The sequence below is a fragment of the Ambystoma mexicanum genome, chromosome 7q (assembly GCF_040938575.1).
Source record: "Ambystoma mexicanum isolate Mex_15411 chromosome 7q, UKY_AmexF1_1, whole genome shotgun sequence".
Taxonomy (NCBI): domain Eukaryota; kingdom Metazoa; phylum Chordata; class Amphibia; order Caudata; family Ambystomatidae; genus Ambystoma; species Ambystoma mexicanum.
The window spans coordinates 759,481,737-759,553,825 of NC_090941.1; positions in this window are offsets into that span (position 1 = coordinate 759,481,737).

Sequence of the window (72,089 nt, forward strand, 5' to 3'; positions counted from 1 at the left end):
CTGGAATACTTCCAAAAACGCTTTCTCGAAGGCGGCAAAATCACCCAGTATTGGGCTGTTTACTGACACCAAAGGAGCTGCCCATGCAAGCGCATTTCCAGTTAGATTCCCTAGAATATACCCAATCTTCGCCTTCTCGTCGGTGAAATTGGAAGCCCGGAACAAAAAATGGATCCTGCAATGGTTACAAAATTCGGCCACTCTTCTAGAATCCCCGTCGAACTTCATGGGTGTCGTCTGTGCCATGGCAGAATCAGCCTGGGTTGTGGTGCTAGTCCTATGCACCACCATCTGACGTAGAGTCTCGTTTTCTAGACGAAGTGCTGTCATTTCAGCCCTTAAAGACCTGATTTTGTCCCTCAGATCAGAGGTTTCCTCCATCACTGGGTCTGAATCGGAGGTTAGGCGTCTCAATCTATCAAGATGTGCGTCCCTAGGGCGCTGCGTACCTGTGTTTCCTGTAGGCTTGCGTGCCGGGGTCGCCAGGACATTGCTTGTAGAACGAAAGATGAGAAGGTAACGCCAGGAACCGGCCCAGGTCCCGTCCTGATTGCAGGATTGAAAATGGGTCCGATTCCTGACGCCACGGGTGAACACTTCCCTGGATTTACGTGGCGCCAGAACAGTGTGAGCACTGAACAGGGAAGGCCGGTAGTGTAACGCTCACCTGATTCTCGCAGAGGCGCCGGTCTTGACTGGGCGACTACCGTATCTTCAAAGGTGATGTGCAGCACCCGGTTGGCTCTTTGGGCTGGACCTCTGTGCCCTGTATGCCTGACGTGCAGAGTAAGATGTCTTAGGTAAGTGAATGCCGAGCTCTCCATCTGCCTCGGGGCAGGGTGCTGTAACCAGTTTCTTCACCGGATAGGTAGCGCAGGCCTCTTGACTTCAGAGGACTGCTGTCCGTCGTTTACTGCACGAACGGTAAGTGCCGAGTAACTCAAATGTCTTTAAAGTCTTTAATAATGATGTCTCTTGTTTTGCAGGGTTCCGGCGATGGCGGATGACGGGCTGAAGTGCCTTGAAGATAGAGCCCGTGTGATGAATAGAAGCGCCTGGAAGCAGGTAAGTAAGCGCTTGTTGCCAGCTTCACAATGCGCTCTAACTGTCTTTTTATTTTGCAGGTACAAGTTCGGAGCGGCTGCAGGGTGCCGGGATACCCACTGGGTTAGATGTGGAAAGGAGTAATGGCACGTGAGTATTAAAGTTCCCCAATGTCTTTAAACGCACCTTGTTTTGTCTTTCAGATGCGGGATGCAGCGCCGACGGCCTCCGGAGCGTGCGAAGAGTTGGTAAGCTTTTGTCTTTCAAATGCCGGAATGCAGTGTGAAGACCTCCGGAGCGCACGAAGAGTAGGTAAGCCTTTGCCTTTCAGATGCCGGAATGCTAACCTGTTCTTTCTTGTCTTTATAGGTGTTGCTGAAGACTGGATTCAGGATGGTAAGCCTTTTTCCTTAGGCCCAGGATTAGATGCAGAAGACACGATGAGCGTTCTGCTGCAGAGGATGCAGAATAACGCAAAGCAAGATTCATCCACCGGGTGTGGTTTAAATAGCCTCCTGTAGTGCTTAGGTGTCTCCTTCCACAGCCACGCCTAAGTAAGAAAAGAGTTCCTGGTAAGAAAAGAGTTCCTGCCTTCCAGAAGAGTTCCAGTGTTCAGAATCTAGGGAGTGGCTCCAGCCCCACCCAACAGGAAAAGTAGTTCCAAACAGAAGAGGATCAGAGGCTCAACTGGCAGGCAAGTAAGCAGCATGGTCTGCTGCAGGTAAGTCCACCCAAGCATTATGAGCCCAGCGCTTCCAGCGCTGGGACTGGGCATATTTATGAGCCTGGTGCCACTGGCGCCAGGACTGGGTCCAAAAGGTCCCCATTGGGACTGGTTGGCACTCGGAACCTGGGTTATGGATCTGCTTCCAAGGGAGTTGGGAAAACCCTGACCTTTTGGAAGCAGAGATCATGACAGTACCCCCCCTCAAGGCCCCTCCCAAACCGGGCTTCTCCGGGGGTTTTGGCTTGTCAGGAAATGTTCGGTGAAATCTTTTGATTAGGCGAGGAGCGTGGACATATTCAGCAGGTTCCCAGGATCTCTCTTGGGGGCCGTAGCCTTTCCAGTCAATTAGGTAGAATAGTTTAGATTTGGAGATCTTGGAGTCCAGAATGCTTTTGACTTCAAACTCGAGTTCTCCATCAACTAGGATGAGTTTTGGAGATTTGGTTAGTCGGGTTTGAGGTTGCACGGGTTTTAATAGAGAGACGTGGAAGACCGGATGTATCTTCATGTGCGGGGGCAAGTCCAACTTGACCGCTACTGGGTTTACTATGGTAGTGATGGAATAGGGACCAAGGTATCTTGGGTTGAATGTGCGTGGCCCTTTTAGAGATAGATATCTGGTGGATAACCAGACTTGATCCCCTACTTGATAGTGAGGGGCTTCCTTCCGATGTTGATCTGCTCCTTTCTTGTATTGTTCTTTAGCCCTTTGAAGGTGAGAAACAGCTTCCTTAAAGGCTTGGGTGATTGTAGAATGCAGGTAGTCTACTGCTGGTGTTTCAGGATCTAGGAGGGGATCCAACTCCGAGGTTCGAGGGTGACTGCCGTACAAAAGAAAAAACGGGGTTTTCCCAGTTCCCGAATGGACAGAGTTATTGTAGGCATACTCGGCTATCCAAAGGATATCTTTCCAAGTTTTTTCAGTTTGTTGCAGCATGCAGCGTAAATACTGTTCCAGAGTTTGATTGGTCCTCTCGGTTTGTCCGTCGGTCTGAGGGTGGTGACTGGTCGATAGTCTCACATCAATTTGAGCCGACCGACAGCAACTTCGCCAAAAATGAGAAATAAATTGACTACCTCGATCCAAAATTAGAACCGAAGGAAAACCGTGCAGTCGGACGATGTTTTCGAGAAATTCTCGGGCCAAAGTTGCTGCTGTTGGCAAGCCTTTGAGCGGAATTAAATGCGCCATCTTGGAGAATAAGTCCACGATTACTAGAATCGTATTGTATCCGGAGCATGGAGGTAGATCGGTGATGAAGTCCATAGAAAGCGTATGCCAAGGGCGAGGTGGGATGTCAATAGGGCGTAAGAGGCCTGCTGGTCTTTCCTTTTGACTCTTGTTTTGGGCGCATACTCCACAGGACATTATAAAGTCTCTGATATCTTTTTTCCAAGACGGCCACCAGAAGTAGCGCTTGATCTTTTCTGAGGTCTTGGCTATACCGGGATGACCTTCCATTAAAGAGTCGTGATAACAAGAGATTACTTTTTTCTGTAAATCTGTGCTGGGTAGGTATAATCGTTCTTGGAAATACAATAAGTTGTCCTTTACTGCAAAGTCCTTTCCCTGCAGATGCCAATTATGTATGTCTGCTGGAGTTACAAGTTGCCTGGCTTTATCCTTAACTTCCTCTATGGATTCTGTGGCGATTACACCCAGAATTCTTTGTTCGGGAATGATTGGTACAGGTTTAGGGTTGATCAAGTGTTCTTCCACTCCCATCCGAGAAAGGGCATCGGCTTTACCGTTCTTTGTACCAGGTCGATAGGTAATTATGAAGTCAAACTCGGCAAAGAATAATGCCCAACGGAGTTGTCTAGAGGATTGGGCTTTTGCGGTTTTCAAATATTGCAGGTTTCGGTGATCCGTAATCACAGTAACGGTGTGTCGGGCCCCCAGCAGATAATGCCGCCAAGCCTTAAAGGCAGACTTGATAGCCAGAAGTTCCTTGTCAGTAATCGTGTAATTGACTTCAGGAGGCGAGAATTTGCGGGACCAAAATGCCACGGGATGCAACTGATTGGTTACCGGGTCCTTTTGTGATAGAACTGCCCCCATGGCAAGGCTTGAAGCATCAGTTTCCACGATGTAGGGGAGTTCGGGGCGAGGGTGTTTTAAGATTGGTGCAGAGATAAATTTAGTCTTCAAATCCTGGAAAGCTTGTTCCGCCTCGGTAGACCATTCAAAACGTTTGTTTTTCTTTAACAAGGCAGTGATGGGCTGGACTATTCGAGAGAACTCGGGGATAAACCTGCGGTAAAAGTTAGCGAAGCCTAACATGCTTTGCACACCTTTTACGGAAGATGGTGATGGCCATTTGAGAACTGCATCGACCTTCTTTGAATCCATACGCACTCCGCCAGGCGATAATATGAATCCCAAGAATTCAACTTCAGTCACGTTGAAAACACATTTTTCCAACTTAGCGAAAAGTTTGTGTTGACGCAATCTTTCGAGGACCATTTTCACATGTTTCCGATGTTCAGATTCCGATGAAGAATAAACGAGAATGTCGTCGATGTAAACAACAACACACACATCTATGAGCTCTCTGAGGACATCGTTCATAAAATATTGAAAGGCGGCCGGGGCATTGCAAAGTCCGAAGGGCATGACCTGATATTCAAATAGCCCATACTTGGTGCGGAAGGCCGTCTTCCATTCATCGCCCTCTTTTACTCGTACCAAGTGGTAAGCTCCTCTAAGATCCAGCTTTGTATATATGCATGCTTTTCTGACTTGGTCCAGGAGTTCAGGGATCAAAGGTAACGGATATCTATTCTTAACGATGATCTGGTTCAGGGAGCGATAATCAATACAAGTTCTAAGGTCTCCTTCCTTTTTTGGAACGAAGAACAAAGCTGAAGAGGCAGGGGACTTGGAAGGACGAATAAACCCATTTGCCAGGTATTGATCCAGGTATTGTCGAAGGTGAAGGTTCTCAGGCTCGGTGAGGGCATAAATTCTACTACAAGGAGGAGTAGATCCAGGTATCAGGTCTATCTGGCAGTCATAAGACCTATGAGGAGGTAGAGAGTTAGCCTGCTCCTTCCGGAAAACTTCTTGGTATTCTAGGTATTCGGGAGGTAACTGGGGAGTCTCTGAAGAAATTGCTGCCAGTGCAACACCAGGTGGAGGGTGACAAGTAGAGACACATTCTGGAAACTGGACCGTTCTTGCTCGCCAATCGATCAGAGGATTGTGTTTCTCTAACCAAGGTATTCCTAGAATAATCTGGAACTGAGGGGCCTTGATCACATCGAACACGATCTTCTCATGGTGTCCATCTTGACTTACTAGCGTCACCTCTTGAGTGGTATGCGTTACTGGCCCGGAGGCTATCTCCGTACCATCCACCGTAGTAATGATGTCCTTTACAGCCTTGGGACAAAGAGTTAGATTCATCCTCAAAACCATTTCATGATCCACATAATTGCCGATGGCACCGCTGTCGACGTAAGCTTCAATTGCATGTAATCGATCCGGATTATCAGGGCTAATGAGGACCATAGGTATCACGAAATGCGAGGTCACGGAACAGGTTTTCACGCTCGGCAAGAGGACCTCTATTCTTGTCGGGCGAGGTCGTTTCCCTGCTCAGAGTTTGTAACTGTGGTAACTGCAGCTCCTACTGCTTTCTTGGCAGGTTTCACCGGACAGTCTCGAAGAAAGTGCCCTGAGTTTCCGCAATATAGGCATAATTGCAACTGTTTTCTCCTTTCCCGCTCCCTTTGTGTTAGAGGACCTTTCGGACCCCCTATTTGCATGGGTTCCCCGGAGTCTACTCCTTTGGAAGGAGTTGGCGGTTTGTAAAATATTCGAGCATCAAACTTGGAACGATCGGCCTTCCTGTTCTGCAGTCTGTGATCTATTTGAACGACCAAGTCTATATAATCCGAACAGTCTTGTGGGGGATTCACTACTTGGGCTAAAACGTCTTTGAGCTCTCCACGTAGACCTCTATAAAACAGCGTAATCCTTTTGTCCTCAGGCCATTGAGTTTCCACTATTAGTCTATTGAAAGATGCAATATAAGCCAAAAGGTCTTGATTACCCTGTCGCAACGAAAGAAGCTCATTGTCCAAGGCCTGCCCCTGTGCATGTCTTGCGAACAGTTTTTCCATACTAAGCTGAAAGGCTTGAAAATCATGGCGCACCGGATCATCTTGATTAACTAGAGGGATCGACCAGTCTGCCGCATTGCCACTAAGGTACGAAAGTACAAAAGCTACTTTAGCTTGATCAGTTGGAAAGGCTGCTGGCCGGCATAAGAAGTGCAACCGGCACTGATTGATAAATACCGCAAACCTCTTTGGGTCACCAGAAAATCGTTCGGGCGGAGCCAGAGGTACATTCCCAGGTAGGTTGATCTGCACTGGATTCATAGAGGATGTTGAAGGAAGATTTGCCCCTGATGCGGGTAGCGGGGTCTGTCCGGCTTGTGACAGTAGCAATTGTCTAGCAAGATCATCTGTTCTCTCCTTGGAAATAATTAGTTCCCTTCTTAGAGCGTTCGTTTCCTGACGAGCTGCATGCACTTCTGCCCTTAGTTCCCCAAATAACCGGGCTAGGTGATCAGTATCCGAGGTTTCCATAGCGCCTGGGCGAGAGTTTTGCGGTAGGCTTTGCGTTCTGTAACGCTCACCTGATTCTCGCAGAGGCGCCGGTCTTGACTGGGCGACTACCGTATCTTCAAAGGTGATGTGCAGCACCCGGTTGGCTCTTTGGGCTGGACCTCTGTGCCCTGTATGCCTGACGTGCAGAGTAAGATGTCTTAGGTAAGTGAATGCCGAGCTCTCCATCTGCCTCGGGGCAGGGTGCTGTAACCAGTTTCTTCACCGGATAGGTAGCGCAGGCCTCTTGACTTCAGAGGACTGCTGTCCGTCGTTTACTGCACGAACGGTAAGTGCCGAGTAACTCAAATGTCTTTAAAGTCTTTAATAATGATGTCTCTTGTTTTGCAGGGTTCCGGCGATGGCGGATGACGGGCTGAAGTGCCTTGAAGATGGAGCCCGTGTGATGAATAGAAGCGCCTGGAAGCACGTAAGTAAGTGCTTGTTGCCAGCTTCACAATGCGCTCTAACTGTCTTTTTATTTTGCAGGTACAAGTTCGGAGCGGCTGCAGGGTGCCGGGATACCCACTGGGTTAGATGTGGAAAGGAGTAATGGCACGTGAGTATTAAAGTTCCCCAATGTCTTTAAACGCACCTTGTTTTGTCTTTCAGATGAAGACCTCCGGAGCGCACGAAGAGTAGGTAAGCCTTTGCCTTTCAGATGCCGGAATGCTAACCTGTTCTTTCTTGTCTTTATAGGTGTTGCTGAAGACTGGATTCAGGATGGTAAGCCTTTTTCCTTAGGCCCAGGATCAGATGCAGAAGACACGATGAGCGTTCTGCTGCAGAGGATGCAGAATAACGCAAAGCAAGATTCATCCACCGGGTGTGGTTTAAATAGCCTCCTGTAGTGCTTAGGTGTCTCCTTCCACAGCCACGCCTAAGTAAGAAAAGAGTTCCTGGTAAGAAAAGAGTTCCTGCCTTCCAGAAGAGTTCCAGTGTTCAGAATCTAGGGAGTGGCTCCAGCCCCACCCAACAGGAAAAGTAGTTCCAAACAGAAGAGGATCAGAGGCTCAACTGGCAGGCAAGTAAGCAGCATGGTCTGCTGCAGGTAAGTCCACCCAAGCATTATGAGCCCAGCGCTTCCAGCGCTGGGACTGGGCATATTTATGAGCCTGGTGCCACTGGCGCCAGGACTGGGTCCAAAAGGTCCCCATTGGGACTGGTTGGCACTCGGAACCTGGGTTATGGATCTGCTTCCAAGGGAGTTGGGAAAACCCTGACCTTTTGGAAGCAGAGATCATGACAGGTAGATGAAGACTGTAAGCTTGAGTGCGTTGCTGTGATTCTGCAGAATCCTTCTTGAAGATGTGGAGAGAAGCCAGCTGGGACTGTAGTATGGCAGAAAAGGCAGACGGCAAGTAGGACCGAACAAAGGCACCGGAGGCACTGGCACCCAGCACAAGGCAGAGGAGTATTCAGTTAAGGAAGGTGGTCAGGCAGGAGAGGGATAGGAGGTAAGGAGAATAATGAAGGGACCTGAGGAACCAGGCCAGGACCGGACAATACCCAACCCAAGAGAGCAGACCCCCATCCAAGGAACCTAACCACCAGGGTAAGGGGAGGCCGGGCAAACTGGAAGGAGACAAGGGAGGCAAGCGAGAAGACCAAGGAAGAACAAGGATTTCCAGAAGCGAGCGGGAGGTCAGGACCAAACCTCGTTGAGACGCGGCGAGTTCAGATCCGGAAGCCCCTTTATAGTGATTCGGCACGGAAGCGAGGCTTGACCCGTAATCCGAGTCGGCGCATGCGCGGAATCACTGTATTCGTGGGAACGAGGCTTGGACCACAAGCCCATTCCCTGCCGCTTCCGCGTATGCACGCATGCACCCCAACTCGCCCGAAGCGGGCCCGTACCCCAAATGAGCGATGAGCTCGGAGAATGCGTCCATGACTAAGGCGAAACCGCGGGTACAGCCGCCAGACATCACCCCGCCCACGAGGACACGGCCGATCCCGATCCCGGGTGAGTGTCCTAACAGGAATGTGGTGTCACCTATATGTTTTCATCTGCATACCTGTCATGATGCCTACCTCCGGGGACCCAGACCAAGTCCAGCAACCCCCGGAAGCAGGCATCAAGTTACCCCAAGCAAGCCCAACAACCCCTGCTAGGGGCTATTTGGGTGCAGTCCTGGCACCTATGGCGCCAGGCTTATATGGAGAGTCAGTCCTGGTGCCATAGGCGCCAGGCTCATAGATTAAAACTTACCTGATGCAGACCATGCTGCAAACTTACCTGATGCAGACCATGATGCAAGAGCTCCAAGCCAAAAGAGGCTTGGAAGGGACTATTTTACCTAGGGATTATTTTTTACTCGGGTGGGGCTGGGGAGGAATACTTACCTGGGACTACTTTGGAGGTTATTTAAACCACTCCCAAAGAGCAGCAGACGCTTCACGTTATTCTGCATTCAGCAGCATAATACTCACCGTGTCTGGAAGCCTGCATCCAGTCTTCTGCCACGCCCGCCTCGAGTCTGCAGATCCTAGAAAAAGGGAGGAACAGAAGAAGAAGAGGTTAGAATAAGAGCAAAACCTTCGATCCTTACCTGAATTCCAGATCCACCGTACCTTCGAGCTGGAAGAAAGAAGCATTTTACGTGTGCCGCCTCGCCTGCTGCAGCACGCGCTGAACTCACCGGCCTTCACAGCATCCTCACGATCCACTGCATCCTTCTGCACGTTCCCGCCGCACTCTGGTACCTAAGGGGAACACAAGAACAGCAAAGGTGAGCCAAGGGAATAAACAGAGGCAATAGTAACTACCCCCATAGACTTACCTGATTACAGCCGGGGGTACTATTCCTCTTCACGGGTCGGCGCAGTCTCCATTGCATCCTCACCGTACCCCAGCCCCTAAGGGGAACAAAAGGACAACAAGGTGAGACGAAAGGACAAACAAGGGGAACTCTTCTCACCACAATAGACTTACCTAATTTTACCGCCGGAGGCATTATTCCCCGAACTTCATATGTTCTCTCCACACCTGAATAAGGGAGCAAGCCACAGGTTACATTCTGGCCTTATTTTATTGAACTGTGTAGGATAAGCCAAATCCTTACCTGAACTTCGTCAGCTACCACGAGGAACTCTTCGCTGGGGTCAAGCTGCAAACTGCAAGGAATCGGACAAGAGTGAAAGTCAGACATGTGAACTCTTACGAACTACATACTTTTCAGAGTCAATATTGTTCTGGAACTCACCAATTCCTTCAAGCCAGTGAAGCAACTGGTTATCAACGCGCCCCTGCGCTCAGTTCAGGATGGAGAGCTCATCTTTTTAAACCATCAGGTGAGACTATAAGAGGGGACATCAAAGGTGATCTGTGGGGAGAACAGCGGGGGTAGGGGAATTTACGCTCAACTCCACGGGTGGTTAATTCCCTTTCTCCATTTGCAGAAGAATATTCCTACGGGCCAAGCAAACGAAGCTAGGTGAACCAGTCCAGTCCGTCATCTCGGCCCTACGCGTCACATTGGTGGAGACCGCAGCTGTCCAGTTCAGATCGGCGCCTCTGTGGGAGCCAGGTGAGCGTAACAATACCACCCACAAACCAATGGTCTCGTAGAAAGGTCTAACAGAACCTTAAAGAGCATGATTGGGGCTCTGGAAGAGCCCCAGAGAAGAAAATGGGACCTTCTATTACCATGCTTAATGTTTGCCTACAGAGAAGTACCTCAGGAGGGTGTTGGCTTCAGCCCCTTTGAACTTCTGCTTAGTCACCCTGTGAGGGGACCCTTAGCAATAGTCAAGGTGGGATGGGAGATGCCCGCTCCCCCTATCACTACCAACGTAGTGTTACGCTCACCTGGTATCCACAGGGACGCCCTTATGCCCTGGTTGCCGGATTCACCCTGGACGTTCCCAATTCTGGACGATGCCTTCTATGGCGGTCGGGCCTGAAACACAGGAGGACTGGACTTAGGAACAGACTTCGTTTCCTCCCACCAGCCCCCTGGCCTCGACCTGATGGCCCACTCCTCACCTTGTTATGATGTCTGGTGTGCTCTCCGTCCTGCCTTCTGTGCAGGGGTGCGTAGTTTTCTGCGGGTTAAAGCGACCGAGTTAACTTCACTGGTGCTAACCCATTCAAGTGTCTTTAAGGAGGTAAGTCTGGTTATAGCAGTCTTTAAATGTACTTGCTTTCCTTTCTTGCTAATAATGTCTTTTCTTGTTTGTTTCCCCTTAGGTGCACGGAGGTTCGGTGGGTGCGCTACTTGGATCAGACTCCTGCCAGGATGATGGACGCAGGAGCGCATGATGGATGGTAGGTTAAGCGTGAAGTGCGGCGCGGTAATGTCTTTTCTTGCTAACCTGTATTCCTTATTCCTTTTCGGGTCGCGATGGTCTTTCTGGGCGTGTGAACATTTCCGGAGCGGAACCAGTCAAGAAATGCCCAGCCAGGTGAGGATTTTGTGATGACTGCCGTGAATGCTGTGAGTAACCTGTTTAACGTTGTCCTTCTTTCTCTCTCTTTCCAGGTGCTTCGTTCCGGTGCAAGTGTGGTGTCCTGATGATGCTGCCAACTGGATGGAAGACCGCGAGCAGCAGGAATCGACAGATGGAAAGTTGCAGGTAAGCAGAGACTGCTAATGATGTTCTTTTGTCTCCTCTGCAGGTCCGCTATTCAAGGATCACTGGGTGCTGGTCTCTGAACACAATGAGCGTCACGGTGCTGGCTGCAGAATAACGCAAAGCACGTTCTGTAGCTTGGGTGCACTTTATATAGCCTTCTGTAAAGTAGTCCAGGTAAAGTAGTCCAGGCTACCACACCCTAAAACACTGCAGCGCAGTCTGGTTCTTAGGAACTAGACTGTATGGGTGCCTCCATGTTGGCTGCAGGCCTTCACAGGAAGAGTAGTCCCTTCAAGGTAAAGTCCCAATCTGAACATGAGCCTGGCGCCAAAGGCGCCAGGACTGACTCCAGGAGAGCCTATGATGATAATGCAAGGCCCTTGGGCCCAAATGAACCCTGAGTCCTGACCCTACCTGGCATACGAGACCATGCCAGTGGGGTTCTGGGTCATAGGTCGTGACAGCACTCCCCCCCCCAAGGCCCCTCCTAAGGTGATTCTCCTGCCTGGTCCAGGCTTGTCTGGAAAGTTTCGATGAAATGTTCTGATTAAACGTGGTGCATGAATTTTCTCACTAGGTTCCCAAGATCTGTCTTGAGGGCCGTAACCCTTCCAATCGACTAGATAGTATAGTTTTGATCTGGTATATTTGGAATCCAGGATTTCTTTCACTTCGAATTCGGGTTCTCCATCGATCTTTATGTGTTTAGGTGGTGGTTTAACTCGTGTACCGGGTTGTACTGGTTTTAGCAGTGAGACGTGGAAACTGGGTGAATTTGCATGTTGGCTGGTAATGCTAGTTTAACTGCTGCTGGGTTGATGATGGCTTGAACAGGATAAGGTCCCAAATAGCGATGGCGAAAGTCTGGGTTCCTTTTAGTGGTATGTATTTTGTGGCTAGCCAAACTCTGTCTCCTACCTGATAGTCAGGGGCCTTTTTCCGATGTTGGTCAGCAAACCATTTTTGCTTATTTTTGGCTTGGATTAACTGTTTGGTTGCCTTTTTAAAGGCTTGAGTGATGTTTGCATGAAGAGTCTTAACAGCCGGTATTTCTAGACTGAGAGGGCTGTCTAGTTCGGAAGTATGTGGATGTCTGCCGTAGAGGGTGTAGAAAGGCATCTGACCAGTACTGGAATGCAATGAATTGTTGTAAGCATATTCGGCTATCCATAATAGGTCTCCAGGTTCCTTCGACTTGGTGCAGCATGCATCGTAGGTATTGTTCGAGAGTCTGGTTGGTCCTCTCTGTTTGACCATCCGTTTGGGGGTGATGGCTGGTGGATAGCCAGATGTCGAAGTGAGCCATAGCACAGCACTTTTTCCAGAAGTTAGATACGAATTGGCTGCCTCGATCAGAGACCAGGACTGAAGGGAATCCATGCAGTTTGATAATGTTTTCCAAAAACACCTTTGCTAGATGGGATGCATCTGGAAGGCCTTTGAAAGGGATAAAGTGTGCCATTTTAGAAAATAAGTCCACTACTACTAAAATGGTATTGAACCCTGGGCTGGGAGGTAAATCGGTAATGAAGTCGAGAGAAAGTGTGTGCCATGGTGCCGGAGGTATTTCTAATGGTTGCAGGAAGCCAGCTGGTTTTTGCTTCAATGACTTGTTTTGTGCACACACCACACATGACTGAACGTATTGGATGACGTCTCAACGCCAAGTGGGCCACCAATAATTGCATTTCACTTTGGCTAGGGTTTTGGCAATTCCGGGATGACCCTCCATCAAAGAATCGTGATAGTCCAAAATGATTTGTTGTTGTAGTTCGGTTTTAGGCACGTACAGGCGTTCATTAAAATATGGCAATTGATTTTTAACAGTGTATTGTTTTCCTTTGGTATGCCATTCCAGTAACTCGTTTGGGGTTATTTCACGTTGGATCATGTTTCTAAGCTCAGTTTGTGTTAAAGCTGTGGTGAGGCCTAAAAGCTTGTCCTCAGGGATAATGGCCACTGGATCTGGGGTTGCATATTCTTTTTCATCGATGCCCATGCGAGATAGTGCGTCACCTTTCCCGTTTCTTACGCCTGTTCGATAAGTGATTACATAGTCATACTCGGCGAAGAAAAGGGCCCATCGTAATTGGTACGAGGATTGTGCTTTTGCTGTTTTTAAATATTGTAAGTTCCGATGGTCTGTAATTACAGTGACTGTATGCCTGGCCCCCAAGAGATAATGTCACCATGCCTAGAAGGCGGATTTTATAGCAAGCAGTTCCTTATCGGTGATGGCATAATTGTGTTCAGGAGGTGTGAATTTTCACCACCAGAAGGCCACGGGGTGCAATTGGCCAGTTTTAGGGTCTTTCTGAGAAAGAACCGCCCCCATAGCCATGCTGGAAGCATCCATTTCCACGATGTAAGGGAGATCCGGATGAGGGTGTTGTAAAATCGGGGCTGATGTGAACCTTTCCTTAAGTTCTTGGGAGGCCTTTTCGGCGTCTTCTGTCCACATGAATTTTTTATTGTTTTTTTTGCAGAAGTAACGTGATCGGATGCACAATCTGAGAGAAGTCTGGAATGAATCGACGGTAGAAGTTTGCAAAGCCCAGCATGCTCTGGACTCCTTTTAACGAGGTCGGAGAGAGCCATTTAAGAATGGCATCCACCTTGTGTGCATCCACTCGAATGCCTTTCGGAGTAAGAACGAAACCAAGAAATTCTACTTCGGTTACGTGGAAAAAACATTTTTCAAGTTTTGCGTATAGTCGATGTTGGCGCAGTTTGGCAAGGACAGCACGGACGTGCTTCACATGATCTTGTTTTGAGGTTGAAGACACTAGGATGTTGTCTATGTAGACCAGGGCGCAAACATCGATGAACTCCCTTAGGACGTCGTTCATAAAATATTGGAACGCCGCCGGGGCATTGCAAAGCCCGAAAGGCATTACCTGGTACTCAAACAACCCATATTTAGTACGAAAGGCCATTTTCCATTCATCTCCTTTTTAACTCGGACCAGGTGGTACGCTCCTCTGAGGTCTAACTTAGTATAAAACTGGGCATCTTTGACTTGATCCAGCATCTCGGGAATAAGGGGTAACAGTTTTTCACAGTGATCTGGTTCAGGGCGCAATAGTCAATACAGGTTCTCAAGTCCCCTTCCTTTTTTGGTACGAAGAATAGGGGACTGGCTGCCGGTGATTTGGTTGGGCAAATGAACCCATTTGCCAAGTACTGGTCCAGATAGGACTTTAGATGCTGGTTTTCTGGTTCTGTGAGCGCATAGATTCTGCCACAAGGGATCTGTGCACCAGGTATGAGGTCAATCTGACAGTCATAGGACCTATGCAGTGGTAGTGTATTAGCTTGTTCCTTCTGGAACACATCCTGCAAATCTTGATATTCTTCAGGGAGAGTACTGGTTGCTCCAAGTGTAGATATACCAATTCTAGGACTCGTAGGAACCTTGAAACTGGACTTGTTTTCTTGGAAATAACAGGTGGAAGCGCAATCACGAGGAAAAGTCAATTTTCTTGCACACCAATCTATCCCATGGTTATAAGCAATTAACCATGGCATCCCTAATATTAGCTGAAACTGAGGCGCCTTGATGAGATCAAAGGAAATTGATTCCCGGTGTCCATCCTGGCACAGCAGGGTTATTCCTGCTGTACATTGGGTTACTGGTCCGGAAGCAATTTCAGTCCCATCCACCATGGTTACCTTTTCTGTGTTCGGCTTAAAACTTAAGGGAAGCCCCATCCGTGCGGCCAGGTCTCGATCAATATAATTCCCAACCGCTCCGCTGTCTATGTAAGCTTCAACGGAATGCATCCTTGAAGGTTGTTGGTGATTGATTAGGATCACTGGTATTGAAAAATGTGAGGTCGGTGGCTCATTCTTCTCGCTCGACAAACTGACCTCTACTTTTGTCGAGCTAGGCAGTTTTCCGACTCCTTACTCTCATCCTTTTCTGTAGCTCCCACAATTCGCTTGGGGGGTTTTATTGGAAAGTCCTTTAGGAAATGCCCCGATTGTCCGCAGTACAAACATAACTTGCTGTTGCCTTCTCTCGTCTCTTTCAGCTTTTGTTAACGGTGGTTGTATACCTCTAATTTGCATTGGCTCTGTGGTATTCTCTGACGTGCGCGGAGTAGCATCCTTGGTTCGTAGATACATAGCCCATGTGTCTGATCTGGACCGATCTGCTTTCCGATCTTGTAGTCGATGATCTAATTGCACCACCAGGTTGATAAATTCACTACAGTCTCTACGTGGACCAACTACCTGAGCCAAGACATCCTTTAATTCCCCACGAAGGCCTCGGTGAAACAATGTGGTTCTCTTGTCTTCAGGCCACCTGGTTTCGGCCACTAACCTATTGAAGGTTGCTATGTATGTTAGTAAGTCCTGATTCCCCTGCCGGAGTGATAAGAGTTTGTTGTCTACAGCTTGTTCGTGGGTGTGTCGAGCAACAAGCTTTTCCATTTCTCTTTGGAAGCCCCCAAAGTCACGTAGTAATGGATCATCATAGCTCACAAGCGGCACTGACCAATCTGCGGCACTACCGATCAGATATGACAAAATAAATGCTAATCGTGCCTGATCGTTAGGGAATGCGCCCGGTCTGCAGAGGAAGTGAAGGCGACATTGATTCATACTTCCTTGGATCATCTGAAAACCTTTATGGCGGTGCTAACGGTATTGTTCCGGGTAAGGTGATTTGCACTGGAGCGGCAGACAACGTGGTTGCCTGTGCCAGTGGATTTGTCCCGGGTAATGGAGCTTGTCCAGCCTGTGATTGCAGTAATTGCCTGCTGATTTCTTCGGTGCAATCCTTGGTGATGACAAGGTCCCTTCGCAGGGTATTAGTCTCTTGCCTAGCCAAATGCACTTCGACGCCTAATTGTCCTAATAACTGAGCCAGTTGGTACATTTCTGAAGTGTCCATGGCGCCCAGGTGGATAATGTTATGAGGCTTCGCGTTCTGTTACGCTCACCTGGTATCCACGGGGACACCCTTATGCCCTGTTTGCCGGATTCACCCTGGACGATGCCTTCTATGGCGGTCGGGCCTGAAAACACAGGAGGACTGGACTTAGGAACAGACTTCGTTTCCTCCTACCAGCCCCCTGCACGCGACCTGATGGCCCACTCCTCACCTTGTTATGATGTCTGGTGTGCTCTCCGTCCTGCCTTCTGTGCAGGGGCGCGTAGTTTTCTGCGGATTGAAGCGACCGAGTTAACTTCACTGATGCTAACCCATACAAGTGTCTTTAAGGAGGTAGGTCTGGTTATAGCAGTCTTTAAATGTCCTTGCTTTCCTTTCTTGCTAATAATGTCTTTTCTTGTTTGTTTCCCCTAAGGTGCACAGAGGTTCGGTGGGTGCGCTGCTTGGATCAGGCTCCTGCCAGGATGATGGACGCAGGAGCGTATGATGGATGGTAGGTTAAGCGCGAAGTGCGGCGCGGTAATGTCTTTTCTTGCTAACCTGTATTCTTTCTTCCTTTTCAGGTTGCAATGGTCTTTCTGGGTGTGTGAAGATTTACGGAGCGTAACCAGTCAAGGAATGCACAGCCAGGTGAGGATTTAGTGATTACTGCCGTGAATGCCGTGAGTAACCTGTTTAACGTTGTCCTTCTTTTGCTCTCCCTTCAGGTGCTTCGTTCCGGTGCAAGCGTGGTGTCCTGATGATGCTGCCAACTGGATGGAAGACCGCGAGCAGCAGGAATCGACGGATGGAAAGTTGCAGGTAAGCAGAGACTGCTAATGATGTTCTTTTGTCTCCTCTGCAGGTCCGCTATTTAAGGATCGCCGGGTGCTGGTCTCTGAACATGATGAGCGTCATGCTGCTGGCTGCAGAATAACGCAAAGCACGTTCTGTAGCTTGGGTGCGGTTTATATAGCCTCTGTAAAGTAGTCCAGGTAAAGTAGTTCAGGTTAACACACCCTAAAACACTGCACCGCACAGTCTGGTTCTTAGGAACTAGACTGTATGAGTGCCTCCATGTTGGCTGCAGGCCTTCACAGTAAGAGTAGTCCCTTCAAGGTAAAGTCCCAATCTGAACATGAGCTTGGCGTCAAAGGCACCAGGACTGACTCCAGGAGAGTCTATGATGATAATGCAAGGCCCTTGGGGCCCCAAATGAACCCTGAGTCCTGACCCTAAGTGCCATGTGACCATGCCAGTGGGGTTCTGGGTCACGGGTCGTGACACGTAGTGGACTATGTGCTGGGGCTCAGAAAGAGGATGGTACTCCTGATGGGTCTGGCTAGTGAGAAACTGAAGGCAGGGCAAGCACTGGTGAAACATAGGTATGACCAGAAAGCTACCCTCATCAATTTCACACCAGGTCACCAAGTTCTGATCATGAATCCTAGACCTAGAGTGTTACAGGACAAATGGTCAGGCCCTTACACAGTGGTGGAGTCACTGGGTGAGGTCAACTATTTAGTGGACCTTGGAAGGGCAGGACAAGCTCCAAAAGTGTTCCATGTAAATAGACTGAAGGCTTTCATCCCAAGAGTTGAAATCGCTGCACTGCTGCTGGCTTCCAATATTGAGGAAAAGGAGTCAGAACCTCTCCCTGACCTCTTCCAGGCAGTCCTTCAGATAGCTCCATTGAGGGTGTCCACGTGGCCCCTCACCTGACTTCTGATCAACAAGCTGAGGTGAAAAGTTTGTAGAGGCAGGTTTCCCCCTTTTTCTCACAAACGTCTGGTTTGACACCTTGGTGCAAACATGACATTGACACGGGAGATAATGTGCCTTCCAAAAGTAGGGGATACAGAATGTCAGACAAAGTAAGGTCTTACATTAAGACAGAGGTCAATAAAATGTTAGATCTTGGGGTGATTGAACCCTCCAGTAGTCCTTGGGCCAGCCCAGTGGTTGTGGTACCAAAGGCAGGTACCTCTGAGTTGAGGTTCTGTGTGGATTACAGGGCTCTGAATGCTGTCACCAAGACAGATGCACACCCCTTGCCTAGAACAGATGAGCTGGTGGATACTTTGGGTGCCTCCAAATACCTCAGCACATTTGACCTCACTGTAGACTATTGGCAAATAGCCCTTGCAAAACATGCCAAGGAGAAGACAGCTTTCTCAACACCAGAGGGTCTTTACCAGTTCAGGGTAATGCCCTTTGGGTTGAGGAATGCACCCGCCACTTTTCAGAGGCCTGTGAATCATTGTCACGACCCCCATCCAAAAGACCCCCTGGCAAGCCCATGGACCAGGAAGGGTCTCCACTAAAACCAGGCATCCTTGGCCTAGGCCTAAGGCGCCAGGCTCATACTTGATAAAGGACTTGTATTGTGAACTACTTTATTTCAGTGTCAATCAACATGGAGGCATCCACATAGCTTGGCTCCTTGGAACCAAGCTATGCGGTATAGTATTTTTGGGTGTGGTACCATAGGAACTATTTTACCTGGACTACTTTCTAGAAGCTATTTAAACCACACCCGACTCGGATAACACGCTTTGCGTTACTTTGCAATTCTGCAACGTGACGCTCACTGTGTTCAGCTGCACCCGCGAATCTCGGAAGAACAGCATCTGTAAAGGAGAAAAGGGACATTGTTAACAGCAGCAGCTTACCTGTAATTTCTTCGTTAGCTGTCCACGGCTCTTGAGATCAGCATCCTGGAACCAGCACTCCTCCCGAACCGACGGATCTGCAAAAAAGAAAGAAACAAGGCATTAGACATTTTTACAATTTAATGAACGGTGCCGAAAATCTTACCTCGCAAGCCGCTCCTCGACCAGCAGCGCCTCAGGAATTCCATGCACCGGGTGAGCACCGCGACCTGTGGGAAGACAAGACAACAGATTAGCAAGAGGCAAGGCACCATAGCGCTGCGCTTAGCGCCTACTCACCGCATCAAGGCGCTCTAAAAACGCCATTACTTACCGGCAAGACCCAATTCAGTCTATGCCACATATTGGGCTTCCGCGCACCTAAGGAAGAGAAAAGACATTAGTTAAACCAAAAAGGCATGCAAGGACAATAATATAGCACAGCAATAAGACCTACCTGAAAGACTCAAAGCGGGCCGGCATCAGTGAAGTAACTCGATCGCAAACGCCCACCAAGCACAACGCACCCCTGCCAAGAAGGCAGGACGGAGAACGTAGCAGGTGCATTTTTCAATTCAAAAGGCATAACCTTAAACTGGTATAAGCCAACTGGGGTAGAAAATGCAGTTTTCTCCTTGGCATGGTTTGTCAGGGCTATTTGCCAATAGCCTGACGTCAAGTCAAATGTGCTGAGGAACTTGGCTGCACCAAGTCTATCCACCAACTCATCTGTCCTTGGCAAAGGGTGGGCATCAGTCTTAGTGACTGCATTAAGAGCTCTGTAATCCACACAGAATCTAAGTTCTTTAGATCCTGCCTTTGGTACTAACACAACTGGGCTAGACCATGGACTAGTAGAGGGCTCTATTACTCCGAGATCATACATCTTGTTGACCTCACCTTGATATGGGTTCTTACATTTTCTGACATTCAATATCCTCTGCTTTTGACTGGCAGACAGTCACCAGTGAGTATGTCATGCTGTCCCCAAGGGGTCAAGCCTGGTGAAAGTGAGAACAGAGAGGCAAACTGATTCAACATAGATTTGCACTCTTCCTGTTGCTCAGGTGTCAGATTTGAAGAGATATTTACTCCTTCAATTTTCTCGTCTAAAGGTAAGCCTCTGAGGAGATCAGGAAAAGCTTTACTCTCTTCTTCTTCCTCTGATGATGCAAGAAGCAAAGCTCCTACATCAGGTCTGGAGACATACGCTTTTAGTCTGTTGGTGTGGAAGACTGTTGGAGCCTCCTTGGGGTTGCCCAAGTCCACCAGATAGTTGACCTCTCCAAGTTTACCCACAACTTTGAAGGGTCCCATTCATTTGTCTTGCAAGACCGTCTGCCTTGTTGGAATCATAACAAGAACTAGCTGGTACTGAGTAAACTCAACCATGTTAGCCTTTTGGTCATGCCAGTGCTTGACCAATGCCTGTCCATCTTTCAAGTTATCACTTGCTTCTGCCATCATTTGTGACATTCTCCTTCGGAGACCTACCACATAGTCAGTCACTCTGACTGGCTTGGGGGAAGGAGCACTCTCCAACCCCTCCTTGATGAGGGCCAATGGACCTCTGACCGGATGACCGTAGAGAAGTTCAAAGGCAGAATAACCTACTCCCTCCTGAGGGACTTCTCTATAAGCAAAGAGAAGGCAGGGCAGTAGAAGGTCCCACTTTCTTTTAAGGGGGTCCTCTAAAGCACCTATCATGCTCTTCATGGTTCTGTTGAACCTTTCAACTAGTCCATTTGTCTGAGGGTGGTATGCGGTTGAGAACTTGTAAGTAACTCCGCAGGTTTTCCACATGGCTTTCATGTAGTGGGACATAAAATTTGACCCCCTGCCAGAGATTACTTTCTTAGGAAACCAACCCTGGTAAAAATACCAAGGAGGGCCTTAGCCACAGCCGGAGCTGTAACAGTCCTCATAGGAATTGCCTCAGGGTATCTAGTAGCATGGTCTACTACAACAAGTATAAACCTGTTGCCTGAGGAAGTTGGAGGATCAAGGGGACCAACAATGTCAATACCTACTCTTTCAAATGGGACTCCCACAACTGGGAGAGGCACTAAAGGTGCCACATTCTTGGAGCCAACCTTACCAGAAGTCTGGCAGGTGTGGCAGCTCCTGCAGTATTTATCTACTTCGGCCCCCATCTTTGGTCAATAAAAGTAGAGTCAGAGCTTTTCCTTAGTCTTCTTGAAACTCAAGTGACCAGCCAAAGGAATCTCATGGGCTAACTGCAAGAACGGTGGTCTGTTCTCTTGGGGTAGTACAAGTCGTTTGTTGTCCCCAGGTGCAGACTCGGTAGGTTCACTGTAGAAGAGGCCATCTTCCCAGTGTAACCTATTTCCCAGGCTCTTGCCCTTCAGCCTGAGCATCTGCCTGGTGGCGAAGACCTTCCAGAGTTGGACATTCTCTCTGTCCCTTACTGAAGTCTGCCCTGTTGGGTCCACCTTCTGTCAGTAAAGACTGCAGCTCAGGATGGTCAACGGGATCCAGATCTCCAATGAGTTCCTGGCCTTCTACTAGCTCTTCTTCAGAGTCTAGTTCAACCACACAGGGTTGTACCTCCCTCTCAGCCTCAACTGGAGGGGGAGTTACTGGTGTAACTTTGGACAACCTAGGGGAAGTCCTTGTTGGCTGCACTGGAGTGCTGGCTGTGAGGTTATTTTTAGAAGTTATAGGTTTCCCTTTTTCTTCTATTTTCTTAGAGACAGCAGCTGACATCTCCAGTGGAGCAGGAGTGATCTCTTTCTTCATCATCTCCTTGGGAGTACCTCTCATGGTTCTCTCCCTTGCAGGTCTGGTGAGCTCCTGTAACCTTTTACTAGGAGGTCTGGGGGTATGTGACACTACTCCAAGAGTTTTCAAGTCATTACCCAGCACCTCACTTTGTATGCTGACAGGTATCTTCACAGTCATGTCATTACACTGGATGAGAACTGGTAATTGGGGAAGCATCTGCACAGGCCCTCCAGCTAACTTGGTGAGGCGTTTGGATGCCATAGCAACATCCTCAGCCTGAAAAAATGATTTGTCCACCACAGTTATGCTGGCCCCAGTGTCCCTAATGGCAGGAGTCTCCTGACCATTCACCTGGACACTGTCCTTATAATACTATTTAGTGTTATCTGGGATCAAATTATAGACATCTAAGTTCTGTTGTTCCCACAGACCCAGAGACACTAAAGAAACACTAGCTGAGACTCCAATGGGTTCATCAGCCAGTAATAGAAAGTTTCCACTTGCATTTGGACTTCCTCCTCTGGAGCGAAGGCTAAGGAGACAAGCTGGACCCCTGAAGGTTTACCCTTACATCTGGGATCTCCTTTCACATGGTCAGTAGAGCCACAAACAAAGCATTTACCAAATGCTTTCTGGAATGGTGGCTTGTTCTGACCTCCTTCTGGTTTGGCACCAGGAGGTACACTAGCCTGATTTGGTTTCCCTGGTGGCTTACCCTTTTGGTTCTGTTTGGGGCCCTCTTTGGAATTGGAATTATTAGAATTCTCCTTGGAGTCCTTTTTTGGCTGTTTTCCCTCATCCTTTTTCTGAGTAGCCCCAGAATCCTTGTGAGTGGCCCTGTTGGCAACCCACAAGTCAGTAGCCTTAGCTAACTTCCTGGAATCTAATTCCTTTGAATCAGCCAAGTGCTGTCTGAGCTCAGGAGAGCAGCATCATAAATTGACTCCAACATTACAAGATTCTTCATTCCTTCATAAGTGTTAACTCTGTAACCCTTAATCCATCCCTCTAAGTTTTTCAAACTTTCACTCACCCAGGTCGCCCAAGGGGTACCATCTTGCTTTTTGAGGGTCCTAAACCTCTTAAGGTACTGGGAAGGGGTCTTCCCAAATCTAGCTATCAAAGCTAGCTTCACACATTCATAATCATTCTTATCCACCCCCCCCAACTCCATTACCACATCAGTTGCAACAGGGGGAAGCCTAGAGAACAACCAGGGAAGTAACTCATTCCCTGTGATGTCCTGGAGCCCATGATTATACTCAAACATCTTCAACCAATCCAACACATCCAATCTAGGTTCATACATACCCACTAATTCCTTAGGTATCCGGGGTCTTTTGGGACTGGAACTCCTAGAAGAACCAGAGGAGAGAGAAGCATTTTCCACAGACAACTTTTTCATTTCTAATTCATGATTAAGCTCTATTTCTCTGAGTCTTAACTCAGCTTGCTTCTGCTCAGCCTGGGCATTCATTCTTCTGAACTCTAGCTCTTGGTTTCTTTCAGATTGAGCTAAAAAACGTTTGTTCAACAAAAGTTCAAAATATGCAGGGTTACATGTGGGACCTGGTATAGGTCCAGTAGGTACAGTAGGTAAGGCAGACAGAGGCTCAGAGTGGCTAACTTCATTAGGTTCACTTTCCTCTTCTGACTCATTATCAAGACTTTGATTCAGATCAATACCATCACTGTTTTCTACATTTGCTGGGGGGTAGATTCCTCTGTACCACCCAGACTTTGGTTTTCTAACAATCTTTCTATAAGTTCCATTTTCTTGCCCTTCACAGAGAGATTCTTATGTCTACACAATACTTTTAAGCAATCAGCAGTTTTGGCAAACAATGATTCTAGGGTATAACTCTCCATAGCAGACATAGTTAGAAAATCAGGTTTTTTAGTGCTAAACTCTGTGGTTAATTTTTCTAAAGTGTTCAACAAGCACTCTAAAGTGTATACTCAATACAAATCCCACTTCTGCCACCAGTGTTAGGCAGAAACCTGTGCAGTTCCCTCTGGGACCACTGCAAAAGATTTAGGACTACAGGTGTTTGGCAGTAAACCCACTTGGTAGCAGCCTGTACCACACAGATTCACTTGGTAGCTGTGGCTGAGCAGTCAGACTTCCCTCAAGAAGAGTTAAGCAGTATACAGAGTATTCACAATAGGTCAAGAGCACACAATAGAACAAGTAAACACTGACCAGGGCTTGGTGTAAAAGAGATATAATTATTTATTTAAAACCACATCTAGGAAAACACACAGGCACTAATAGTAAGCAATTCAAAAACACGGTCACTAAAAGATATACACTCTCTTAAAAGAATATTAGACAAGTCTAAAGTAAAGCCCTACTTATTTTCAGACAGCGGTGAGCGCTTAACAAGGATGGCACTCTAATAGTTCGTTTTAAAAAGGGAGAGAAAAGCAGAGAACAAGTTGAAACAGATCCCAACACTTTTACCAGAACATAACAAGAGAGGAAGGCAAAGTAAAACCGTGAAGTTAGAGTTCAAGAGGCCGGATCCACTTTCAGAGGATCCAAACGAAATGTGTCCAAGGTCACACGGTTGCAGTGCACAAAAATCTTGTAAAGGTTCAAAAAGGAGTTGGACCAAAGAAAGGGACCAGTTAGAGGGTCAAGGCGGCCAGCCCAGTCCAGAAGGTTAAGGGGTTATTATTGCCTTGTAGCAATCTTTAGAAAGGGAGGCCTGGCGGACACGGTACCTTAAAGTGGTGAGAACGCTCCAGCGGGGGCAGTTGTTCCTGGCAGCGGATGCAAGTTGGTGCTTCGTCCGGGGGAAGAGAGGATCTCGTCGTGGAGGAAAACAGGAGTCCGTTGCACTGCCAGGGAAGAAACCAGCCGCGAAGTTTCTCAGGTACAAGGAGCGGTCCGGTGATTCGCGGTTCAGTGGTGAGTGGCTATCCAGCTGCCGGGGTGCTTGGCACGGGCAGTTCGACCACAAACCAGGCTGGGGTGCGAAGAAAGAAAGGTAAACTGGTTGTGCCCACCAGTCAGGGGAAGAAGCCTCTCCAGCCGGGAGATCTTCTCTGTCGTCGGGAAGTGGTGAGTCGGTTCTGCAGGGCTCCACCGGTGCTGTCGTCATGGTAGGTCGGCTCAGCTTCTCCCTCGTCGGATTCTCAGGTTCTGTGGCGACTTCTGAAGTTCCAGGCCCCAAAGCCCTGCTTTTATGCAGAAAACCCCCATTCACTCAGCCTAGCTGTCACTCAAACATGCTAAGTGGTGAGCCGGCCACTTGGGCCAATCACACAAGAGTGTGACTTGAGTTACCAAGGTAACTCAGTCCAGGGTGCCTAAACCCCCTCCCACACCCCCTGTGGTACCCAGACAGAGTGGCACCACTTTTGGAGGCTTCTGTGGAGAAGCCCACCAAAAAGTGGAACAAAGGGCTCGACTTGGGTTGGAGTCACAGAAGAGAACACAAACGCCATCTTTGAATCGAGTCTTAGCAAAAAATACCAACCGGCGAATTAATATTAAATAAATAAACCGACGGTATGTTCGAGGCTATGAGAATTAAATAACTAAAGTTGGTAGCCTCGAACAATGGGAAAATCCCATAGGAAAATATTTGCGGTCGAATATAACAAGTAGTTTCCACTGCCACCAGCCAAAACTCGATCAGGGGGGACGGAGACATGCCCCCTCGACTAACAGACCCCAGGGCAATCAAATTGCCCCGATGAGTACGTCCACAATATGATGGTTTGTACTGGTTTCTGTTAATAATTTGGGACTAGCAAAGCCAATGGTGACTTTACATGCCCTGGGAGACAGTAGTCAGTCCCAGGGTATGGAGCCTATGGTGGGGTGTCACTATGACACCCCTGTGTCACTGCACGGAGGGTGCCATGTAACACACATCGTAAAAACACATGAGACCCTATGGAGTAAAGGACCCCATAGCCCATAAAACACATTCAGAGTCAAAGGAATACCATAACTCATGTCGAAGAGTGGGAGGAACGACACCCACAACTTTCTCTGAGGTCCTCCTTTATGGTGTTGAGCGACACCCCAGAATTCCTTTGGTTTCTCCTTTCCTGGTCCCCAGGGTGGTCCTCCTTGGTAGTGAAAACGCAACCAGTACAAATTTCTGAAAGAAACACAAACCGGTTACTACAATTTCCCACTAACTGCCCTCCAATAGGGTTGACAGCAGTGGGATATGCATACGTTCAATACTGACAGTTGACAATGAAGAAAAATACTCCCTGTTACATAATTATACCCAAGACTATCTGTTCCCTTCTGGTTCTTCTTTTTCTTATTCTCAGGTTTCAGATGTCTCCTCTATTTGATTCTCTCTGGGCTGCTCAATTTGTTGCAAAGTGTGCCTAGGGTGATATCTCTTTAACTGATTAATATGGACCAATTTTTCTGCTGTCATTTCGCCTTTGGGGATGCGGATTCTGTAGGCGACAGGTGAGATTTTATCTACAATTTCAAAAGGTCCTTGCCAATTTGGTAAAAATGTACGCTCTTTGGTCTGGTTCCTTTGGAAATTGTACAAGTAGACCATGTCTCCTACTTGGTATTCTTTTTTGGTTGTTTTTAGATCATATTGAGTCTTCATCCCCTCTACAGATCTTTCTAGATCCTGCTGAGCGTACGCAAAAGCAATGTTGAAGGTGTTTTTTTAGATTCTCAACATACTCATGAGTTGTGGAGGCGTTTATCAGTGTCTGCTCCTGTGTTCTATAGAGCAAATGCTGGGGAAACACCATCCTTCATTCAGTCATCAGCTCAAATGGAGACATCTTGGTTACCAAAGAAGGTGTAGATCTGATGGCCATCATGACAAGCGGTAATCGGATGTCCCAACTTGGCCCAGAATCTGCCACAAACTGTTTTAGAATGCTCACAATGGTTTTATTGTACCTCTCAACTCCACCACTAGAGGACAGCGGTATGCAATGTGAAGTTTCCTTTTTACCCCAAGTATCTCCCACATCTTTGTCATCACTTCGCTGGGGAAGTGACTACCTCGGTCTGACTCAATCCTTTGGGGTAAGCCAAAATGCAAGAAGATGTGGTTGATCATCAGCGCAGCTGCTGTTTCTGCATTGCAATTTGGGGCCGGGAGACGTTCCACCCATTTGGTAAACAAGCATGTTACGGCTAACATGTACTTGTTCCCACTAGAGGAGCGAATCACGGGCCTGATGAAATCTACTCGTAAATCTGACCAAGGCAGTGTCATCCCTCTCTTCTGGAGGGGAGCAGGGTGTGTGAGTGATGTTGGCTGAAATTGTGCACACACAAGACACCCCTTCAAGTATTGGCTGAGGTCCTGCCCTATGTGTGGCCAGTATGCAACCTCTCGCAAGATTTCTTAAGTAGTGTGAAACCCCCGATGACCGGCTGTGGCCACATCATGGGCGTGACTTAGCATCAGGCTTCGGAATGAGGTAGGGACCACCGACTGGTCCCAGCCAGATATGGATCTCCTTAACAACAAACCGTCTTGGATTCAGAACATTTTTAGACATTTCATCAACACCCTGAGGTCCTCTTTCCCAATGTAATCGGTATCCATCAGAGGAAAGTTCTCAGGGTCCTCAATGTGTTGATAAAATGTACCAATAATTGGATCCCCTTTTTGTGCTGTGATTAAATCAGCATCCGTGGTCTCCTTACTCCATTGGGCAGTTGAGAGTTCATTGTGAGCATTTGTCTGGGACGTAGTGATAGCAGTGACCTGGATTTCCCCCAACAGGGACTCGATCTCAAGGAGATCCCACTGGATGGCTCCGGTTTTGGCCAACTGATCAGCTAGGTCGTTTCCAGTTTTGTCTTGTCCCTCTATTCTGGAATGACCCTTGATCTTCTTCCAATAGATGGTCATCCCACTAGAGGTGACCAGATCATCAATATTTTGGATAAGCTTGCCATGTTTAAGCAGTTTGTTGTTAGCATATAGCATGCCTCTGGTTTTCCAATTTACCAGGTGCTCCACGAACCCGTTCCGGACATAATCTGAATCGGTGATTATGACCAGTTCGTGGAGTTGGTGTTGGATGGCAATGAGGATGGCCTGATGAACTGCCACCGACTACTACGAGGACCGATTTTGTACCCAGCAGAGGGTTCTGAGGCATCAGTCAGCCAGGCATTCCCAATGCCGGCCACCAGTTCCTTTTCCCCCTTTGTCATACATAGCCCCCTTAGAGCACTCACTAGGGTTCGAGATGTCCAGCCTGTTACACATCAGCAATCACGAAGAACCACTGCACGTTGATTTACCGGGCGCCTGGTTCAACGATGGAAATGGCACCTTCCCTGGCGCCTCACTGACAAGACGGTATTGTGCGTTTCCCTGACACCTTGGCATGGCAGATATATGCTATGGCCAAGTGATAAAGCTATCAGCGATTCAAAACGCTGGACCAGCCCTCTGTACAGCCCCTTGAAAAGATCACGTGACCTGGGCCTGAGTCAGCGTTGTATGCCCACTTTGCAGTTTCGTGATCAATCGGGAAGTTTAAATCAGCTGGGATAGAGAGACGCATTGCTTCTCAGCTGTTTTCTACCAGCGTTTGGCGTCAAGATACCTGGCTCTTGTGTCTCCCATCTTGTGACCTCAGACTTCGTTTGGATTGCTCTTTGTCTGCTCCTTACCTGATTTGGCTTTTCCCACGGATTGCAAACGCCCGCGCCCTACTGGTACCTCGCATTTCCACGGACGGCTTACCTCCTCGACCTCAGACTTCCTCACGGATCGGAGAACTCTTGCCCCACAGGTACTTTGCACCACCACAGATTGCTTGCTTCCTCAACTTCGGGCTGCTTTACGGATTGGAACTCTTTCACTCTCTCAGTTGTTATCTTGAAACCAGACACCGTGAAGGCTTTCCTTCCTTTCCGTGCCTCACACCGCACAAGTACTCATCTTAAGGTGCCTCCAGTGAATTGGCAGTATCCAGGCTGCAGTATTTACCCTGGTTTCCTGCTGCCATACTGCTGGGGAAACAGGTTTGACATCTCCAGACCCTTCTGTTTCTTAGAGTTTCCCTGCACATTGCTCAGTGGTAAGTTAGTACTTTTGCCCCTCCTTAAGTTACTGCAACATTGTTGTGTTGGTTTTATCTTACCTGCCTATTTTTCCCACAGCAGCCATCTGGAGGGTCCGGTGTTCCTGTTTCTCTCACCTGTGGCCCTAATCCTCGAACAGTGAGTTATTTCTATCTCGCTGTTGGTTGCTTAGGGACGGAGGTTTCCAATCATCACACGAAAGCAAGGAGTGACACCGTTGTTGTCAACATGGTAGGAGCACCCGTCCACATAAACTGTGGGAATTCCCTCGCACTTGTCTTCTTCATAGACTTTGTGCGGGGAATTCAGGTACGCCTCCATGTTGTCCTGGGCTATAAGACTTTTGTCCTCGAGACAGTTTTCTCTGGCACAGTCATGCAAGTCAGCCAGACCTTGCGCGAGGGGACTCTTCTTGTTTTGGCCATATCTGACATCCACAGGAAAGCCTTGCATTGACAGAATTCAGGAAGTAATTCTGGAATTACTCACATTTCCGGACGGATTCTGTCACTTTGGAGGTATTGCAAAGGCTGGTGGGGAGTCTCCACTATGATGTGTTCCCCCTGGATAAACGGGCAGTAATTTTTCAATGCCCACACTGTTTCCAGGAGTGCCTTCTCACAATTGTTTCATTTTTATTGACCTTGTCATGCTTTTGATATAATACTGCTGTCAAGCATGTATTCGAGAACCCTGTCTCCAAGAAGAACTCCTTATTTTTGACAGGGTAAGCTAGACAAGGCACTTGTCAGAGGCTTCTTTTGAGTTGCTTTACTGCCTTGGCTTGTTCTGGACCCCACTCCCACTTGACCCCCCCTTCAACAGATGGATGAGGGGTCTTGTGATCTCTGCGTAATCCTCAATGAACTTCCTACTGTAGTTAGTCAGTTCAAGGAGGCTTCTTAGCTCACGCAGAGTTGTGGGGTCTTTAAGTTTTAGGTGTGCTTTGACTTTCTTCTCCTGGGGACAGAGAGCCTCAGGAGTTATCTCATGCCCCAAGAAGTTGACACGGGTTCGGCACCACTGTGCCTTTTGAAAGGACAGTTTTGCTCCGGCAATCCTCAACTGTGTCAGAACATAACAGATTTCCACTATGTGTTTCTCCACAGTTAAGCTTTTTATCAGGACATCATCCACATAGGCCAGGTTACCCCTTTCACCCAAGTCAGGCATGGCCTTATCTAGGAAGATGTTGAATTTGTTGCCAGAGTTGATGTATCCGAAGGGAGTCCGGGTTCACGTGTACTGCTGCCCCGAAGGTAAAGGCCAGCTTGTATTGGTCCTCCCTACTGACAGGCGCGGTCCAGTGCCCATTGGACAGGTCAATGGCAGTGTATACCTTTGACGCCTGGATCTGGGCCAGCCCCTGGTCAAAGTAGTGGAGAGGCCATCGGGACATGTGGACACATTTATTCAGCTCTCTCGGGTCAGCACAGAGTCTCCACTGGCCATTCGGTTTTAAAATCCCCAGCACCGGATTATTAAAGGTGCTGTGGACTGGACAAATTATCCCACGGGACTCAAGGTTTTTGATGATTTCTGTCAGGGACTCCATGGATGCGAGAGGCAAGCAGTATTGCCTCACAAACACTGGAGTCATTCCAGGGCCCGTGGGAATGGTTGTTGTATGGATTTCGGTGCGACCACAGTCATACAAGTCCACCGCAAAGAGATCTTTAAAATCTAAGAACGCCTGTTTCAACTTTTGCTCTTGCTCCAGAGTCTCACAGGCATCAGCTAGGTTGACTCGCTCTTCAACCATTTGCCTGAAGCCTGGAAAGACTTCTGGTTTTGCTATCTCAGCGGCCTCCTCCAGCTTGGTGGAGAGGTCCCTGGTTAGAGTATTGACCTGGACAGAGGGTTTCAGGCAGAGGAGGCTGTCATTGTGGACCTGGAAGATCACCTCATCTTGCCTGATGTCACAGGTCACCTCTTCCTCACAGTAAGGGCAGGAAGAGTACACCAGGAAATTCCCCCCTTGCCGGGTGAAGATCCTGTCTGGTGGTAAGTCATGGTCACTATCACTGTCAAAACAGTAATTGGGGATTGGTCCTATCAGTTCATTACCTAGATTCATGGAAAAATGTCGGTCATCAACTGCCATTCCAATAATGGTGCCCGCGCCCAGAGTGATACTCTTAAGGTCGCTGTTATCCATCAATATTGGAATGGTGTTGTGTTCTATGATGTCTAATGGTGTTGGGTTTAAGGTGGTGTTGCAGTTTCTGTCCTCTTTTCATTTTTTTTAAAAACTTTTATTTTTGGCGGCAGAGGTATACATTAGGCACACACATCAATTCAGCAGACAAGCAGTACAGGTGAATTATGAATCAATATAAAGATTACATTAATCACAGTGGTATCAACAGAACTTCACGAGAGAAATGAGAGGAGGAGTTCATGGTACAGGAGTAGTCCTTGATGGAGCAGGGGACAAGCCCGACCCAGGCGCACTGTCACTTTGGCTGTTGAGGTACGTATTGAATTCAACCCAGATGTTTTTGGGACGTGAGTGGGCGGGGAGCATGTTCAGGTATTCCTCTTTGCAGTTTCGTGACCAGGTGAGAAAACGCAGCCAACTCTGGAAGACCGGAGGGGAGGAGCTCCTCCAACCTTGTAGTATACATTTTTTGGCTACCATACAGCCTATGTTCAAAGACTTAGCCGAGCTCCTGGTGCAGACCCTCGCCCCCAAACCCCAAACAAGACTGCTAAAGGATCAGGGTCAATCACCGTGTCAGTAATTGCAGCAAGTGTTTCTAAGATGCGCTTCCAAAACTCTGACAATCTATCACAGGTCCAAAACATATGCAAATGGTCAGCTTTTTCAAACCTGCAGCGGGGGCAAGAGTGTACAGTGGCGTGAGTGAACCTCGAGGTTCGATGTGGAGTTATAGTATAGCCTGTTTAGAAGCTTGTATTGCATGGCACGAAACCTAAAATTTAGGGAGACTTTTTGAGTGTGTAGGCACATTCCCCCCCAAAGCTCGTCAGAGATCTCCAGGCCCAGTTCGTCTGCCCATTCATCACGCGCCCTGAGAGTTTGATTCGGGGTAGTGTCCTGCAGGATCTTGTACAGCGAGGATATGAGACCGTGGGCGCCACCAGAATTGGCGATGTATGCAATCGCCGGATCATCAGGGGGCTCGTCGGGAAATGAGGGCCACATGGCACGAAACGCGGCCCGGAGTCTATAGTATTGAAGAGTCTCTGCAGCGGATCCAGTGTGCCCCTGTTTCCATGTTTGGGGGTCGATGAACTTTCCCTCAGGGTAGAAGTCTGATAGTGCCTGATACCCTAGTGAACCCCAGTGCCGGACCAAGGCGGTGTCATGTGTGGGTTCCAGACCAGGGAGGGACCACACAGGCAGCCATTTGTAGTATGCGGAGGACTCAGGTGTCGGATAGAGCACGCGTGACCAGGCATGGAGGGTCGCAGTGATTGGATCAATAGGAGAGTCGGGTGTATAATGTTGGTGCAGAATAAGGCACATTACGTTGATCCCAGCGGTTGCAAGTCGCTCCAACTTGACATGTGGGCGTACCGGAGAGTCTGGGTACCAATGAGTCGGTGTTGGGCTTGGGCCGCAGTCCAATACGAGGTCAGATCCGGAGCCGTGAGGCCCCCTCGTTTGTATGGGAGTGCCATGTCAGTCCACTTCTTGCGGACTGCACCGGAGTGCCATAGGAACTGTGCACAGAGCGAGTGTAGTTTGGTGAAGTAGGCCTTTCCGGGCCATACGGGTACGTTGCTGAAAACATACAGGAGCCTGGGGAGTAGAATCATTTTAATGAAGGAGAGTCGGCCAGCAATGGATAATGGAAGAGCACGCCATTGCAAAAGCTTAGTCTCAACTGTTTGTGCTACTGCTGAGTAGTTGTCGGCTAGTAGGGCAGGCTTAGTTAGGGATATTTGAACGGCCACGTATCTGATACCATCCGGGGACCAACAAAGGGGGAATTCAGTGGCGAGCTGTTGAGTAGATTTAGTGAGTGGGAAGATCTCAGACTTTGAATAGTTAATTGTGAAGCCGGAATGGGCCCCGATATGGGTGATTTCCCTCGATATGGGGTCAAGGTGAGTTGTGGGATCTCTGATGTACAGTAGAACATCATCCGCGTACAGGAATATAATTTCAGGGTTATCTTTCAGTCTTATCCCCTTACGAGCGTGACGTGCACGGACATAGTCTGCCATCGGCTCTATCGCTAGGGCAAATAGGATTGGTGAGAAAGGACATCCCTGACGGGTGCCCCTAAAGAGTGTGAAGAGATCAGAGGTTAGGGAGTTAACCCTTACTTGCGCCACAGGGGATGTGTACAGTAATTTGATGAACCCGATCACGTTCGGGCCAACACTCATTGTTTCCAATACCAGCCACATGTAACGCCAGGAGACCATATCGAAGGCCTTCTGAACATCCAGCGTGACTGCCACGGCTTGCACGTCCTGATCTATGCGACATCTCCTGATGTTGTGGGAGGTAGACCTACCAGGAACAAAGCCTGCCTGGTCTTCGTGAACTAAGTATGTCATGATAGGCAGGATGGGCAGGAATCGATTCGCTATAACTTTAGCGAAGACTTTCGTGTCAAGGTTCATGAGGGAGAGAGGTCTATAAGATCTGAATTCATCTTCGGGCTTCCAGGTTTGTGCAGGACCGTGATAACAGCCTCCCGCATGGAGGGGAGGAGAACAGAGACACGTAGTGATTCAATCCAGATCTCGCGCAGCCTAGGGGCTAGTATGCCGATGTGCTCTTGATAGAATTCGGCAGTAAGTCCGTCAGGACCCGGTGCCTTACCTTTGGGCAAATCCGAAATAGCGGTCACTATTTTGTCCAAGGTAATTGGGGAGTCCAGCTGATCTCGGGTAGAATGGGAGATTTCTGTAGTGGGGATCTGATCAAGAAGGTCGCAAGTGTGTTGGTCGGTGTGTTCAGTAGGCTGGGCATAGAGGGAGCTGTAAAATTCGGTGAAAATATCTAAGATTTGTTGGTCAGTCTACTGTGTGTTGCTCTGTGTGTCTTTGACGGAGGTAATCTGAGTCTGGCCAGACTCTCTCCTCACGAGCGTAGCTAGCGTTCTCCCAGGTCTGTCTCCCTCCCCATATTTCCCGGCGGCCTGTGGGCGGCTGAAGTATTGGACCTCGTTGGTGGCAAGTGCATTGTATGTATGGAGCTCCTCGCTGATTTGAGCGAGGAGAGTGGGATCCGCCCCAGTGGAGCATCGCAGTTCCAGTTGCTTCAGTTTGGTCTCGGAGCGAGCAAGGGCGTCTCTGATTGACTTCAATACCCCCGCCTCACAAGAGATAGACATACCCCTAATATATACTTTGAAGGCGTCCCACCTGACCGCGGCCAAGGTGTCCTGAAGGGAGTTGTGCTCAAAGAAAGATTCAATATCCGCCAGTATTTCAGCCCTGAACACAATATCCCTGAGGGCCTCATATTTGAAGCGGCAGGTGGGAAATGTCGAAATAGGGATTCCCAGCCCCACAGATAGTGTAACTGGAGCATGGTCTGAGAGTGTGCGGGATAGAATTCGGGAGCTTTCCACTCTGCCCATTATCTCACTCGACACAAAGAACAGGTCTATTCTGGACAAGCTGTTGTGAACAGACGAATAATAAGTGTACTCCCTCCGCTGGGGGTGTAGTGTCCTCCAGGCGTCGCAAATATTGAGTGTCCCAATGTGGTCTTGTAGTCTACGTGCAGCTCTGGACTGGGCTCGAGCAGCCGTACCTGTTCTGTCCAAAGCAATGTCCAGGATAAGACTCAGATCTCCTCGCCATATTATCTGAATACCCACATAGCCCAGTAATATGGCAGTTATAGTGTCAAAGAATTCAGGCGAGTCAACATTAGGGCAATGTGTATTAACCAGCAGGTATTCACTGTTTAACAGTGTACAGTGTAGTATAACATACCGGCCCTCCGGGTCAATGTAGATTTTATGCAATATAAACTTAATTGATTTATGGATCATCGTGAGAACGCCCCTGGATTGGGTAGAATAGGAGGTAAAGAATCTAGCGGGGCCCCATGTCGGGGCTATGGTCCTCGCCATGTGTCCCCCAGAGTATGTCTCCTGTAGAAGCAGAATCTTACATGCATGCCTATTAGCACAGGCCATAATCTTATGGGCCTTAGTGTGATTGCTCAGTCCTCTGATGTTCCAGGACATCATGAGAGTGGTCATTTCAGTGTCGGGTATCTAAACATGTAGTGTGCAGTTAATGAACCTACCAAATCCAACAATAGTATGGGTACCCAACTGTGAATCTGAAAATGTGATCGTGGCCAGACAATGTGTGTGCCGTGCAACCTCTTGTGCCCTTTTTGAGTAACGCCCCGTTCCCACCCACCACCCTCACCACCACCCCAGGAGCAGCAGTATGATCATTACCCTCCCTTAACTGTAAACGGCTGGACCGTCCCCAACTTGGCTCGAGCTGTCCAAAAGCCCAACTGGGGCTAACCCGCAACAGTGGTGTAAGGAACATTGCAATCGCAGTGGGGTGCGCCATTGCCGTGCACTAGCACGCTTGGAACCCAAAAAGGGTCTGTTGCAAAATAAGCAGTTTTTGTGGTCTTATGGTGCTAATCTATAAGTCAAACCAGCAACAGGGGCCTACATTCAAGGCAATGAAACATTGCAATTTGAACATTCATAACCACTAGGGATATTCATGTTGAACAGTTCAATAGTGCATTAATCTAGCAATAAGTATCAGAGAAGCTAGCAGACAGACATGTATGCAGCCGGGTCCATACAAATGGACAAATTGAATGACAAGGTGAACTATTGATAGGGTCGACGAGCAGTAAATCTCTCGATACACATATAAGCAGGACAATTAGAGGGTGCAAGCCTTAAGCCAGGTTCAGTCATTGTCCAGGATGTCATCAGCAGGAGGATGAGGCGGAACATGTGCCTCTATAAATTTCACCGCTTCTGAAGGGACCGTAAAGAAATAAAGTTTGTTGTTGAATGTGAACTTCAGCTGCGGAGGGAATAATATGGCATAAGGGATATTTCTCTCTCTGAGCAGTTTTTTAACACTGAGAAATTGTCGACGCTCCTGCTGAACACCAATTGAGAAGTCGGGGAAAATCTGGATCACCTGCGATTCCATTCTGAGCTCTCCTTTTTCGTGCGCAAGCCGGAGAATCTGGTCGCGGTCTTTAAAGCTGAGGATTTTCAGAATGATGGGTCTCGCGAAGTCCCCAGGCTTGGGGCACGGTGACAGCGCCCTCTGAGCTCTCTCAACAGTGAAGAAGGGAGACATGTCGGGGTTTCCCAGGAGATCTTTCAGGAGATTCTCAACTGCCAGCTCGAGTCGGCCCTTCAGCGCATTTTCCGGAACCCCAACAATACAAATATTGTTCCTTCGCGATCTGGATTCTAAATCGTCACATTTGGCCTTAACCGTCTTCATGTCTGCGACCAGAGTGGACACCGTGCCCTGCAGCGTGGTTATATTGTCCTCGTTGGCATTTATCCTATTTTCAGTCTCCGTAATTCTCGACCCCTGCTGGTCTAATTTAGCTTTGAGAGATGCCACATTTGCATTAATGTCATCCAGTTTTTCTTGAAAGGCAGCAAAATTCCTGTCCATTGATTCCATCATGGCAGTTAGGTCTGTAGCATGCGCCTCAGCGGCGGCCAGTGAGTCCGCCTGGTCGCCCGATGCATGGGCCGAGTCAGACCTCGGGGTGGCTCTTGCAAATTTGTCCATGGCGCCCGTTGTATTAGTATTCCTGGATCTATTGGGCATGACGTAGTATGGCTACTAGATATTTAAAGTGCAGTGTATAGCTTTTATGAGTAGTATGCTCACAAGTGCAGTGTATAGCTTTTATGCGTAGTATGCACACAGAGGTTGTGTGTCAAAGGAATCAAGATGAGGGAGGGGGTCCGCCTTAATGACCTCGCAAAGCTCAGGAGTGGTGATCAGTGCTTAATGGGCCCAGTCCGAGGGAACCCAGGATCATGAGGGAGAGCAGCCACCGTGAGGGAGCGGGGGGAGACAGTAAAGTCAGAGGAGCAGGCGGCAGTCCCGCACAAATCAGCCCCCCCTGCTCCTCACCTGTAGCCTGGCATCCGAGCCGCGGATCCCCAGCAAGCCCGTGCAGGCCCCACAGGAGGCGCACCTGCGGCCGGCAAGCCCGGAGGGGAGCGTGAAATCCGACCCCCCGCGGGCCGCAGGCAGCGCCGCAGTGAGCCCGCCGGCCACAGCGGGAGCTCCTCCAAGCGGGGCACGGCAGGGAGACAGGAGATACCCAGGAGCGCCAGAGAGCGCTGCCAGCCATGGGGGCAAGGCGGCCACAGGTCCTCGGGAGTCGCGGGACGCGGTCTCCTGCGCCCCACAGAGGATCAGCCCTCGCTCCACAGCACGGGACCAGCAGGCGGTCCAGCCACCCCGACTCAGCCCCAGCCTCCAGGCAGCGGACGCAGGAGAAGCAGGCCAGCGGGTGGAGAATATTCAGAGGCCGCGAGATCCGGGACACAGGAGGCCTCACTCAGCGCTGCAGCGCACCCAGAGCACCGGGGCCGGCCCAGCCCAGCACCGGGGCAGCGCGAGCTGGCCAGATGCCGGTCCAGGAGGTCCAATTCAGGGCCAAACTTCACAGGCGGATAGCCCTGGCTGAGAGCAAGGTAGGGGCCAGGTATGAAGCCGTAGCAGAGCGGAAAACCGCAGATGTTAGAGGATATAAAGCGGCAGTGGACGCAGCTGACAAAATAGGCAGCCATTTTGTCGGCTGCTCAACAGCACCCCCCCTTTTCATTTTTAATTCAAGTGGGAATAGTCGTGTCCGTTTTGGGATGGTGACCTCCTCTCCAATTTGAACTTCAACTGCATACGGCAGCAATTGGGCTGACCGAAATGCTACTTCTGAATCATCAAAGTCCATGGGATTACCCCCTAGTCGGGACCAGGCTTTCTAATTTATCAGGTCCAAATTAATGGCAAACGGATTGAGAATGTCACTACCTAAATATAATGCAGCAGGGACATCTCGCACGACACAACAGTTATGTACTATGCTTTTGTTTCCTATAGAAATTTTGAGCATACACTTGCTAGACAGGAGATGTTTGGAATTGGGAGTTTCCTGGCCCATTTCCCACTTATCGATCTATTTAAACGTGGGAATGGCTGGATCTTTTGGGAGCTTTCAGAACATGGCTTCGCTGATGAAGCTCTTACCGTTGTTGATGCACACTGGGGCGAGAACAGATTCCTTCCCCTCATTTAACTGAATAGGGATGAATAACTGTTCTCTAATTTTCTGAATGTCAGCTAAACTTTGAGCTAGTTTCTCATCACTTTTGACTATAGAATTGGGATGTTCAGATTGTGAATTGGTATAAAATTCCAAAGTATTTCCTTCCAGTGTGGAATACCACTTGAGACTGGAAGGAAGGTTGATTTTCAGGAATGGAGAGGAGTTCCTATCACCAGTGTATTGTCCTACAGCAATTGCTGTCACGTCAGGTATTTGGTTGTTCTGGAAAGGAAACTCAATATGATCAGGTTTTTGTTCAACCATGTGACATATGCCATTTAAACTAACATGGTTGACACTCTGTTTCAATTTGATTGGCCTGTTAGTTTGAGTCAAGAGGACCTTATTCACACAGTCTATTAGGGGGGACAACCTGCGCAGGATGTCATTCCCTAGTAGACAGGATGTGCCCTCTGGAGTCACGACTATGACAGGGTGTTTCACCTTATGTCGCCCAATTTTTATTTCCAAATCCGCAGTCCCCTCGACAGGAATTTCCCATCAAAGTTCTGGAGTTGTCCAGGAAGAGGGTGAGAGGGATCTGGTATCTCTCCCTCTTCCTGAATGTAGCTGATCAAAGGCCCTTTTTGACAGAAGAGTGGCTTGGGATCCAGTGTCCACAAGCGCCCGAAATGTACATTGCCCTTGCACTTGGGCATAAGATCTACCCTCTTTCTCCTCCATTGGGCAAAGGTAATGTGTATTTTGGGCAAGTTAGATGGTTAATTTCCTTATTTTTGACTCCGACACAGGGGTAGTTTGGGCATAATTCTGTGGGGGAGTTTGGGGATCTGAAAGAAAAATTTTGCATTCGGATATTTGGGGAGTTTCGGGCTCCCCTTTTTCTGATTCTGGGCTGCCCCCCAACCCCTTTTTGGAGGCAGTCAACAGAATTGGTTTGTAAGGTTCGGGATCCCTCTGTTACTATTGGTTTTTCTGGATGCTCATTCTGGGGTTCAAGGATGGGTGATTCTGACTCAGTCCCCACATCCACCCAGTCTTCATTTAAATCTCTTGGGACCCATTTTTCTTTGGGAGGAGTCCCCCGTCCCTGAAGGAGAAGATCTTTTTCCCAGAATCCTCTAAGGATTCTTCCCCCTTTACATTGGAGGTCACTAACTTCCTCCCCAAAATGGTCCTTTTTTTGAGTTCCTTATTTCTCCTACCCACCCTCTGTTCCGTAGGTTGCAGTTTTTCGAGGCCAGGAGATTTTGGTTCCGGTTCCTGGGTATCCAGGGGCTTTTCACGAGTGAGGATGGAAGCTTCCTCTAGGGCTTTACACCTCCCTTCCCCTTTGCCTCCTCCTCTGGAACCGGTGAGTTGTCAGGGTTCTCTCTCCGTCATTGTCCTGGGGTACCAGACCCTTGGTTTGTGGGGTTCTGAGCCGTCATGTTTATCTGAGGGTTCTGTTGAGCCCTCAACATGTGACCCAGATCCTGGTTTAGGTCTGGACCTGGCGCTCCAGTTCGGACACCCGTTCCGGCAGGTACGGGGGCCTTTGTTCAAATCTAGGTGGATCACAGGAAGGGTAACTATCCCTTGTCCGTAGTACCATTGGGTTGTCTGGGCTCCTGAAATTGGGGAATGAAAGGAGGGTTGTCCTACAGGTTGGGGTTTTGTGAATATCGGGGAAAGACACTTAACCCAGCATTTGAGGGATTACTGTGAGGGAAGTTTCCCGGGGCGATACTTACCTGATTGGATCCCCCCCTGGGGCTGGGGGAGTCCATGCATACCCCAAGATTGGTAGGGTGCCCTTGTATCGAGGACTGATATAATCAGGGGAGTTAGGGGTTCCATTAGTGGGATTACCTCCCTGACTGCCACCTGTTTGTGACTGGCCTGATGGCCTTCTGGGTCTCTGATTTTGCTGATTTTGTGTAGGTACATTTTTAGGCTCCCGCATCTCTAGGTCTAAAATGGGGCAACCTTCACCTCTGCCACCTTAGCAGCAGCAGGGTTGTTGGCTGGTTTGGGGTTTTTGTTCAGATGTTTATTTTGTGCAGGTTTTTGGACCTCATAAATGCGGGTCACCTGCTCTATGACCCAGTGTAGAGATCTTTTGTCATGGAAATCCCTCACCAGCTGGGTAATAATACACTTGGGGAGTGCATGAAAGAAGGTGGCTCTCCGCGCGCACCTTCCTAGTGGTTTGTGCAAAGGTGCGTTTGAGCTCCTGCACAAATTCTCATGGGGCCAGATCTTCCCCGCACTGCAGATTGTAGGCCGCTTTGCGAGCCTCTTGGGGGTTTCTGTGGGCGGAAAAGTGTTTCAAGATGGACGCCCTGTAGGTGGACCATCTTGAATAGTTCTGGTCGTCCAGTCCAGCAAAGAAGCTGGAGTACTCTCGGGAGAATGTCCATTTTACATACTCTATGCAGTTCGGGTTGTCTTTCAGATGAAAAGCGTCCATCATCTGCTCATAGAGTTCCAAGTGTTCCCAAACAGAATATTTTGCGTTTTTATGTTATGGGGTTATGAAACTCTCATAGAGTTCCAAGTGTTCCCATACAGAATATTTTGCATTTTTATGGTATGGGGTTATTAATGGCCTTAATCTGCCTAGTGGGGTCTTTTGTCATAACTCTCTTGAGTTTGTTTGCCTTCTTTGGCTTAGTCACCCGGGTCCACTTTCCCTCTGACTCAGAGGCGCTACTACTTGAGGTCCCCTCATGATCATCTAGGCACTCCCTGATTCTGTGAGCTTGAGAGGGGCTTGCAGAATGGAGGGGCCTAGTTTCTCTATTCCTGTGGTGCTCAGGAGAGTAGTCTTCTGACTCTTCCCTGCTTCCAGGGTCAGCAAAGTATCCCCCCCCCAACTGCCCTAATTGGGTAGAGGTCTTCAGGATGCTCTTTTTGGGCCTCATTTCATTTCATTTTTTACTGGTCCCTTGGAAAGTAGTATTTCTGTGGATCTAATTCCCTGACTCTCCCCTCATAGGAGACTTCCTTGTCAGAGACATCAGCCTTAATGTTTGAATATATATACAGGGATGCACGTCCATCAATTTCTGGGGGGTGCTGATCTGTCTGTTGCATCATGCTAAACCAATTGAATTCTGCCGGCCTCATGGTTTCCGGCTCATGTGAACCGGTAGAAATGAAGTTGGCATGAAGTTCAGTTGTCCTAGGGCCTCCTCTGTGCAGTATATGTGGGCCTGGAGGTCTTCTCATAGGGCTCAGCAAGAGCGCCAGGGTCAGGATGTGCTCAGCACTGCCATGCGCTCAGAATGACCGCCTGTGCGTCATCACGTGTACAGCAGCCGTCACGTCTCGTGGGTGTCGGGCATCCAACATCTTGTGAGACTTGATCCCCACATACCGCATTTGTTTAAGCAGCTTGGTACTCCACATAATGAAGTCTGTAAAACGTGCCGGTCTCTTCCTCTCACGCTGAGGCCGGTTTTCTCTGCCCTCCTCATTCTGCGGTATCATCTCAAACACCTCACCCTGCTTTGCCTGCACCTCACTTTCTGCCGGATGTGTCTCTTCTTGACCCCTTGGGCGTTTCGCTCCTCACATGTTTCTGCATATCAATGTTTGATTTATCCACCTGTGTCTCTCTCTCCTTGTGCACCCATTCACGGCCTTCCTGTTCATTGGACTCCTTGCCTTTCCTCTCGAATAACGCCACTCGTTCCATGTTCCATCTTCTCCCATCTTGGATGCACACATGGTTAGACCCTCTTTGCACAACCAGGAGAGGACTGCTGTACCTAGATCCTGTCACGGGATCCTTATGTGGTAACATTGTTGGGCCCAAATCCCTCTCTGGGACATCATTCTTTTGGAAAGCTCTTCGTCATTCCAGTGCTTCATCTGCATCTTGCTTTTCTTCATCCTCCACACTAACTCCTCCATGTCTATGGTGTCATCCTCCCTTGTTCTTCACATCCACAGCGGAACGAGTGTAGAGGCTGTTCTTTGCCCCCTCAACAGGAAAGACATGTGTGGTCCCATTGGAGGTCAGGCAATGGGTGGCTATGGCCTCCTTGACAGTCCTGTACGGATCCATGTCGGCCACTGTGGCCAGTTGCATCGCCCGTTTAATTAACCTATTGGTCCGCTTCACAAGCCCATTGGCCTGTGGATGTAAAAGTACAGCTTTCACCTGCTGGATATTGTTATCCTTCAACCTGAGACAAGTTGGACCCCATTATCTGTGACAATTTCTTTGTGCAGGCTCTCCCTCTGAAACATGACTTAAGGATACCCACGACTGTGGCTGTCGTGATGTCGGGGCACAAACTCTCCATCCACCCATTTCGACAGGTAGTTGACCACGACTTTGCCGTAACTTCGTTCCGGTAGCATTACTTCCAGGGGACTGATGAAGTCTAACCTTAGCTTGTGTCACACGCCCTCCAGTATCTCTGTTGGACACAACGGAGCTTGTCTAACCTTCAGCCAATTGTCGCTGTTTAAGCACTCATGACACTGTTCCGTCATGATCCTTACAACTTGGTCCATGCCAAGCCACCAGTAGGACTCTCTCACTCGCATCCCAAGTACCCTGCATGGGCCCTGCACGTGTTGATCCTCCTCATACCAACGGGCGGAAAGAACTTGATCACGGTTTCCAGTGAATATATCTAAAACATTAGAGTGGTACATTTCAGAATGGACCACAATACCGAAAAACACTGCAAACATGAATTAAATAAATAAAAGGTAGTGAGGTAAAGGGGTTGAAATGGGTCGGGATGGCCTTATGAGGGTCAAAAAACAGGGGGGTTTGCGGGAACACCTCCCCAGATAAAATAAAAAACATTTTTAAAATGGTGTTTTTCCGTATTTTGCCCGCAATTAAATTTACCACTCTGTAATTGTTGTGGGTAAAAATCACATATAACCCTTGATCACCTCTCATTAACAGCCCCTCACTCTCCATAATGTCCTTGGTAACCTTCCAATACGGCCATAGGCCTTCGGGAATTGCTCTTTCGTTGGGCCAACCTTTCCTGACCCACTGTATGAGTTCTGCCATTGTCGCATCATTTGTGGGTTCCTCTTTCCTGTGACCCTCATTCATTTCGAGGAACTCCTTTTTCCTGAGGTCCTCCAAGGGTGCCATTACACACTCATCCTTGAGGAAGTTAATTGCAGCCTCTCTTGCTTAGGGCAGTCTGGAGATACAGGGCCTCATCACGAGTTGGGCTGTAGCCCTTAAATGCGGTGGTAACGGTATTACAGCCACATTTAAGGGCTGGCCCTATCACGAGTTGGGCGCTAAATGGGCTGTTTTACCTCCAGCCTTTCTCTGGTATTACCACCGGCTGTATTAGCCCGCATAATTAGCGCTGAAAATAGCCCATTGAATCCAATGGACCCAGTTGGGAATGGGGATTTACCGTTAACACCCAACTCGTGATCCGGCGGTAATACAGCCGGACCGGTCGGTGCTAGAGCTATTACAGTCGGCGGTATTACAGCCGGGAATACAGCCCAACTCGTGATGAGGCCCACAGTCTGCATGGGCCTTCTTCCACCCAGCGATGTGCACGATCTTGTACGTGTACACATGTAGCTTGTCGGAAATGCGGGCTAGGCGAGGTGTGGATGTACATTTTTATTTAATTTATTTATAATGCGCTGGGACATAGCCATTTGGCATGGAAAGCGCAGACAAGATAGACAACAAAACAAATACAAGAAGTATCATCAGGGGTCAGACTTCAGAAGAGGTAGGGAGGATAGCAATACATTCAAATAGGAGAGTCTTAAGTCTGTGTTTGAAGGACACTAGTTGAGAGCAAGACCTTTGACCAGGAGGTAAAGCATTCCAGAGGTTTTCTTTTCTCCAGACTAAGCATGTGGACCAATGGTTTGTGGCCAGTCACCGATTGGAATCTCGTGCCCCACACATGTCCTAAAGACCTCCACTGCCCAGGCACACACTAGCATCTCTTTTTCCACCGTGGAATAGTTATTTTCCGCCTGGGACAGTGCCTTGAATGCAAACGCCACTATGTGTTCAGCATCGCCCTTCTTCTGGGTCAACATCGCCCCCAATCCGTATGAGCTGGCATCAGTAGTTATGAAGGTTTTCCATAGTGGGTTGAAAGGCTGTAAACAAGGGGCATGGGTGCTCTTTGACATCCTCAAATGCCTTTGACTGCTCTTTCCGACATTTGTACTCGGCGCCCTTCTTCAGCAGCTCCCTCACAGGTGCAGTCGTTTCTGAAACATTGGGAACAGATTTCGCGTAATATTCTGCCAGGCCCCAAAACAACCTCAGTTCTTCTTTGTTGGCCGGCACTGGCCCTCGTACTATGACCTGCAACAAGTTCCTCTTCAGGCTGATCCCTTCTCTGGAGATCTTGTAGACTAAGTACGCCACTTCATTAGATTTGATCATGCACTTGTGAAAACCCAACCTCACCCCTGCTTCTTGAAGATTGGTTAGACCTTTTCTCATCACAATGTCATGCATCTCCACGTCTTCTGCATAAATCAAAATGTCGTCCTGGAAGTGGGACATGTTGCCAGTATTAATCATGCGCTGAAATGCTGATGTTGCCGATGACGGGCCAAATGGCATGCAGGTAAAGTGGTAAGTCCCGAAAGGAGTTATGAACACTGTTAGTGCTCTAGACTCCTTATGAAGTCTGATTTGGTGATATGCTTCTCTCATATCAAGTTTAGAGAACACCATGGCCTCCTTCATCATGAGAATCAGCTCATTTATACTGGGGAGCAGTTAGCTGTCCGTGACCACTTCTAGATTTAGGCTGTGTAAATCAATGCAGACTTGTACATCTTCTGAGTGCTGTTTTTTAAAAAAATAATTAATCAGGACTACTGGGCTTAGCCATTCAGAGGATACCAGTCTCTATCGTGCCATCCTTCAACATTTTCACCATTTGTGCTTGTAAAGCCCCCCTCGGCCGTCGGTACCCGTCTCACTTTGTGCTTCATTCGGACGGCATCCTGCTTTAGGACTATCTTGTGCACGTAGTTCTTAATCTTCCCCAGCTTGTCAGAGACTAGCCGGGGGAATTCTTCTCTGGACACCGACGCTCCTCCTGTGATCACTGATAGCACTTGGTCCTCCATGCTGGGGTCTAGCCTGAGCTTTAACTTGGCTTGGTCATCCCAAACCAGAACGTCCGGACTTTCTCTGAAAAGTAGACTTTGGTCTTGGTCACTCTTCCCTTGAACTTGACTGTACCCGGTATGCAGTCTAGCAGATTCACGGTTGCTCCTCCAAAGAGTTTTTGCTTGTACTTAGTTGTCCCCACTTCCACCTTGTTCTCGCTGGCTATGTCTTTATACCTGTCAATCGGTAGTATCGTAAGATCAGAGTCTGCCACCACTAGGGTTTGAAAATTGCCAGTAGCTGGGAGCTATTTAGCTCCTGGGTATAGACAAGGGGAGCCTTGTTAGCTTGAAACGAACAGCTACCAGAAGCTACTTGTGACTTCCCGGGCAAGTGCTGCCATACACACAGAGATATGTGATATTAACTATATAGGTTTGGGATTGTACATATAAGAGAATAAGGGACACTTAAAGCATATTGGATAATGTATAATGGATAAAAAGTTAGTTTGCATCTTGCACATAATTAATATTTGCTGTGCTAGCTCCTGTTTCTCGAGATGAAGCTCCTGCCTAATGGTTTATCACTATATCCAGGAGATGCTTTTTGCTCCTGGTCAACATGCTAATTTCAACCCCTGCACCACCCCGATTTAATTTCTGTTGACCTTGATGACGAAGTGCGGTTTCACTCTTTGAGCCGCCCCACTGCCTGCCACGATGATGGTGGGACACCCCCTTCTTCTGATGACCCATCGCCTCTCACTTCATCACTCTATACCGGAGCAGTCATTTTCTTGCCTCACCATTTGCAGGCTATTGCTATCTGTCCAAAAATCCTGCAACTCAAACACTCTTTGTTCCTCACTGGACATTCTCTGCTGTTCGCTAGGTGTCAGGTGCTGGTGCACATGTGACACTTGAGCGGTTCCCGCTTGCCTCCTTTCTCATCCCGGGTCTCGAGCTGCCACTTGTCTCTCTTCCCTTTCAACTGCACGGCATGCACCTCTGGGACCGGGAGGCTTCCCGCCAACTAGCATGCACAAGGTCTTCTCTACTGCCCTGGCTATCTGAATAACCTTGTCCAATTGCAACTCTTTCTCCAAGATGAACTTGTCTTGCACCTTACAACTGTTGGTGTGTACCGGCAACAGATTGCAGATCCTGTCTTCAGCAGCCTCCTCGAAGGCACACAATGCTGCCAGTTCCCTCATCTTAATGATACAGTCATCCACCGGTTCTGCTGGCTTCTGCTGCAAAACCTGATCCTGTGCAGCACGACGTTCTCCTTCCTCAAGAACTTCTTAACTGTCCTCCTCACAGCCTCTTTGTACACATTGTCATCATCTTGCACCTCTTCAGGCTTCAACCCTGCAAAGATTCTCTGGCCTTCCATGCCCAGCGGATTAAGCAGCATGGCCCTCTTCCTTACCGGAGCGTAGCATGCACCGCCCACTACCTCCAAATATGTCTCAAATAACGGTTCCCATTGAGGCCATGGAATAGTGGGCCTACCTGGCGATTGCAGGAAGGATGGGGGTGGTGTTGCACCTTGCATCATCCTTAAGGCGGGTTCTCGTCCCTGTCCTTGTTGCCAATTATGTTGTGGCCTAAAAGAGCACTCTTGGCCAAAGTGGGGTTAATAGCTTTCTATACCCAGCAGGATAAGTTTGGGGGTCTCTCGGGATTGTGGTGTCAAGTATTCTGGAGAGGCGGAGTAAACATGCAGTCCAAAATTCCTGCAGCACCCCACATTCCCACAACATGTGGTAGAAAGTGCCCTCAGCTCTTTTGCATCGGCCGCATTCCGTGTCGCCATCCTCTCCCCAACTGGCCATTTGTGTTCTGTGTAGGATTTGAAGCTGTATCAGCCTGAGTTTGGCATCGATACCTATTTCCCTCTGGGACATCAGGGCTTCCACCCACTCTTCCGCCTCCAGTGGCCCCAGGTCCTGGTCCCATTTACCCCTGAGGCTGACGAGCTCCCCGGATCCAAAGGAGTTAATTGCCTGATAGAGGGTGGAGGTTACCTTGTGAGGGATACGTTGCAGGAGTATGTTTGTTTCCAAGGGAGAGCAGGTGGGTATGTCGGTCAGATTCGGGAATTGGGTGTTAATGGCGTGTGTGAGTTGGAGGTATCTAAAGCAGTCCATGGGTGACAGCCCGTGTTTTGTTTGCAGGGTTTCAAAGTCTATCAGTCGCCCCTCCTGGACAATGTCTGCCAGTGTGGATATCCCTTTCCTCTCCCAGATTTCAAAGTGGCCCATTTTTTGGACTTCGGGGAGGTGTGCATTACGCCAGAAGGGTTGGATCAGGGTTGGTCTGTCTTCCCAGCCGATGTATCTATGTATCTCCCTCCAGACCCCCTGGATGTGACGGGACCCGGTCAGTGCTGTTCTTAGGTTCTTTGGGCTATCATATAGTATGTGCTGGGGGGAGGGAGGGCCGGAGTCCCCCGTCTCCACTCGGATATGTGGTACAGCGGGTCCCCATGTAGCCAATCATTTGCCACCCAAGCCTGTGCCGCCCAGTAGTATGTACGAATGTTCGGCAGTCCTATACCCCCTTCCCATACAGAGCGGTAGAGCGTTTTTAAAGCAATGCGCGGCTGTTTCCCTCCCCAGAGTAGTGTACGGAGGGTCCGGTTGATATCTGAGAATGTTGTGGTCGGGATGGGGAGCGGGGCGTTTTGGAGGACATACAGGAATCTCGGGAGTGCCAGCATCTTGAATAGTGCCGCGCTCCCGAGTAATGAAAGTGGGAGGGAGTGCCAGTGGGCAACATCGTTCTCACATTTTTTCCTTATCAGGTGCAGCTTCAGTTTGGGGAAATACTCGTGTCCTGTTAATTCGTATGCCCAGGTAGGTGAAACCCAGTATCGAAACAGAGTATGGGCAGGGATCTGGGATTGCTTCCTCCCCTCCCTGTACCGGGAAATACATTGTTTTCTGTGTGTTGACCAGGAGTCCCATGAAGTGTTGGTATTCCTCCAGAGTTCTGGTCACAATCGGGCAGGAGACTCTAGGGTTATTAAGATATATCAGAAGGTCATCCGCGTACAGCGAGACCCGTTCCTCCCCGTCCCTTGGCCAGGCAAATCCTGTCCATTGTGTATCAGTTCTCAGCCGGATTGCCAGAGGCTCAATGGTGAGGAGAAACAACAGGGGAGAGAAGGGGCATCCCTGCCTGGTCCCCCTACTCAGCGGGAATGTGGGAGATGTTTTTCCATTGATTCTTACGGAGGCCTCGGGGAGGGAGTAAAGGAGCTTAACCCATGACATGAAATGTTGTCCAAAACCCATGCGTTCCATTATGGCCCACAGGGCGTCCCACCCCGCTGTGTCGAAAGCCTTCTCAAAGTCCACCGCAAGGAGGGCTAGCGGGGATGGGATCTCGTCTGCCCGGTCAAGGGTGATCTGGACTCTGCGGAGGTTCATTCGTGTGGACTTACCGGGCATAAATCCACACTGATCTGGGTGGATTAGAGATCCAATCACCGCCAGCAGTCTGTTAGTGAGGACTCTGGCTAGTGTTTTGGCCTCCCCATTTATTAAAGAAATGGGCCTGTAGGAGGCGCATTGCTCAGGGGGTTTCCCTGCTTTGGGGATCACCACTATTGTCGTTTTTCGGAGGTCCGGGGCGAGGGTGCCCTGTTCTTTGCTGCGGAGGAACATGCTATGCATATGTTTCGTTGTTGTTCTGCTCAGTCTTTTCCACAATTCCACCGGGAACCCGTTGGGGCCAGGGGTCTTTCCCGTCTGTAGTTGTGAGAGGGCTTCCCCTACCTCGTCTTCGGTGATGGCTGTGTCTAACTGTTCTATCTGGGGTTCAGAGAGGCGGGGGATCGTAATCGCGTCCAGAAAGTTTGGGGTGTTTGTTGTGGGTTCTTGGTGTTTTGGTGGAGAGTATAGTTCTCTGTAGTAGTTTGCAAAGGCCCCCGCTATCTCAGCGTCCCCCGTTAGCATATCCCCATCCTGTGTTTGGATGGCCCGTACTTGTCCTTTTATCTGGCTCCGGACCAGTCATTGGGCGGTTCGGCATTATCTAAGGCCCTGTCTTTCAGGATTGTTTGGGCTGTTACCAAGGCCTCATGTGCCTCCTGGGTTCCCTCTTCGAGTAAGTGCTCCTCCCGCCTAGTTACTTGGGCCTCTGCTTCGGAGATTGCCTCGTAGTGCTGTTTGCGGTGAGCTGCCACCAAGGATATTGCCTCCCCCCTTATAACGGTCTTGTATGCCTCCCACCTTATTATTGGGCAATCCACTGCCTCCTCATTCAGGTCGAAGTATTCCGACATTTTATTCTCGAGCCCCTCCAGTATTTTGGGTATCCCTAAATAATAGGCATTCAGGCGCCAGGTGGGTTCCTGTTTTGTTGTTAGACTCTTGAGTTTCACCAACAGGGGGGAGTGATCAGAAATCCCTCTCGCCAGGAGCTCTGCGGACAATAGTCGATGGCCCATATTTTTAGGGGTGAGGATATAATCGAGTCTGGATAGGGACCGGTGTGCGTTGGAGTAGAACGAGTAGCCCTGGTCCATTGGATGGGCTGCCCTCCATGTGTCGGATAGCCCCATTGCTTCTGCAAAGGTGCGGAGTTTGGTCGGGATGTCCGATGCTCTGTTGCCCATGTGTGTTCTGTCCCAGGCTATCTCCATGACCTCATTGAAGTCCTCCCCTATTGCCCATGAGTCCGCTCATTCTTCTAGTATTATGTCTTGGAGCTTGGCAAGGAGTTCCGCTGTAAGCGTGGGAGGTGCATACGCTGCAACGAGGCCCCAGGTTTCCCCCTGCAATTCCCCCAGTACCATCACAAACCTGCCACGAGGGTTAGATTTCCTAAAGAGCCCGCTGTTGGTACCGATCAGGTGGGTTTCTGCTATGAATGCAATGTCTGGGGAGTGGCGATTAAGGTATTGGAGAACCAGTTTTCGCTTTATGCCCGACCCCAAGCCGTTCACATTCCAGGTCAACAGGGATATTTGCCTCTTTTGTGTTAAATCGGCGTGAGTCTTGGTTTGGGGTTGTATGGGAGGATGTGGTGTGTTTCCCATATTCCTATCTTGTAGGCCGTCCTGAGGTGTAACTGACGCCTGAGCCAGTCTGCCATTCTCATCTTGTGATCGGTATTGTGTACTTTTTGTGCAAACTCTAAAACTCTAACCTGTGAACCGTAGGCCATGTCGTGTGGATGGGTACGTGCGGGCCAGTGGGGGGGACGTTTAAGTCCCTCCCATATCTTGTGCAAGGATTTCTCTGGTCGTCTGTTTTGCTGACCTTTATTGCTGATACTTGTGACATTAGGCTTTTCCATTCCCTCCCCAAAAACCCCGAACTCTCTGCACCCTGCACTACCCCCCAACCAGAAGTACCTGTTCCCCTAACCATTCAAACTACCAGAGGGACAGAGGCCCCAACTCAGGGGGGGGGTCAGGAGGACCCTTCCCCGCAACTCGTGTGGTTGGAAATAGCCACTGAACGTGAAACTTATAACTTGGTGAACTTAAACTTCCTCGGGATGACCCAAACTCGGGTGGTAACCTCTGCGGGGTCACCCGGATTGCGCTTGAGACTGCCGTGCCTAGACGGTGGCGGCTGCGATAGTGTAGTTTCCGTGGTATCCCGTGGCGAGTTCAGTTCTGTGATGCCCAGACCTCATCCGTTTCCTGTGGTATTGTTGGTGGGACGCTGTGGCGATTCGGTTTCCGGGTCTATCTGAATGAGGAATGGCGAACTCTGCCCAGGCCGGGTTTGCAAGTAGACGGTCCGAGGGGCGAGCGTTGAGCCGCAGGCCTATTGAGGATCTGTGTTTCAAGCCAATCCCATGCTTCTTTGGGGTTGTGGAATAGGTGGGTCGTGCCCTCGTGTTGTACCTTGAGCATCGCCGGGAAGAAGAGAGCGAACCTGATTGACAAGGAGTGAAGTTTCTTCTTGACAGAGTCAAACGACTGGTGGGCCTTTTGGACCTCTTTGGTATAGTCCGGGTAGAACCCTACCTTGTAGCCGTTGTATGTGATTGGGCCGGAGGCCCGTGCCATCTGCAGGATAGCGGGCCTCATTACGACCCAGGCGGTAAGTTACCGCCTGGGCCGTGACTTTACCACCATGGCGTAAACTACGTTTACGCCATGGTGGTTGGCGGATTTACCGCCCCATTCCGACCTTGGCGGGGCGGTAAGTCCCCAATCCCCATTTACCCTTCCCCATTCCCATTTTTGCCCCATAGGGCATAATGGGAGTGGGGAAGGCGTTAATTACGCCACCGTAAATTACGGTGGCGTAATTAACTCCATGGTCCCTTAGCGCCATGGATTTTAACACCTGCTAAAAGCAGGTGTTAAAAGCGCCATGGCGCTAAGGGACCTCGTACTCAGGCGGTAAGGGTTGGCGCTGTTAACGCTGCCGTAAACCCCTTACCGCCTGGGTCGTAATGAGGCCCAGCGTCTCGGTCCCGATAGTTGAAGAGGCGTGCAATTATAGTACTGGGCGGGGCTCCTGGGGCAGGTCGCCCAGTGGGTACTCTATGTGCTCTTTCGATGGAGAAGAATTTCGACAGTTTCTTGGGGGTCAGCCAGTCTTCTAGGAAAAGTTCGACACTGGGGCCTTCCTCTTTATCCGGGATCCCAAGAATCCTGAGGTTATTGCGACATGCCCTGCCCTCGCTGTCTTCGGCTCGGTATTCAAGTTGGTTGACTTTTTGGGCAATTATGGCGAGTTGTTGTTCCAGCTGGCGGACGTTATCTTCTGTGTCCGACAGTCTTTGTTCCGCTTCTCTGACCCTGGACGATAAGTTGCGCAGATCTTGGCGTAGGAGAGATACTTCCGTGGAGACTCCGCCTATTTTGAGTTCCAGCGATGTTCTCGAGTCCCCAATTGCCTTCATTAAGTCATTCAAGGAGAATTGGGGGTCCTGAGTTTCTTCCCTGTTGCCTGCTTCTGCCAGGTTTTGTGTCTCCTGGCGAGAGGGGGCCTCCACTGTGTAAAGGTCCATTTTACTCTGCAGGGTCTGCCGCTTGGCCTTGTCCTTGCCCATGGTAGGGTCGGTAATTTGTGTGAGGTTTTAGGCCCGGGTGGGTCGTGTGGGTGCCCCTCAGGGATTGTTGTGGAGACCAAGTTGGGGTGGGCTTGTCGGGCGTCTATCTTTTGCTCCTCTGTCACTTTTCCTGAGCCCCGGCGGGGCTTTGTAGGTTGCTGAGAGCCAATCCCCTGTTCTGGCTTACAGGAGGGTCAGGAGTCCACTGGGGGGGGGGTGTCTGTAGCTGCGTACACGTAGGGACCGTGCCCGCAGCCTCGACTGTGATCTGATCCTGAGTGACGTGCAGAGGGCCGCCGTCTCCGGTGCCGGTCTCCGAAACCTCAGTACAACTTGATGGTGCATAGTTGCTTCACCGTGCATGGACTGCCACAAACTATATCCAATGCAGTTCAGTTATCCCAGTGCCTCCTCTGGGCAGTATATGTGGGCCTGGAGGTCTTTTAATGGAGCTCAGGATATGCTCCGAACTGCCCCACGCTCAGAATGACCGCCTGTGCGCCGTCCCGTGCGTAGCAGCCATAAAGCCTCGCAGGCGTCGGGCCTCTGACATCTCACGAGATTCGATCGCCACAGACTGGTCTTTTCTTTACAAAAACATTGTGTATATGAGAAGCTTTTCCAAAATGGACTATGAAAATAATTCTACTGTTACCATCCAAAATGCTGTTTTCACGTGGAAAACACGGGCAGTGTCTCCTTTGCCTGCAAATCTGCATGTAAATTAATGAGGAGGAGGGGATGCAGACCAACAACCAGTGGCTTCACTAGAATTTTTTTTTGGAATGGGCGTTTTGTTGTATTTGTAACCCGACTCCCCCGTTCGGTTTGGGGGGGCGAGTTGGGTCACAAATACAACAATGTGGGGTGGGTGGTGGCACAGCAAATAAGGGTCAACAGACCAAACTGGTTTAAGTATACCTTTATTTTACCAAGCTGGTTAAAAAAAGAAATACGTTCAGAGTAGGTTTAAAGCAATACAAGTTTTGCATCAGGTTAATAAACATCCTAAAAAAGTTAACTCCGGTTCAACAGTTGCAAAAAACGCCCTTGCACTCAGCAGGATACTGCAATTTTTTTTTAACTCAAGCAGACATCACTCCCAGCACAGCTTCAAATAATGACAGTCAAAAAGAGTCAGTTTAACAGAAGAGATTTCACTCATGCCTCGGTTTCAAATGATAGTCAAGGACAGTCTGTTTAACAGATGAAATATTAAATAAAGGCGCTGAGTACAGGGGGAAAGGAGGCAACTGCTCCCTTGAATCTTTAGCAATGGTTGGAGCAATCTCACTTTGCCCCTGTAGAATTGTTTACAGGTTTCAGTTTCTGGCTCTACATCCCAGTGGCAGCTGCTGAATGTTTTAATTGGAGGTGTGTAAATATTTCCCCCAAATATGCCAGTGTGATGGAGCATAGTGAGGGAGCCTGAACCAATCAAGGAGGTGTCGTGGGGCTTCCCACCCACCCCCGAGAACATTTTTAAAATAATGGCTTAAAATGGTGCATTTTACAGCGCACTGATTTTGAAAAATTGGGTAAACTGCCAAACAGTTTTCAATTGGCTTTGTTTGGTAACTCATGAAAAAATTCAATAGATGCAAGTCACTAACAGTGCTGAGGAGCATTTCGCCAACACATTTTCATGATGTCTTTGCCCATACTATATGCCTGCATAAAAAAATGTTCACGTTTGCTGCACCCATACATTTCCATTCTGGCTGCACCAATATGTGGGCAATACTTTTCAAAACACCCGTCTCTGCCCATAACCAGCAGAATGAGACACGAGCACAGAAGATTTCAAAGGCTTAGCAGCCATAGTTTATTTATTTGCTTAAGCGCGGGCTCAGACAACCAGCAACTGCTTTGTCCGCGCCTCTGACGTTATTATGAGAACAAACAGATTTTATACATTGCTTTATAACAGGCATTACATCTCCAGGTAATTGTGAACACTGAGTCAGGGTCTCAGCGTTCATTGGTGCAGCTGCTACATGACTATTTCCACTCCTTGGGGTTGCGCTAAGAATACATGCGTACGTGTATAGCAAAACGGTTTCTTTTTCTGCAAAGCAAGCACACTGTAACCGTGTGCCCTAAACTGACCAGGATAAAAAGAATTAAGGTTCATTGATTTACAGAGTGCTTACAGTTGCCTTTTTTTAAATACAATGTTTCACAAATACATGCCATTATTCCCATATGAGCACATATTCGTGTTTGCTTAACACATACTGCCAGTAATGCTACTATAAGAAAATATGTCTGTCCGCGCTTGCTCTGCCAAAATATGGCAGTATCCCCAAGTAAGAATAGATTCCAGTTGGCTTTATCATTAAAAATGCATGGTATGAAAATATGTAAAAACTGGCTGCATCAAAATGCCAGTCTAGCCACATAATAATCTATTTCTTATATAGCACTACACACCCATAGGTCTCAGAGCACTGAAATAACAGACATCATTATTATCCCACAGAGTGGTACTCAATTTATCAATGAAAGGCAGAGTTGACCCAGCCGGGATTCGAACCTTCCACAGCAGGCCATGGTCAGCTATCAGGGGGGAGAGCTTAGCTCACTGTGGTATCTGACCGGCCATAATAACAATGATCATGATTGTTTTATCAAAGATGCCCAATACAAAATGGCATACCTCCCCCTTGACTGAGTCCTCATCACAGACATCTCTTCACATGCAGCATGCACTCGCTCATACACACACACACACCGTAATTCACTCACTCATTACACACAATACAAGCAGACACATTTAAATGAGTGTATTTTCTGCCCTGTTGTTTCCTCCCAGCGATCCAGCTGCCACGTAGCACAAACAGGAACCGAAGAGCGCTTCCTGGTTCATGCGCGCAAGATCGCTGATGACATAAACATGCAGTCCATCAGCCAGCATCCCAAATAGGCTATGCAAGGTTGGGGAAGCAAAACGCCCCCAGCTTTGCATAGCTTATTGGCTATGCGAGGCCGAGGAGCAGAACTGTCAAAGGGAAACTGCGATTAAATACTGTTGACTTTGAAGTCATGTACATGAACTGCACTGTTGGTAATGCAGTGGTTTTGAACATATTAAACTATCCATAGACATGCCCTGCAGTAGAAGGCTACCAGGGTAGCTCAGCAGGTTAAGTGACTGTTGCTAAAATGTTGTATATAAAAGTCCAAATGTGTTTGTTTGTGGCGGGATGTGTGGCAAAGTGTTGTTCTTTATACAATTCCACGCCACATCACCAATCTGCACCAAATTTGGCATAGTTGCCTGTTGGGACCCTCCGGACATTACTGGCTACATGACATTTGGACACTCCACCCCTTTCCCTGGATTTCAGCGAAAGTCAAAAGTTGTTTGTAGGTTTGTGGCTTGGCAAAGCGCTGTTTTATATACAATTCCACACTGTTTCACCAATCTGCACCAAGTTTGGCATAGTTGCCTGTTGGGACCCTGCGAACATTACTAGCTACATGACATTTGGACACCCCACCCCCTTTCCCTGGATTTCAGCACCTTTACACATGAGACGGTTGCCTAAAATTGGCAAAACATAAATGTGATTGTAGAAGGAACAGTCCCGACACGAGGAAGAAAACTCGAAGTCCAGGCCCTAGGATGGACAGTTTCCAAGATATTTGTACTGCAACTAACTGCACCAGACCAGGGTGAGGCGACAGGTGGGGAGAGAGCACAGAAGGTTCCAGTATGCAGCACTTCACCCCTCCCAAACATCTACTCCAGGGTAGGTCAGCCAGCCACACATGCCCCTTCTCAGTGCAGTTCACTTCAGGGTGCAAAGCACATCAAGCAAGAAGCGAATCGGAACAGCGACATACAGGATCAGTGTTACCATGTATGTCTACTTCTGCTAGTTCCTTATAAAAAATAAGTGCTATAAAATGAGTTCGGCCAGAGGATGGGTTGGGCTGGTAGCTTGCTTATATTCAAGGCGAGGGAATTTCTGTCCCCACAGCAAAAAAGATGGCACCCATGGACCAACAGTTTAATTTCCTAATAACTGCTGTCAGCGCAATAGAAGCATTTATTTGTGATTAAGCAGTGTGATAAGCATATAACCGCTTAAGAAATGTATCCTGTGATAAAACACAAAGGAAGGGGCACACAAATCACAGGGTATTTGTGTGGCAGTCCAACAAAAAAACTAATACATTTTAAAGAAAACTAGTGAATGTAAGTTTAAGAAGCATGTTTCAGTTTGGAAATGTCTTTTGTTTTTTCCTAGACAAGTGTAAACTGCACATTTTGAAAATAGTGTGCTCAGCATGTAGGTAGCCTGCTTTGAGCAGTGATGGCCCCCGCCCCAGTTATATTTATGGCCCATTGATATGATATGATATGATAAGTCATTTATAATGCGCCTGTACATGAGTGTTTCTAGGAGCAACAAGACATGGGAGGGAAGACAAACAATCTTACTAGGCCTTGTGTCATTCAGATTGTGGAAGTGTGAGAACAAGAAGTGCAAGGGGAAAGGGAGGGGGGAGTGCAAGGGAGAGTGGAGGGCAGAACAGTGCAGCAATGCTCTGAATAAGTGCAGTCAGGGCAGCGTGGCTTCGGGTAGTGCAAGGAGAACAAGGGACAGTAGGGTTACAGTTACATCCCCTAAGTGCGTGGTAGGCACGGAGGCAGAGCAAGGGTGACTTATCAAGAAAGAGCCTGGTACTCAGTGAGACTCTGAGGGTAGCCAAGCAACCAGTCGGTACAGCAGACAGGTAGGTCAGCAGGGGGAGAGAGAAAGAGAAAGCGGAGAAGAGGAACATTTTGAGCTGTTTCCGGAACTTCAGGTGGTCCGGCTCAAGTTTGGGAGGGCCAGGGATGCCATTCCAGAGGGAAGCACCTGCATAGGAAAGAGATCCACCCCCCCCACTCTCTGCCTGGAGAAGCGTCTAACCCTTAGAGAGTTGTAGGTAGCTGAACTAAGGGCTTGAGAAGGAAGGTATTTTGGAAGAGAGCATTGGATGTAGGGCGGGCCCCGGCCCCAGAAAGCCTTGATGACGATGCAAAGGGTCTTGAACTTGATCCTTGCAGCAACCAGAACCCAGTGGCGAGATTTAAAAAAAAGAAAATGTTTATTGTGCATTTGGTTAAAGAATTACAACCTTAAGCACACAGTCAATAATCAACCATAAAAAGTTAAATTACAGTATAACTGACCAATTTGTCCTTGATAAAACCACCATTCATGTAAAAACGTTAAGATAGAGAGACAACTATGACAATATGCTGATCTCTAATTAATATACTTATCCAATTCCTATGTGGATTTTTCATGGTAATTCATCATTCAAACAATTCATAATTCAAACAATAAGACCATTATCTATCTTGTTTGTGCCTTTTTCCACACACAATGTGCTGCGTTAGATATCACCAAGGAGCTAGCTCCTGTAAGTGTGTTAATAAATTGATCTCCCTGTATGTTCTCCATATTTTGTACAAATAAGTTGTACCCTTTGTGGTATTGCTCAGTCAGGTAAGGACACTGCATTAAAATATGTCTAGCCGATTCTATCTTTGGCTTGCATAGCCTGCAGTCTCATGTCACTAGGCACTCCACTGCAAGCCCCTGTGTATTCATATGTGGGTAGTATGTTGAAATAAAGGTAACGCACAAATCTGCGTAGTTCTTTACTGCAGAGCGTAATTACATAAGTACAGGGTTTGTAATGTGAAAAGCTATGTCTGCCATACTCAGTATCTTTTTTCTTTTTTAAACTTTATTTAACATATGGCAGTTGCATACAGAGGTCTATACAGTTTGCACTACATGCTTAATCTATTTTCAATTCAAATACTAGTATATTCAATAACTATATCTGGCTCGTCATGTTACATGTGCAAGTCCATTTACAATGTTGTTTCAGCTTATACATTTTGGCTATTAGTTCTTCTCCTTGTGAGATTGGTATGGGGCCCATATATCTTTGGGCAGCGATGTTGCTGTTACAGTTTGTATGTAGCATTCTTCATTGTCATTCACATACGCCATTTCGGCATACCATTGTTTCAGTTTTGGCGCTTCTTTTGCCTTCCATTTTAACAGTATACATTTCTTTGCTAATAACAGCCAAGATTGAAAAGTCTGCGGGTTTTAATGTCGGTCTTGCCAATATCTCCCAAAAGGTACTTCAACGGGAGAGGCGTCAGTGGTATGTCTACCATTGTATATAGTGCTTGTGCGACGTGGTGCCAGTATTCCGCTATTGGGGGGCAATTCCAGAACATATGTATGGTGTCTGCTTTATCAGAGTTGCATTTCGGGCAGTGTTGCGTCTGTTGCAGGTTGAACTTGGTGATATGCATGGGGTATAATGGAGTCGATTCAGTACTTTGAATTGGATCAGCCGTAGCCGTGCATTGAGTGATACCTCCCTGGTCAGGCTACATATTTTCTCCCATTTGTGTTTGTCTATTGTTGTCCCTGTGTCTCTCTCCCATTTCTCCCTTAGAGTACTAGTCCGGGGCATGCCCTGGTGTAGCATGGAGTATAATCTTGCTAATAGTTTCCTTTTGTTATCAGTTTGTATTATAATTTCCATGTATTCGTTGGATTCGGGCTCCACTGGGTATGATGGCCATTTTCGTTTAACCGCTGCTCTCATGCTGTAGCATTGTAATCTTATCACTGGGTTGTGACCTAATTTACTTCTAAATTCATTCAATGTGACAAATCTGCCTTCAGGAAAGAGGTCGCCTAGTTTCATCACTCGGTCTGGGTCCAAAGCGTTTTGAATATCTACGTCCATAGTAGGGGAGGTCTTGTTTGCGCCATAACAGAATGTGTTTACTGTACGGGTTTGTGATCTGTAGCTTAGTCGATATCTGCCTCTATGCATCTATTGTGGTGCGATATGGATCAAAGGGGGAGGGGTCTAGTTTGTGTTCGCATAGGAGGTTGGTCGTTATGTCACATTGTGTGGCGTATTTGTTGTCCGAGCTATACCATAGGCCCACAGGCTAGGTTTGGGCACCCAGGTAGTACAGCTCAAAATCAGGGGCTGCCAGTCCCCCCTCCTATATGGTGCCGTGAGAGATTCCCATTTCGCTCTGGCATTTCTCCCTCCGCATACGAACCCCACTGATAGTTTCCAGAGTGTGTTAAAGAACTGTCTACCAAGCCATATTGTAATGGTGGTGAAGTAATATAGAAGTTTAGGTGTGACGATCATTTTCAGAATGGCTATCCTGCCTCTTAATGACAGCAGGGAGCGTACCCCATAGGTTAACTTTATTTATTTATTATTGAGATAATAATAGTGATTTTTTTCATACAGAAGTTTATGTGACAGTGCCATTATTACTCCCAGGTACTTTACTGTCCCCTCGGCCCATTTCATCCTGTACAGCTGCTTTGGCTTGGTTGTTTTATCCGTTAGCTGGAACAATTGTGATTTCAATGTGTTTACCTTATATCCTGAGTGTGTGGTGAACTTGCTTACTTCTGTGAGAATAGGTTCTATATGTGTTTCGGGGTGTTTTAAATATATTAAGGTATCGTCCGCATATTGCGATATTATCTGTGGGTCTCCCAGTATTCTTATTCCCCTGTGTCCAAGGAATTCTCGAATTCTGCTGGCAAAAGGTTCTATCGTTAGTGCAAAGAGCAGGGGAGAGAAGAGGCATCCCTGGCGTGTGCCCCCAGCTAATTTTATCTCGTTTGAGTGATTTCCATTGGTCCGTATCTTGGCTTTGGGGTTGCTATATAGTAGTTTAACACATTTTTTGAAACCCTCTCCCATTCCCATATGTTTGAGGACACCAAATAGGAAGTTCTGTGATACCGAAACAAAAGCTTTTTCAGCGTCAAGTACCATAGCCACAGCGGGCACATCCGGATTGATCTGTGCCATTGTGCCAAACAATCTTTTTAGATTTAGCGGAGTGGATCTACCCGGGATGAATCCCGACTGGTCCAGGTGCACCAGCATGGGCATGTGGGGTAGTAGTCTGTTGGCTAAGACCTTTGCGAAAATGTTTGCGTCCGAGTTTATCAGAGAAAGTGGGCATTATGAGGACATTTCATTGGGGGGGGTCTACCTGGTTTTGGTAGGACATTAATAATCGCTTCATTGAGAGAAGGGGGTAGTGAGCCTTCAGCGCAGGCTTCCTCCCATACCCTCAGTAGTTTAGGGGTGAGGATGTCCTTGTACACTTGGATAGTTCAATGCTAATGCCAACAGGCCCCGGGGCCTTGCTGGATGCCAGGGAGGTTATAGCTATTGCTACTTCCTCTTCAGTAATTGGGCTACACAACTTTTCGCAGGTTTCCCAGTCCAGTGTAGGTAATTTGGTATTTGCTAGGTATTCCTTCACTTCCTCAGCTGTCACTATATATCGGTGTTGGAATACAGTGCTTGATAATATTCCCTAAACATTTCATTAATTTCCTTGGGGTTGACAGTGGTAGAGCCGTTGGGTTTAGTGATCTCACTGATATGTTGTGTTTCACACTCCCACTTGACAATGCCCGCTAGTAGTCTATCGGGTCTGTCACCCTCCCCATATCGTCTAGCTTGTACTTTCTTGGCTATAAACAGGGTTTCTTGGTTTGCAACTCGCAGAATCTTAGTCTATTTCCTTTGTTTAGTCCTAATAATGCTCTATCATGTGTTTTCCCCTATTGGTTTTCTAGGTCCCGAAGGTCCTTCTCCGTTTCCCCCAGTTCCCTTCTGATAGTTTTTAGATTGCCTGCTGTTGACGCAATCATTATACTGCAAAACCATACTTTGAATGTTTCCCATAGCGTGGTGAATTTGTCAACTGAGTCCTCATTTTCTGTAAAGAATGGATCAATGTCAATTAGAAGCGTTTCTGCCAGGGATTCATCTAGTAATGCGGCCGGGGCCATCCTCCATATGCAAGTTGGTCTAAATGAGAGTGGTTGTCGTATTTCAAGTACTAAGGGTGAGTGGTCTGAGCATGTCCTTGATAACATTGTGGTTTCATGTATGCAGCCCACCCAGTTGTCAGATAGAAGCCACAAATCTATTCTAAAATGTGCATCATGAACAGTCGAATAATAGCAAAGGTCATGATCTGTTTGATGGCGAGGGAAGCGTTGGTAGTGTTTTTGTGCTTGGTGCTTGATCTGTCCATGGTCAGGTCAAGTCAAGTGTTGTGTTGAAGTCCCCCCCATATTATTGGGAAGTCAGTGTTCTGGCTTATTAACATTGCTATTTTGATATAAAATGTGGGGTCATCTGTGTTAGGGCCATACGTGTTTACCATGGTTATCGGTTTGTTGTTAATCGTACCTGACACCACAACGTATATGCCATCTGGGTCGGTATGTATCGCTCCGGCCTTGAAGTCGACGTTCTTGTGTATCAGTGTTATCACACCCCTCTCTTGTGACGTGTAATTTGTGTAGAATCTATTTTTCCCCCATCTCGGCGCCGTATGTTTGTGTATGAGTTCCAGTGCATGGGTTTCTTGTAACATTATGTTAGGTGTTTGCCGTTCTAAATAGGCTCAGGTCTTTCTCATTTTTATCGGATTGTTTAGGCCTTTCACATACCACAAAATCATCCTACGGTGCATCGCCATGTCGTGCTTCGATCTCATATACCATTATGTTGTCCCCGTTACACATTTCCACTGACTTTGTATTGAACCTAACCTGCATGCCATCCGACATAGATTTTCCAACTTTCCCCTCAAAAACCTCTCGGCTAGCCTTAGCCCGATCTATGTATACTTTAAACATTAACCTTCCCCTTCCCTCATTGTTGTTCCACCGCACTCCCTCACCATCAACCTCAACTCGATGATGTGCCATTTGGTAACTTTTGGATATACCCTGGGGGGGTTATGTTGGCTGCCTTAGCCATCCGTCATGCTCGACGTGCCCAGTGTCATATTTATCGATCACCGTCACTGTTATGTGTCAAGGGCGGGCGTAGTAGTATGGTCTTTTCAAGACGCAGTTCAGTCATTGTGGTCCATGTTATCCATTGCGTTGTTTCTCAGTGCATTTGGCTCCAGGCTAGGTCGTCGAGGAGGTATGGGTATTGATGCCTCAACCTGTGTCAGTGCCTGTGCAAGATTGTCAAAGAAGTGAGCTCTCCCCCTGTGTTGTATCCTTAATCTGGCGGGGAACATCAGAGAATATGGCATGTTTCGGGCTCGAAGCATACGTTTTACCGCATCATAGAACCTTCTTTGTGTTTGAACGCTAGTTGCAAAGTCTGGGTATATGTGTATAGTGTTAGATTCAAATTGTAGAGTGCCCTTCTCTCTCGTGAGCTGCAGAATTTTGTCTCTGTCCCTGTAGTTTAATAGGCAGGCAATTATTGTTCTTGGTGGAGCTCCCGGACGGGGGGTGGTGCAAGTGCTCGGTGTGCCCTCTCGACCAGGAATTGTGAGGATAGTTTGGAGGTGTCAAACATGTCTTTCAGGAGGTTCTCTACGAACTGTTCCATTGGGCCTTTACATGCCGCTTCAGGAATTCCAACCATTCGGAGGTGTTGCGCCTGGATCTTGATTCCAAATCTTTGCATTTATTTTTCATCTTCTTCAGTACAGTTTGCATAGCGCTTAGTGCTTGATCATGGCGTTGTAGGGTATCTGCGTTTGTGCTTATTCTTGTTTCCGCCTCCGTGATGCGCGCACTTTCTTTTTCTACCTTCGCTTTTAGGGATCCTATTGTGCCCATGATATCGTCCATCTTAACATTGATGGCTAGGAAGCCGTTTGCATTGTTTGTAATAGGTGGTCATCCCTGGAGTTTCCGTCGCCATCCTTGGCGGACGAAGGGCTAGGGGCGGAGAGTTAGCAGCCGCTGCCGGTCTGGGGCCAGTGAAAGAGTCCATTGGGCCCTTCTTTTCATTAGCACCTTTTGTCATGTTGTAGCCTTTATCGGAAGGTCTGATGTTGGTTTGCTTCTGCAGGTGTTACCTCAGGGGTCCGATTATTATCTGGCCCGCAATTGGGATTCAGTAAAATTGCTGTTGCTCAGTGCACCAGCTGCGGGCGGCGCGGCAGTCCTCGCCGTGGGCCAGTTATAGATGCTGCACACTGGTGCAGGGGCAGCTCCACGGCCCACTCGGGCGGTCTTTAGAGAGAGTGTATTGTGGTAGGGGCTGCGCCTTTTCCCTCCAAATATCTTCCCAGGGATATTTGTAGTCTGGTATCTTTGTTGCATAGTTGCCGGTATTTGCGCAGCACGGCTCGATCTCTCCGCCGGGAATACAAGCTCCTGGTCTGTTATTAAGATAGCCTGTCGCATATAGTGCAGATCATATCGATTGTATGGGCCATTGCTAGTTGTTTCAGCCTCTGGTGCAGTTTGCTGACTGAAGGTTCCAGTTCATTCTAAGCATTTTCCCTTCCAGTCTTTCCAGCCATCCTATATGATGTTCTGCAAGGAGTTCAAACCAGTATAACAACCCCGGTGTTATACTGATGGTGTATACAGGGAGTACCCCTTCAATGTTATTCCCTCCATATGTAGCTAGGTATCTTAATTGCCCCCCATTTCCTCAAAACATTCCCATGGGTGTAGTTCCTGTAAGCTGTTTGGGTGGGGGCTGTGCATATAGGGAAACCCACGTATGATATTCCTCCACACTTCCAAGTCTGGTGTCACCTGGCTTCCAGCCAAAAGATGATTTCCTCCTATTTCTCTTCCCCGGTATCATTACTCTGGTCTCGCTGGTATTTATGGCAAGGTGATTAGCGGTAGCGTAGCTCTGTAAGGCATCAATGAGCAGTTGAAGCTCAATCTGCATACTATCCATGAGGACTGTATCATCCGCATACATCAGCCACAGTGCTGGCATAGACCCAATTCTGGGTGGAAAATTACAGGTCGCTCTCAGGGCTTCATCTAGGTCAGAAACAGAGATTGTACAGCAATGGTGCTAAACCACAGCCCTGCTTATGTCCAATATTTACTTTTAATTCAGCTGAGGTGTCTCCATCTTGGTTTAATCGGATGAACACGGTAGTGTCTTGATATAATGCCATGATACACCATAGCAGGGAGGGATCAAGATGCCAGTTTCTAGGTTTTTTCTAAAGTAGAGGCCAGGAAATCGTATCAAATGCCCTAGAGAAGTCCACATAGCACAAATACAGACTCCTTCCTGTGGAAGTGATTTTGGTGGCGAAATATTGCAAAACGCAAGTGCTTAGTACTGTGCTATGGGATTTGCTAAATCCATGATATTTGTTTAATCAATGGTTTGTTTCAGCCCAATACTGGAACTTACCTAATAGTAAGGAAGCAAACATCTTCGAGCAGGAGTCCAGCATCACTAACAACCTGAAATTTGAAGGCTCTAGGCGATCGCCCTTCTTATGGATAGGAATCAAAACGGACTTCGTCCAGCTTTTTGGAAGAATGCTAGTGCGTATAGTTTCTTTGAAACCACACTCCAGAACCTGGGCCCAGTAATCCTGATTGGTTTTGTATACAGTGTTAGGAACGCCACCAGGGCCCGGGACTCTAGATAGGTGCATACGCTTAATAATCATCTTTATGTCCAGTGTATCAAATACCAGTTTCAATTTGCCATCTGCCGGTTTAATGAACGGCTCTGCCTGCAACTCGTCATCATAAAAAAGAGATTTAATGTAAGTCAACCATGTTATTTCTGCAATGGGGTTTAGTTTGTCCATTGCCTGGCCGGCCATACCTCTATGATAATGCGCCCAAAATGTCCCACTATCGTAAGTGTGCAGTAGTTTACACATAGCCTTCCAATTTGAACTCTGAAGGGAGTTCTTGTGCAGGTTTAACCAATTTCTGTTTGGTGGTGAGCAGAGTCAAAACAGCTCTCTGCTCTATGTTCGATACATTTAGATTTCTCTTTATAATAGCCCAGTCTCCATGTAGCTGTTTTTCCTTTCAAAAATGGCCACATCAAATGGGCCTCTTGTAGGGTGGTTCTTAGGCATCGTCCTACAATGGGGTTTCTCTGAGGCCAATAAGGGTGTCATTACTCTGTTCATATCCCAAACATAATAGGCCAGCAGTTTAGCCATCCACTCATAGCCCAGTAACACATGTGACTCCAATCTGTCTGTGTAAGCATTGGACCATAGGAGTCTGTTGCCCTGGCGATTACCACCGATTCCCTGGCACTCAAGCTTTTTCCTAAGTTTACCAGATTGTGGGTCCAACTCAATAAATTGTGATCACTAGGTGTATTTGAAACATAAGAGATTTCACTAAATGGGTACCAGAGTCCATGACTTATATACACATAGTCCAGGCAAGATTGAGTTTTCCCATTTGTCCAGGTTGTTTGTAATGGGGCACCCCCTCTCCCTTTGGTGTTTAAACAGATTAAATCATGGGCTGCCAAACAACTGTCCCAGCCTGCTGTTTTATGGGCTTTTATTTTGTTTTGGCTAGCTGTGTACAACTCATGGGCAATCTGTTCCCCATGATGTGATTCACATTCAATAGTTTCATTTAAGTCCACAGCCACTATTACGTGGCTGTCAGGGTGCAGTTCAAACCAATGGTGCAAGATAGTATACATTCTTTTCCTCAATATCTCTGTGATCTCCTTCCCGAGTGGATCATATAGATTTATAATGAATATTCTTGTATTCTCAAATTCAGGATAGTGTATGCTAATCGGCAGTATGTAAAAAGATGCAATGCCTGTAGGAAAAAGGGGTTAGTGAACATACAGATCTTGTGCCAATGGCTAGACCTCCCTTAGGCCGCCCCCTCGGGCAGCTTATAGCAGGCATACACAAGACGTTATAGCCATCAATAACAAAACTGTCCAGCAACCAAGTCTCTTGCAACAGAAAAACATTGCTCGACAGAAGCAAAGATAGGCCAACAGGGTTAGTCAGGAGGGAGTTAAAACCATGGGTTTTCCATGACAACCATTTAGCGCTCTTGGAGCTGACCGTCGTAGCAGGTCACAGCAGCATTTCTGGGATCCATTTGTCAACGGCCTTACGTATGTCCACCTTAAGCCTTGTCATCGGCAGAGTGGCCAGTAAGCCAGACCTTTCATTTGTTAGTTTTACAAAGGTAGCGGGCGCCCCTCTCTCGCAAGAACAGACATGATAACCTGTTCAGTGGTTATTAACCACTTGAGAGTTCGCAGCCACTGCTTTTACTCACTGTGCCTTTCACAGATGGGAAATATCCATTTGCACATCAGTCTTTGTCCTGCCCAGGGGCAGTCCAGCACCGAAATACAATGGCAATTCCAATCTGAACGAGAGTACCACCAGCAACCCCATACACGTGTTTCACCCTTGTTGGGGATCATCAGTGAGGTGAAGCTGATGCCTCTCTAAGCACAGTGAGAGGGAGACCACGTCTGGTTGCCCCCAGGAGACCTAGGGTTACCAATCCCAGGTTCCTTAACAAATAGTTTTACAAAGGTAGCGGGCGCCCCTCTCTCGCAAGAACAGACATGATAACCTGTTCAGTGGTTATTAACCACTTGAGAGTTCGCAGTCACTGCTTTTACTCACTGTGCCTTTCACAGATGGGAAATATCCATTTGCACATCAGTCTTTGTCCTGCCCAGGGGCAGTCCAGCACCGAAATACAATGGCAATTCCAATCTGAACGAGAGTACCACCAGCAACCCCATACACGTGTTTCACCCTTGTTGGGGATCATCAGTGAGGTGAAGCTGATGCCTCTCTAAGCACAGTGAGAGGGAGACCACGTCTGGTTGCCCCCAGGAGACCTAGGGTTACCAATCCCAGGTTCCTTAACAAATAGTTTTACAAAGGTAGCGGGCGCCCCTCTCTCGCAAGAACAGACATGATAACCTGTTCAGTGGTTATTAACCACTTGAGAGTTCGCAGCCACTGCTTTTACTCACTGTGCCTTTCACAGATGGGAAATATCCATTTGCACATCAGTCTTTGTCCTGCCCAGGGGCAGTCCAGCACCGAAATACAATGGCAATTCCAATCTGAACGAGAGTACCACCTGCAACCCCATACACGTGTTTCACCCTTGTTGGGGATCATCAGTGAGGTGAAGCTGATGCCTCTCTAAGCACAGTGAGAGGGAGACCACGTCTGGTTGCCCCCAGGAGACCTAGGGTTACCAATCCCAGGTTCCTTAACAAATAGTTTTACAAAGGTAGCGGGCGCCCCTCTCTCGCAAGAACAGACATGATAACCTGTTCAGTGGTTATTAACCACTTGAGAGTTTGCAGCCACTGCTTTTACTCACTGTGCCTTTCACAGATGGGAAATATCCATTTGCACATCAGTCTTTGTCCTGCCCAGGGGCAGTCCAGAACCGAAATACAATGGCAATTCCAATCTGAACGAGAGTACCACCAGCAACCCCATACACGTGTTTCACCCTTGTTGGGGATCATCAGTGAGGTGAAGCTGATGCCTCTCTAAGCACAGTGAGAGGGAGACCACGTCTGGTTGCCCCCAGGAGACCTAGGGTTACCAATCCCAGGTTCCTTAACAAATAGTTTTACAAAGGTAGCGGGCGCCCCTCTCTCGCAAGAACAGACATGATAACCTGTTCAGTGGTTATTAACCACTTGAGAGTTCGCAGCCACTGCTTTTACTCACTGTGCCTTTCACAGATGGGAAATATCCATTTGCACATCAGTCTTTGTCCTGCCCAGGGGCAGTCCAGCACCGAAATACAATGGCAATTCCAATCTGAACGAGAGTACCACCAGCAACCCCATACACGTGTTTCACCCTTGTTGGGGATCATCAGTGAGGTGAAGCTGATGCCTCTCTAAGCACAGTGAGAGGGAGACCACGTCTGGTTGCCCCCAGGAGACCTAGGGTTACCAATCCCAGGTTCCTTAACAAATAGTTTTACAAAGGTAGCGGGCGCCCCTCTCTCGCAAGAACAGACATGATAACCTGTTCAGTGGTTATTAACCACTTGAGAGTTCGCAGCCACTGCTTTTACTCACTGTGCCTTTCACAGATGGGAAATATCCATTTGCACATCAGTCTTTGTCCTGCCCAGGGGCAGTCCAGCACCGAAATACAATGGCAATTCCAATCTGAACGAGAGTACCACCAGCAACCCCATACACGTGTTTCACCCTTGTTGGGGATCATCAGTGAGGTGAAGCTGATGCCTCTCTAAGCACAGTGAGAGGGAGACCACGTCTGGTTGCCCCCAGGAGACCTAGGGTTACCAATCCCAGGTTCCTTAACAAATAGTTTTACAAAGGTAGCGGGCGCCCCTCTCTCGCAAGAACAGACATGATAACCTGTTCAGTGGTTATTAACCACTTGAGAGTTCGCAGCCACTGCTTTTACTCACTGTGCCTTTCACAGATGGGAAATATCCATTTGCACATCAGTCTTTGTCCTGCCCAGGGGCAGTCCAGCACCGAAATACAATGGCAATTCCAATCTGAACGAGAGTATCACCAGCAACCCCATACACGTGTTTCACCCTTGTTGGGGATCATCAGTGAGGTGAAGCTGATGCCTCTCTAAGCACAGTGAGAGGGAGACCACGTCTGGTTGCCCCCAGGAGACCTAGGGTTACCAATCCCAGGTTCCTTAACAAATAGTTTTACAAAGGTAGCGGGCGCCCCTCTCTCGCAAGAACAGACATGATAACCTGTTCAGTGGTTATTAACCACTTGAGAGTTCACAGCCACTGCTTTTACTCACTGTGCCTTTCACAGATGGGAAATATCCATTTGCACATCAGTCTTTGTCCTGCCCAGGGGCAGTCCAGCACCGAAATACAATGGCAATTCCAATCTGAACGAGAGTACCACCAGCAACCCCATACACGTGTTTCACCCTTGTTGGGGATCATCAGTGAGGTGAAGCTGATGCCTCTCTAAGAACAGTGAGAGGGAGACCACGTCTGGTTGCCCCCAGGAGACCTAGGGTTACCGATCCCAGGTTCCTTAACAAATAGTTTTACAAAGGTAGCGGGCGCCCCTCTCTCGCAAGAACAGACATGATAACCTGTTCAGTGGTTATTAACCACTTGAGAGTTCGCAGCCACTGCTTTTACTCACTGTGCCTTTCACAGATGGGAAATATCCATTTGCACATCAGTCTTTGTCCTGCCCAGGGGCAGTCCAGCACCGAAATACAATGGCAATTCCAATCTGAACGAGAGTACCACCAGCAACCCCATACACATGTTTCACCCTTGTTGGGGATCATCAGTGAGGTGAAGCTGATGCCTCTCTAAGCACAGTGAGAGGGAGACCACGTCTGGTTGCCCCCAGGAGACCTAGGGTTACCAATCCCAGGTTCCTTAACAAATAGTTTTACAAAGGTAGCGGGCGCCCCTCTCTCGCAAGAACAGACATGATAACCTGTTCAGTGGTTATTAACCACTTGAGAGTTCGCAGCCACTGCTTTTACTCACTGTGCCTTTCACAGATGGGAAATATCCATTTGCACATCAGTCTTTGTCCTGCCCAGGGGCAGTCCAGCACCGAAATACAATGGCAATTCCAATCTGAACGAGAGTACCACCAGCAACCCCATACACGTGTTTCACCCTTGTTGGGGATCATCAGTGAGGTGAAGCTGATGCCTCTCTAAGCACAGTGAGAGGGAGACCACGTCTGGTTGCCCCCAGGAGACCTAGGGTTACCAATCCCAGGTTCCTTAACAAATAGTTTTACAAAGGTAGCGGGCGCCCCTCTCTCGCAAGAACAGACATGATAACCTGTTCAGTGGTTATTAACCACTTGAGAGTTCGCAGCCACTGCTTTTACTCACTGTGCCTTTCACAGATGGGAAATATACATTTGCACATCAGTCTTTGTCCTGCCCAGGGGCAGTCCAGCACCAAAATACAATGGCAATTCCAATCTGAACGAGAGTACCACCAGCAACCCCATACACGTGTTTCACCCTTGTTGGGGATCATCAGTGAGGTGAAGCTGATGCCTCTCTAAGCACAGTGAGAGGGAGACCACGTCTGGTTGCCCCCAGGAGACCTAGGGTTACCAATCCCAGGTTCCTTAAAAAATATTTCGGTGCTGGACTGCCCCTGGGCAGGACAAAGACTGATGTGCAAATGGATATTTCCCATCTGTGAAAGGCACAGTGAGTAAAAGCAGTGGCTGCGAACTCTCAAGTGGTTAATAATGGGGTTGCTGGTGGTACTCTCGTTCAGATTGGAATTGCCATTGTATTTCGGTGCTGGACTGCCCCTGGGCAGGACAAAGACTGATATGCAAATGGACATTTCCCATCTGTGAAAGGCACAGTGAGTAAAAGCAGTGGCTGCGAACTCTCAAGTGGTTAATAACCACTGAACAGGTTATCATGTCTGTTCTTGCGAGAGAGGGGCGCCCGCTACCTTTGTAAAACTATTTTTTAAGGAACCTGGGATTGGTAACCCTAGGTCTCCTGGGGGCAACCAGACGTGGTCTCCCTCTCACTGTGCTTAGAGAGGCATCAGCTTCACCTCACTGATGATCCCCAACAAGGGTGAAACACGTGTATGGGGTTGCTGGTGGTACTCTCGTTCAGATTGGAATTGCCATTGTATTTCGGTGCTGGACTGCCCCTGGGCAGGACAAAGACTGATATGCAAATGGACATTTCCCATCTGTGAAAGGCACAGTGAGTAAAAGCAGTGGCTGCGAACTCTCAAGTGGTTAATAACCACTGAACAGGTTATCATGTCTGTTCTTGCGAGAGAGGGGCGCCCGCTACCTTTGTAAAACCTTTCATTTGTTAGGTTAGTTTTAGATTTGTTTGGTTGGGCGTCAGTATAATGGGCGGACCTTGGCTCGTCATTTCGTGGTCTGCTTTGCATACAGTGAGTGAAAACCCATTCTTTGGAGCGCTGTATAATAAGTGCTCAGTAGGGATATCACCGCTGAAGAGACAAGTTCAATTACAACCCAGTTTTTTGGGGGGGCGCTGTTGCGCGGCTTGCGAAATGGCCGCTGCCTGAGAGTGTTCCGGCAGAGGCTTGGGGGAATAACTCACAATTCAACATTTGGCTGTGCGGCTGGCCGTGTGGAGCTCAGAATCAGACGTTGGAGTGCCTGCCACATTTATCATAGTGATTTTGAGGCGCGGGGAGTCGTCGGACATTGTATTTTGGGGACTTCATTGCGGCGGCCTGTCCCCTCCTCCCCTCGGCGGCCGCCATTCCTGCCGGGGACGAAGATCCGCTGCACCAGGCCGGACTGACCGTGGGGTCAGTGCGCTTTCTCGGGCTTGGTCGGCCGCTGGGCTCCTGTGCTGTCCGCCTGGCTGCCCTTGGTGGGGGGCGGCTCCTTGGGGGCTGTGAGTGGGTGAGATCCTGCAGAGCGTGCATTGGCGTGCGTGCAGCCTGCCTCCGCTCCGGGTGGCCACACCGCGTTGAACAGACTTTGGCCGCCGTGGGCACCAGACTTCAGGGATCCCCAATCTTCTGGACGGCGGCAGCGGCCCCAGCCCAGCACTGGTCCTTACTGTGGAGGCGGACAGTGAGCGGGACACGGGGCAGGGGCGCCGCTGCCTCACAATTCTGCAGTGAGTCAGGGGGCAGGGGGGTTAGATAATGGCACATCCAGATCCCCCTTGTGGTTGAGGGCCCCCACGACTTGCCTGTCAACTCTTGCTTCCCGGACCTCCCCCTCTGAGCAGAACAATATGAAGTCTTCCACCTGTGGTGCTGGGGCTATTCATGGCCCTCTCAGTCTTCTTGTGGAGCTGGCTGATCCAGGACTTATGGGACAATGTTGTGAAGGGGGGTGCATGGGACCAAGCCTATTCCTCAAGATTTAATTTTAGGGCGCCACCTGGATAATAGCTTTCAGGCGGAAACAATCCAGCGATGTAAGCGGTGGGACGGCCTGTATCCTATTCTGGTGGCTCACTAATAGCGCCGAAGTGGCACCTCTGGTTTGGACATTCGGATTTCGCACTAACCGCCTGGTGCTCTGCGGACCTCTGTCTCCTGTCTTCCAGACTGCGACTGGACGGCGGTCTTGTGGTGGCTGCCGTGGGGGTGATGTTAGTGGCAGAGCGCCCCTATTCTCCACAGAGCCAGCTCAATGTCGGTGGCACCTGTCTGTCATGGCTGAGGCATACTAACTGCACACAGTGTGGCCGGTGTCCGGCTGATAAGGGCGAGCCCCCCTCGACCCCTGCATCACTGCCGGCTGCTTAGGATGTGGAGGACTTCATCATCTGGACTGGACTGCTTCTTGGTCGCTTCACTACATCTGGGCTTCACAGTCCTCTGCATGGGGTTTTGAGACCTCCCCCTCGCCTTTTCCATTTGCAGCCAATTCATAAATACTTTTAGGGGGCGCTTGAGATATGAGGAAGCAGAAAAAGCAGTCAAAGATGGATCAATATGCCTGCACCAACCCTCTACAGCAGGGAGACGGCCCTGGTTCCTCTCAGCTGGGCATTTCTACGCCTAATCAAACGCTACTGGCGCTTAAAGGCAGCACAGACAGTCTGGGTGCGAAAATAGATGCAC